Genomic DNA, 71,872 nt, shown 5'->3' on the forward strand with positions numbered 1-71,872 from the left:
AATTGCTATGCAGCCTCTTTCTCGGCGTGCTCAGCTTGACCGAGCTGTTCCTTTTCCCACCTGACCGCGGCTACAAGGCATTGCTTCGCCACCTGTTGGTTCCCCCTTACCTCTGTAACTCCATACTCAGTAGGAAATTTTACTTTCACATGAAGGGTGGACGGAACAGCCCCCATGGCGTGAATCCATGGCCTCCCCAGGATTGCGGTGTAAGGTGCGAATGATCGGACTACTATGAATGTAACTATAACTCCCTTGCCTTCCATGTCCACTGGGAGAGAGATTTGCCCCTCGGGAATCACAACTCTCCCGTCAAACGAGACCAATGGCGTGTCATACTTCGCCAAATCCTGGGTCTTTAACCCGAGCCCTTCGAAGAGGTCCGGGTACATGACGTCAGCCCCGCTACCTTGATCAATCATCACCCTCTTCACCAAGAATCCGCCTATCCGGGCTGTCACCACCAAAGCATCGTCGTGAGGTTGGATTGTCCCTTCCAAATCATCTTCTCCGAACAAGATGGCTAGCCATCCAACTTTCTTTTTCTTCTTGGATGATTCTCCCTCCGCGCAAGCCACTGTCATTACCCTTTTTGCCGCCGCTGCTCTTCTTGGTGCGGCATAGATGACGTCGATTACCCCAGGGGTGGTGGAAGGGGGTTCCTTTTCTGTTGGGCGCCCTGCCCGGATTCTCGGTCAATGGAATCTGCTACAAACTCTTTCAGGTGCCCTGCCTTCACTAGCTGCCCGAGATGATCATTTAATACCCTACACTGCTCGGTGTTGTGCCCCTTGTCTCTGTGATAGGTGCAGTATAGGTTTTGGTTCCTCCGAGATGGGTCGCCCCCCATTTTGTTCGGTCATCTGAAGAATGGCTCGTTCCTGATCCGTTCCAAGATTTTGTGCACAGGCTCTTTAAACACCACATTAACCCCTTCGATTTGCACCTCTGGTTCCTGCATTCTGAAGTCTCTTTTCGGCTTTGGCGGCAAAATGCTTTGCCGAGATCTCCCCGCAAAAGGAGCTTTCCCCCTGCTTTGCAGCCGGTCATCCTCTAGGCGTTTGTACTCCACAATGCGTCTCATCAGTTGCCTCATGTCCTCCGGGGGTCTTCTCGTCAGCGACTCCCGCAATTCAGAATCTTCGGGGAGCCCCATCCTGAAGGTGCTTGCCGCAATTTTCTCGTTTCCTCCACCAATCTCGTTGTAGAGTTCCCAATATCGGCTGGCATAACTTCGAAAGGTTTCCCCGACTCTCATTTTCATGGAAAGCAATGCGTCGACCGGCTGTTGTACTCGGCTGCATGTCACGAACCTGCTGCCGAATTCCTGAATCAGCTTGGCGAAGCTGTGTATAGAACCTTTCTGCAACCCATTGAACCATCTCAGTGCGGTAGAGCCGAGACTAGAGGGGAATACTTTACACATCAATGCATCGTTGTGCGCATGCAAAGACATCATGTGGATGTAATGGCTGACATGTTCCACGGGGTCCGTCCTCCCTTCATACGAATTGAATGGCGGTCGCGTGAATCTGCTCGGCAGCGGGGCCCGTTCAATTTCATCGGAGAATGGAGACCGGGCCGCCATCCGCAAGGCTCGGCTCATGGCATCCACGGCAGCATTGTGGTGCAGTCATTCCTCCGGCGATTCTGATCCTTGGTCATCGTAACCATGTTACCGTGAGCGGTTTCGTTGATGACGTAGTCCCCGTGGTTGCCGGTGTGACTCTTGGGAACGCGATCGGTCTCGGGATCGTTGCGTACTAGATCGGCTGGAGCCCTCACCCTGATTTCTCCTTTGCTGGGGGTTGCGATTCCTTTCATGTCGTCGATCCCTCGCTTCCAGCTCTAAATCCATTACCAGTCTGCGCAACCGCTCCAACTCTCGGTCTCTATTATCATGCTGCCGATGCGCCGAGACACCGGAAACCGTCCGGTGTGTCTAAGCCGACCCTTCTCCCAATCCGGACCTTTCCTCCCCCCTTGGTTGCTCCCTATCTTCCCGCCGTTTCTGCCTTCTCTCCCTCCACGTTGACCCCCGAGAAGATCCTATGGAGCCGCTCGGTGCACGCTCTCCTGAACGCTCCTCAGACATTCCTTTCGTTTGAGTCTCAGTCGAGCCACGGCTTCGTAGGAGGGCCCCACGGTGGGCGCCAATTGTAGGAACCAAGTACAAGACTTCTGGGTCTTAGATCACTTGGGCTCACAATTTATTTGTAGTGGGCTTAAGGATTTCCTACAATGAGTCGTTCTCGGCAGAGAGACTCAAAGCAACACTCAGTTGATACTCTTTCCTTAACTGTTTTCTCTCAATTTTTCTGAACCCTTTCTTCTCCCAACTTTCTTCTATTTATAGCCAAGGTTAGTAGGGAGATTATGATTATAGCCACCGTTAGTGCTACTGAAAGTCCAATATTATCTGATTAAAGTGGATGTTTAGGTGAGAGGGCGGTGCAGCATTTATGATCTTGGAACTTGGCTCCATCTTGACCGATTATGTTCGGCAACTCAGTTCCCTGTGAATATCACCTTTTCCCGGGAACAGTTCATACATTTGACCGGGAACGTTTGACCGATCACCTCTTGGAATTCAATACTCTACGCTTGTTTGTACATTAAGGAAGCTCCAAGAAGGGCGCAGGATAACTGGACCTTTCTGCTGGGCCTGTGCCCAAGGCCGGTATGGGACTCGGCCCAGGGCCTGTGTGGGACTGGGCCCAGGGCCTGTATGGGCCTAGGATCTCGGTGCCGTACAGTCACAATTTATCAAAAAGGGCAACTCTTAGCCCTTGTTTTGGAGGAGGGAATAGAATGGAATGGAAATGAATGAAAAAATAATTTTAGAAAATTCTTCATTTCCCTTGTTTGGGAGTTTTAATGGAGGGAATGAAAAGTCAATTCCCTTATTTGGGAGTTTAAATGAGAGGGAATAGAATTGGTAGGAGGGAACATTCATTGCTCTCTATTTTCTTAAAATCTCAAATTTTCATTCCCCACGAAATTAGGAGTAATGGCAGAGAATGAAATTAGATTTAATGAATTTTTTACTAAAACTTCCAAAATACCCTTATATATTCAACAATTTATTTTAAAATAGGGGTTTAATCGTAATATTGTCATAAAATGATTCCATTCCATTTTCTCTATGTTATTCCCAAACATCCAATTAAGGTTACTTAATTCCATTCCATTCATTTCCCTTGCTTTAATACATTTTATTCATTTCCATTCCTTTGTGATCATTACATTCCACTCTCTTATGAACTCCCAAATGAAGCCTTAGGTTATCTTGTATTAAGTATTAACAAGTTAATCAAACTTTAAAATTCAATTAAGATGAGTTGATTTTTTTTTAATATATCATGAGAGCTTTGAAATTAAAATCCTTTTTCATTTATATTAGTGATTTTTTTATCATAATATTTCATAAGTTTATAACGAGCCAACTTTGTTTCATATATAGCTTATGATGCATATTCTATAGTATAATTATTTTTTTCACATTTGTTTTTTCAAAAGTTTATCTATGTTATGATGTATTAGTTAGTTGTATATCCTTGTCTTCTAAAAAAAAAATGTATGTATGTATGTTGGAGAATATAAGAAATTATTCCTCATATAGTAATATAAAATAATAATTAATTTAAGGTTGAATAGTTGTAAAAAGGTAAGTGATAGAAATTGAGGTGTGGATTACGCATTGCTCTCTTGAGGACGTTCATGCCTTTTTGGTAAAATTACTAGTAGAAACTAGAAAGAGATTCAGATTATTAACATTTCCTCCCTCATTTGGATCAAAATCTTTTAGAATTTTTAGAGTAATTTATCTTGTAGGTCTCTTTAAATCCTCACATTCCTTTTACAATTAAAAGGAATTAAAGTCATCAAGTTTGAGTTTTGTAAGTATTATTTTATGAATATGTTAGTGGAATGATGAGGTGACATAATTTTAGCATTTTGCCATAAATTGAAGGTGGAGATTTAAAGGACTTGTCATGTTAGAATACTTTAATAAGTTTTAAAATATATTGATCCCACGTAGGAGCGGACGTTATAGGTTAAAATGATCTAAAAAAAAAAAATCTACAAAATATAACGCCTCTTATGCATAGGAAATATAAAATAAATTTTTAACATTTTATGAGTAATAAAATGTAAGGAAGACATCATTATAGAAACTAGCTTATAACTCCATGCATATACCCATACACTTAAAGATATACAATAAAATACATAATATAATATATATATATATATATATAATTTAAATACTAATGATAGTCATTTTTATATTTTGTTAACTCTTTAAAATATTTTGTAAGGATATTATAAGATATAAAATGTAAATTTTCCATTTAAAAAAAAATATTGTGAAGCATTTTTTTATTATTTTTTATTTTTTACAATTCATTTATTCTAAATTCTTTTGGTTTTTGTACTTTTTTTTTTTGTTGAGAAGGTTGGTTTTTGTACTTAATAATTCACTTGAATAAATATTTATGATGTGGTCCCACATTTGATTCTAAAATTAAGAAAAAAAACATTTTAATAATAAATAATTTAGGACACAGGGCGTAAAATTGGAACTGTAATTTAGAATTCTAATTTGAGTTTATTTCAACTTTACTTATTAGTATACATATAGACAAGCTTATGAAAAAGCTTGCATTTTAAGTGATGGAGAAAGACTTTTCGTTCATGTGTGATTTGTAAGCCTAGCCAGTGAAATATTGTTCAATACTCTAGGAGGAGCAATGTTGGCTCCTCTCACTTTAGCAATTAGAAATTTTTTGTAATTATTTTTTGTGACTCTAGAATTATTGCAAATTTTTTCATGTTTTATGTCATTTTAATTAGTGGGTCCCATAATTTACACATAACAATAATAAATTATACTTAATGCTATTGTAAGGCACTAAAACCACCACTATCTTTTTTTTCTCTTCCGTCTCCTGGCTTTTTACGATTCCAAACTTTGGAATTTTGTTATAAATCCAAAATTTAAATACTCATAAGAGTAGGAAAAAAAAAAGCTGAGTTCTATATTTTTTGAGAGCAATCAAGGAAAGTGAACGTATTTTATATATTCTTAACCCTTTTAGATTGACAAAATATTACAATTTACATTATATTAGATTTTGTTTGACATTTATATTAATTTATAATTATTTATTTATTTTGTTATTAATATTGACTAATATTTTTTTAATTAGTTTTGTTTTTAATTTTGCCTGTCTAAATTAAAATTCTAGCTCTGTCATTGGTTTAATTCGTTCAAAAATAATGATATCACATTATTTTTATATAATAAAAAAACTCTAAATAGTTTATTGAGTTATGTAAAAGAATAGCTTGATGTAATTTTTTTTCGTTATATATGAGAAGATGATATATATTATGTTTTATATATAAGTGATATATATTTATAGATACGATAGAATTTTAACTTATGGTATTCTTTCCATGATAAATACTCTTTATCATCAAGTCAAAACACTAATTAAGCTAACTAGAATCTTAGGTCTCTTTTGACCACAAATAACTCTATTTTTTTTTTTTGGTTTCCCACCGTGTTTCTTCAAGGCCTTCAACTAAAGACTAATTATTGTTCGTGCCGGGTGGACCCACGAAGGGGGTAAAGCACTGGTCCAAGAAATTCTTTTCAAAGTGCAGGTAGCAGGACTCGAACTGGTCCAAGAAATTCTTTTCAAAGTGCAGGTAGCAGGACTCGAACTAGAGAGCACACCTAATCAAACCCAGTACAAACACAAATAACTCTATTACTTAAGGTAACTAAAACTCACTGTTTATATATATTTATTGATATATTTAATTTCTGTACTTGAAATTCTTCCACTACATTTTGATAAGTTATTTTAATAATCACATAGGATAAAAAAACAATTTTTTTTGAAACCATCTAAAAGTATGGTTCCACCGAAAAAAAAAGTATGGTCCCACAAAAGAACGAAGGACATACCAGGATGACGAATATAAACGCCCGTGCATCACCTCAAAAAGTAATAGCTTTCCTGTTAATAAAAAATTAAAAATCAACCAAAAGGCAACATTACTGTTCTGTATTAGATCATGATGAGGTGTTATGTTATACGACAGACCTTGCGAGCAATATTATTATTTGAACGGCAATGAATGCAGCAAAGCAAAGGCAGATAGATATTTTTAAGGGTCGGTCAGCTTTCTCAGTAGTCAGTTCAGCTGGATTTGGATTAGTGATCTCATGGTTGTAATGCAGAAAACACCTCCACCTTTTTTGAATTTGCGACTTTTGACTGATCAATTTCTCTCTTCGCGTTGACCGTAGCTATCAAGGCCGGTTAAAAGTTAATTATATAATTTAAGATGATATTAAGATCAGAATTGAAATAAGTATGCATGATTCCTGTACCCAATCAAAATTTGTGTCAACTTGATTCTCTTTGACTGTACCTGTCAAATATGTTCAAAAAGACCACAGAAAACCATTGTTAATGGTGCCTACTAATCGGGACCTAATTTTTTTGTTACACAGATTGTTTGCTACACCATGAGGATATATTGATGGAGTTTAAGCGTTGACGGTGGTCTTCAAAATTTCCAAATCCAAAATTCAAACATGCATTATGACAAATCCACAAATTCTATCTCCAATCTCCATATGCAAATGCAATAACAAATGACAATGTGCATTTGTTGTTTTTATTCCTTTGTGCAACCTACCCTAGCAACTAGAGTTTACTTTAGCCAACTTCACCTATATACAGACTTGGACCTTCACCTTCTTCAAACCCCTTCGTGTGAGTGTCTGTGTGTATGGTTTTGATTTGTTGTTTTTGACTTCCCCTTTTAAACCATATTCTAATTTTTCTTGGACAAGAAAATAAGTGCAAGCTTTTCTTAACTGAAAGCTCAGTCCATGACATATCAACTTATCAAGCAGTAATTGTGGTAAAATGTAATCTTTTTTTCCTTGAAGAACATCACCTAAGATCATTGATTGATAAATTATGATTAGAAAAGCATTTAAAGAAGAAGAAGAAGAAGAAGTAAAAGCTGGAAGCAATAAACAAGTACATTAATTAGCAAAGTTTCCTAATTTTGCAAAATTCACATAAGTTGTGTTAATTGGATTGCAAGTCGGATCAAGTTCGGGTCAAAAACATGTTATCCTAAATGGGTTGCAAGCAGATTAGGTCAATTGGCTTACAAGTCGGGTTAATTGAGTTATGGGTTGATTAGTATTTTTTCACATACAAAAAAATAATAAAATAATCATAATAAATATGATCATATTGTCTTTATCTTTCTTTCAATACAAATAAGAGAACAAATACTGAATACCCAAAAATAAAATTTAAATAATACATCAATTCTTAAGTTTGCACAATTAGTAGTTTACTAATAATATTATCACCATAAACAAAGGAAAAAAGCAATTATTTTGTTTTAGTCACTATATATACTAAATGTCATAGACTAATACTAAAATTTGATTCAAAAGCAATTGTGTTTATAGGAATGCTTAATAAATTGCTTGTCACTAAAGTGATTTCAAAAAACTGAATGTAATTCTATTTATTTCAAAGTTCTATTTTGAAAAAAAAAAAAAAAAAAAAATGGAACAAGTAGGATTGAGTTAGGTACGAGACGACCCGGAATGTCAATTGATCAGGCATGGATTGACCTGTTTTTCCTATGGGTTCGGGTCTAATTTCGTTGGGTCTATCTACTGCTAATACCGTTCTTAGCTTCTTTTTTCTTTTTCTTTTTTTCTTTTTTCTTTTTTCTTTTTTTTTTTCAATATGGAAATATATTTTGTCAACTTGTTATATCCTGTGAAAATTAAAGTTTGCAAATTATTGAAGAAGTAATTTTAAAATTATATCTTGTGACATACAACAAAAAATGGGTCTAGATGATATGATACTATTTACAGGAGTATGCAATAAATCCTTTCCTATTTATAATTGTTTTGATATGGAATTCAAGCTTAACAATGATGATTACTTTTATGATGCTCTATGTTTTTTTTGTTAGAATCTCACTTTCCTCCACCTCACTGTCTATCTATCGAAAACATAGGTGTTTTTGAATGATATTGAATCATTTTTTTTTTTAATACAAAATATGAAAATCAAATTAGTGATTTTAGCTTTCAGCAGGTGAAAAAAGGGAATTCCAAGCCAAGTTTCTTTTAATGGAAGAATTAGATAATATCATTGAGTTATAAGATTTTTAGTAAAAATACAGTGAAATATAAAGTAACAATTTGTAGTAGAAGTTTCTATTAAATAAATACGAGTCTAATTTTTTTTTTTCCCAATTTCAAAACAAAATGATGATTATCATTTATCATATGTACACTATCTACATCAAAAACTTTAGAAACAGAGTGCTAACCAAACTTCTTGTCGTCCAAAAGATCTTCAATGCTTAGGCTGTTGAGCACTACCGACCAATCCAACTGTCTCGTATGAGTTCAACAGAGTATAATATGATTAAATTAAGTAAAAGTGTTAGAGCTCCAGGAGATGGCATAATTTAATGTTCTTTCATCCTAATTTCTCACTTAACATTGCACCAATTTGAGAGCCGATTTCAAGCTAGTACTTCCTTAAATTTTCTTTGACCAGCTATCCATATCAATGCCATTCTGAGCAAACTTTTTTGACTCAAGAGTATAAGGATTGTGCTCCAATTCTGGTCAAGCAGTCAACCCGCAAGTTTATCCTCTCTCTTGAGCACGCTTGCAACACGTTTGGGTAGGCACACATTGCAATCATCCTCTTTTTTGGTAGATAAATTACTATAATATGCTCACCATAATCCACCATTACATGTTTCTTACAAGTTTTTTTTTTTTACTAGTTAAGTGTTCTTTTTGGGAAGAGGGTAAATTTGTATAGTTGTTCTAATATCAAATTTTAGACTTTTTAAGTTCATAAGAGACACATTTATGCATTTGATTGTGTTTGTTTTATAGCTTTTATCCTTGTCATTTCGTTGTTGCAATACTCACAATAAAGTCACTCTCCTACATCACGCCAACAATGCCTAGGTAGTAGTCTAGGACACTTGATGAAATAGCTAGAAAAATAAGTGCAATATTTCCCTCTAATGTACTTATTTCGGCTTCATTTCTCTTCTGATCCCCATCTGCATAACGTTTGCACTGAGGTTATATAGTTACTTCGTCATTTAATCCCACTAAGGGGCATATTTCCTATTTTGGCTAAGGCTAATCTTAGCTAGGTTCATTCTAAAATGAATAATCTAATTTCTAAGATTAACTTATTACTCACCTATAAGATCATCATCCTTTCTTCTCAGTGGTGACTGTCTAATTTTTTTAATCGGTTCTACTAGATACATAAAATCATAAACCATAAAGTCGTCAAAATTTACTCATTAAAAAGCACTTTGATATTGATCCATTCAAACCATTAAAAATGTTTGGACAGTCTGTCGGTCCTTTTTTTGTTAATTTAATGAACAAAGTGCGGAAAGAATTTGATAAGATGTGCATAGAAATGTGAAAGACTTGGCACACAACTTTTGTCACAGTTTTGATACAATCGATCATGAATAACGGGTTTATATGAAAATGAATTTTTACCATTAAGAGTGGACCATTTTATCAAATTACAGCAATAAATTGTGGTGATAGAAAAATTGGCATGGATATACATGCCACACCTCAACTGATAAAAACAATTTCATGTATAGATCTCTCTCAGGAGCAGCTAAACAGATGGTGGATCTCTCTTTCTCTTCCTCTCTCTCTCTCTCACTCTTTTGTGCTGAGAACTGATGGAGAAATACTCAAAATACAACCCCAGCTGAAGTTTATCAAATTGTGCCAAATTTTAGGACCACAATCAATTTTCATTTTTCACACCTATTTTCATACCTATCTGATGCGGCTATAGCTGTGACTAAAAAATAAAAAATAAAAACCCTGTGAGGCCATGTAAAAGTGATAGGTAAGCAGCTAGTCACAATTTATTATATAAAATAGTTGTGAAAATGAATGTAAAATTGATTGTGGTTTTAAAATAACTCAATTGTGCCTCACTAACTATACCTTTTAGGAAAAATTACCTACCCTTTCTCTCTTTTAATTGTTTGGTGGAACCACGCACTAACATATTGGCTTCAAATCTGAAAGTCTTGGGTCTAGGAATCTAACAAATATCGTTTTCACCACCTTTAAGCATGGTGTTCACAATTAATATGCCTGATCATTTCTTGAAAAAAAAAAAAAAAAAAGCCTGATCAATTAAAAATAGATTAGATATGCAGAAACCTAATATATTGACTTTCATTATCGTGGACTCTAGGAACTACTTTCCATCGAAATCCATATCAAGTTGGAGAAATGAGAGTTTTTTTTTTTTTTTTTTGAGAGTTAGTTCTGTAGATTTGAAGTAATCCACATTTTCATTTTTCTATCTGATCCTCTCCCTTAGAGGCATTTTTTTTTCGCTTGAGCAATCGATAACAATTTGAAGTATGTCATAAAAAAAACATTGTCAAAACAATCATTACTAGCAGGGCTTTGGCGCTCAACTCCCAATCCTTTTTAGGAGTTTTTGGCGGCATTTTGAGTGCAAAGTGCTCGTGGGGCACTAGGATGATGTGTGTAAATGAGTCTTTTATTTTATATTTCTATTTTTTAGGAGTCACCCTAGACGTGGCAATATAGGTTAGAATTTTCTAATCCAACCCAAAAAATACTTAACCCAAACCCAATTTTTTTGACCTAAAGTAAAAACAAGTTAACTCGCGATCCGACCCGATTTTTTTGCGGATCAACTTGACCCGATCCAAATAACCTGTGACCCGACTCATTAAAAAAAATTATCTAAAAAAATATTTAAATAAGACACTAAGTGCATAAAACACAAAGTACCAAAACTTATAATCAATATATTATATATTATAAAAAATGACTCTTTGATTCATCAAAAGTCAAAAGCTAGCTAGCCTAGCTTCAGTGCATTGCTTTCCATTAAAAAAAAAAAAAAAAAAACCTAGCTTCAGCCTTCACATGTTACACCATTAGACCACACACGTTACACAAGGCAAGGCTGTCAAGAGTCAGGCAACCATTAAAAAAAAAAAACTCATTTAGTTGAAATACAATTTGCAAATATGAATATTTGTAGTGCTAAATCTACTATCAATATTGAGTAGATTGAGATTGAGGTGTAATTTTTATAAAATATTTACTTATTCTTGTTTACTTAATATGTTATGTTTATTTTTAAATCTTTTTTTGTTTAGTTTATTTTTTTAAGTAATCTAACTTTACTATTATTTTAAATGCAACAAGAACATGTGCATTTAAGAAGACCAATAACTTGCTACTTTACTGGTTTACTTGTTTTGTTTGTTTTAAGATCTATCTCTTTTTGAAGATGTAAACTTGTAATTATATGTATTTTGACAGTGAACTATTAACATTGAAGAATTTTTCCATCATGAATTTATGACTATAAATAAATTTTGTCATGCTTAAAACTATCAGAATTGGAAGGATATTAACAAGTGACATTAAGTGCAATTCATTTGCTTAATTGATTTCATTCATTCTCTCTAAACAGGTTGTCATTTATTTGTTTTTGTAATTGAAAAAAAAAAATTATTTTGAAATATACGGGTAAACCCAACCCTTCCCCACCCGCAACCCGATTGACCTGTTTTGACCAGCGACCCGTTTGACCCACAAACCCAATTGACGTGACCCGACCAGCCCGTTTTGCCACATCTAAGTCACCCCAACTATAGGTGTGCATGAGTCGTGTTGAATTAGGTTAAGGAGTTTTTTCAACTCAACCCACTATGGTGGGTTAAAAAAAATCTTACCCAACCCAACCCACGTAGATTGGGTTGGACCCATGGGTTGGACATTATTATTATTATTATTATTATTATTATTATTATTAAATTGAGCATTAGAACAATATCACCACAAATAAGAGCAAATTCATAACCAAATAAACATGAGCATAACACCAAACAAACACAAACTATATGAGAAAAATTTAGGGTTTGGGTTTTATTTGGGAAGAGGGACAAAAAAGTAAATAATAATATTATATAATACATTTTAAAATTTTAAAATATATTAAATATAGGTAGGTTGGGTTGGGTTAGACTGATTTGTAAATCTTATGACCCAAACCTAACCCGAGCCATTATAAAAAAAAATAAAAACATGACCCAACCCAACTCACCAACCCTTAAAAATTGACCCAACCTGGTGGGTTGGATTGGGTCGGGTCGGTTTTGGGGGTTGACGGGTTTGTTGCACACCCTTATCCCTAACCGTTAGTTTTTTAAGGTGTGATTGATTATCTATGTATAATTCATTTTATTAACTAAATAACTAAGGGATTCCTTGAGGATTTCTAAGCTAAATGGGTAGGCAAATACCTTGAAGACAAGGAATCAAAAATTTGGTTACATATGAGAAAGGTATTAAGGAGTAAGCACCCCACAACCTAATTTTTTGAATTATTCCTAATTTTTAGTGGGTAGAGCCGTAGAGAAATGTTTTGAATTAATAATATTTTTATCATTTAAAAGGTAACTATGACATTTGAACTTAAAAAGATTTACTTCGGAATCATGTTTGAAAGCATTGACATGTGATTGCATAGTATTTACTAGGAAAGTAAATTTCATGTCAAATTAACTATGGTTTACTTCACTCCTTTAAAAGCAAAATAAATGTTTTTTAACTTGTTTACCATGCAAATTCACGTGCAAAAGAAACACCAAAAGCAGAGGTTCTGGGGAAGGGGATTTTGTTAACTTGATTTTAAGGTCCATGGGCTTAATTCATTTAAGTTATTAGAGCATCCACAGCAGTGGAGCTAAAAATTTAGCTTTTTACCTCCACCAAAAGTTCATTTATCTATTTTACCTACACATATGCTGCAGCAGTGAATCTATTTTAGCTTTCAACACAATAAAATAATATAAACATCACATTAAAATAATATAACTACTACAATAAAATAATATATCCTACTACAATTAAAAAAAAAAAAACATCACAGCACCGACCATAACCACTCTACCATCAGCCACAGCCACCGCCGCCGCCGCCACCGCCGCCACCACCACCACCACCACCACAGCAAGGAAAAAAAAAAAAAAACCCACAGCACCACAAAACACGGCACAACCACCGCCAACACAGCACCACAAAACAAACCCACAGCTACAAATCACAAATCGAACCCACCAAACCCAAATCCAGCTACCCAAACGTCGAAGGACCAGAGTTGAGCTTCGATGGGAGTTGAGAGACCGGAGTTGAGCTTCGGTGACGTTGGGCTTCGACGGCGTGGGTCTGAGGGACCGGAGTTGAGCTGACGTTGGGCTTCGGTGGCGTGGGTCTGAGGGACCGGAGTTGAGCTTCGGTGACGTTGGGATTCGGCGGCGTGGGTCTGAGGGACTGGAGTTGAAAGAGTGAATGGAGAGACTGAACCGGAGTTGAGAGAGTGAATGGAGAGAAATGAGCTTCAGAGAGGAGATGACAGTGAATGAGAGAGAGAGAGAGAGAGGCACGGATAAAACAATGAAAAAGAAATGAGCAAGTGGAACCAGTGGAATAAAATAATAGAAGCCGGGTGATAAAATAATATTTTTATTTTTAGCTCTAATGAACAGTGCACATCTATTTATAGATGTGCACTGTAGCAGTGGAGCTAAAAAAAAAGGATTTAGCTCCACTGCTGGAGCATTATTTGAGCAGCAGTGTAGCTAAAATTTAGCAATATAGCATTATAGCTACACTGCTGCAAATGCTCTTAGCCTACCATCACTTTTGAAAACCATTCTTTGGAAAAAGCGATTTTGTGAGTCTTGGAAAAGGAAATTGCTTTGAGAATTTTTGGAGAGAGAAATTTTTGGAGTCCTTTTGGAAAAACAACTTATTTTAGGGAAATAAAATTTTGATTAATGGTTATATCGCGAGTTTTTGGAAAGATATCAATTTCATGGGAAAGGTTTAGTGAAAATCTCATGAGTTTTTGATGTAAATTTCTTAGGAAATTGTTTTTTTTTTTTTTTTTTAAATAAAAATTTTATAGAATTTTTAATAGAAATTCCCAATAAAGGTTTTGTAACGATAATATCATAACTTTTGAAGAAATTTCCTAGGAAAGGTTTATTATTAATAAAAACCTCTTGAGTTTAAAAAAGGAATTTCCCAAGAAAGGTTTTCTAATGAAAATCTCAGCAGTATTTAAAGAAAGTTTTCTTTAAAAGGTTTTTAATAAAAATTTCATTAGATTTTGTAGAGAAGTTCCTAAGAAAATGAATTATTGTGAAAAGTCTCACCTTTTTTTAGGAAGAATTTGGATTACTTTCAATATCTTTTCAACTAGTAATTTTTATGAAAAATGAACTCATGGTTTTTCTTGGAAAAGACTGAACAATTTTTATAAAAAGGTGCCATGGGTTTTGGGAAAAGCTTTCCTAGGAAAGTAATATTTTTAAAATGAAAAACCCCATTAGTTTTGCCAAGCTTGAAAAGGTTTTCCCATTGAAATGTACTTAGATAAATTAATTAAAAAAATCAAGTTTTATTTGGAAAATCATTTTGAAAATCACATTGAAAGATTCTATTAGATCAAGTTTTTATCGTGGAATCATGGATCTACGATGCTAGCTGTAGAGTCCCGATTTGTGTCCCAAACCCAAAGTATATGGGATCTTGGCTAAATGAGCCCAATACAATAAATTTGTAGAGAATCGGTCAAAGAAATAGACCCTAATGAGTTGAACAACGGCTAATATGAAATTAAATGACAATTAAGCACAAATAAGAGGTATTGATGTCAATAGACTTTCAGTCGAAGGAGGCCATAATTGTACGTATTGATCACAGTTAGATACAGAGACAATTTAGATTGCTACAATGTTCTTTCTCTCTTTTTCCGATGCCTTCTCCATGAAGAGTCTTTTCCCTTATATATCCTCCTTTAGACCATCTTCACCCTACACCTATTGATCATCCGAACCCTTACGTGAGTACTTGTCCCATCAGACACCCCCTCTGATTTTTTGTGCATTGTGATAGCCAAGGTAGTACTATTCAGAGGTCTTCTTCATATAAATGTGGCCAGAAAAGTAGCTGTAGTGCATTTAATGCGATAGTGGCAGTTTTTCCTTAGATATTTTTAGGTTTCCTTCCTTCTCATATGTTCATGAAGCATGTCTCTATCATTGGAGCTTCTTGAAAGATTACGCTAACAGATGGAGTACATATTATGAACTACATTCATCATATTCAAGGAGGAATTCCTCCTCGGACAACCTCTCACTTGTTCCTCATTTTTGAGACTTTAATTGGGAACGTTTAACAACTACTTGCTCCTCCTCGGACCTATCAACGTCCTCGGATAAGACGCAAGACCCAATATATTATTTTGGGCCCTTGTCCCTACAATAGCTTCTTAAAACTCCAGTTTTTCCCTCCCATCCGATGAGAAAAAGTGGAGTTTTGATTTTTAAGAGATAAGATCAATTGATTTTTTGATTTACATGTGTGAGAATACGGTTTTACATGCCTCATAATTGTCACTGACATTTTGTAGTCCACGAGGCGTTGTTAATTACTCCAGCGGCTTTATGTCCCCAGCATCTAATGGTGAAATGCCAATCCAATGGCTGACATTTTTCCTAGTATTTTGAGTGGGAGTATTCCCACTCATCTTCTCCCTCTATATAAAGCCTTGAGGGAACCCATTTTCCTCTTTTCTTCACAAATCTTCAAGAGCTTTAGAGAATTCCAGCACCCCGTCTCACAAAACGCATTAAACTCGTGAATTCTAGTGCCCTGTCTCACTAAACTCTTTAACTATTAGTCAACTTGGTCAAAATTTGGTAAACCAATAGTATTTTAGTTATTTTTGACTCGTAAAAGTGGATATTTTGACATCCGATTAGGACAAACCATGTTAATTTTAGGATTCCCTTAATCCTAAAATTAAAATTGTGATTTTTAACATTTTTGCTCAAATTAGGATTTTTGCACACAAATAGAGAGACAATAAAATACGATAACTACAAACATATAATTAAAAGATATATGTAATTATATATATATATATATATATATATTGACACACACGCACATACAAAATGTACTTTAAGAAGTTGGATTATGATTGTTAATTGATACCATATCTTGGCTTTCCTATTTTTTTCAAAAAAAAAAAAAAATCACCAAAGCATGGGAAATCATATTGATTTAGTCCAATTACATCAATGAAGCATCAAAATGATGAATTTCATGAAGTCCCGATCAAACCTTAGCCTTAATCGACTTTATCGAAATTTTGTCAAAGTTGACCGAGGTTACTCGAGGGTTGACCAAGGTTTAACAAAACTTGTTTACTTGGATCTAATTTTGGAATAATAATTTTCAAGAACTTATAGCCAAACACTAACTTTGATTATGTTTGACAAGATTTTGACTATAAAAACTATCATCCCATTGAAGTAGATGTAGTCCTATCTTAAATATCATGAAATTCCCTCTTACTTGTACATTCACATATTAAAATCACATTGGAATTGAGTGATAGATCAATATTCAAAGAGAAATTGCCAAACAATTAATAATTTTCTACTACTTGGTCTGGAAATTGCTTATTTTTAGTGGTTTATTTGCATGATATGAGACAAAAAGTTAAAAACTATTTTATTTCCAAAAAGCTAAAACGAAATTGATTTTATATAAAACTGAGACAAAAAGTAGTGTAGGATCCACAAACAATGCATCAAATAAGTAATAAGCTAGCTTATAATAAAATGTAAACATAGTTAGGAATGTTTGATTTTTGGTTTAATTTAATAGGTGCTAATATATGCCTATATCATCTGGTGGCTAACAAAAATTAAAAAAGGAGAGAGAAAGAGTTTGTTGAGTTCATCGCTTCCTAGTGAATTATGCTCTATGGATATATTTAAGTTAGCCTTCTATTTTATATTTTTAAAAGCTTATTTGGCTTAGTAGAAATTTTTCAATCCTCAAGTTTAAGATACCATCGTACTTTCTTGGCCTCACCAGCAAAATATTAAATAAAAAAGAAAAAAGAAATAGTAACACAATTGGATGATCCATATGGTAGGGGTTAGTCTGGACCTTCGAAAGAGTGGAAAGCCCATTTCTTAATAGAATTGAGTATTTGACTAACCCATCACTCAAAAGCTTTGTAGTATGCAACACAAAATTACACCGTTTTGGACCTTATGGCCCAACCTAAAACTAGGTCGTTTTAGCAAGCTAACCCTAACAAACCCAAATCGTTTCTCTTTCTTTCTTTCCCTCACACGCCTCTCACTCTGAAACTCGACGCTTCCTCTCTTCTCTCTCTCTCTCTGTTCTCCGATTCTCTCTCTTTCTCACCGTCTCAGCCTCTCTTCTTCTCTAACTGTATCTCGGCCTCTTTCACTTTTTGCTCTCACGGCTTATTAAAGGTAAACCCTCTCTCTCTCTCTCTCTCTCTCTCTCTCTCTCTTACGGTTTGGTTTGCTGAAGGTTCTTGAATTCTTGTTTCAATCTTTCGGTCCACTGGTAAGTTTCATTCACTAACCTCTATCTTCTTCAATTATTATTTCACTAATTAGTAATTATACATTAAAATATTTGTCACAAGCTGAGTTCTTAGAGCATTATAATTTATTATTTATATTCATTGAAATGTTTGTAACAAGCTGTGTTGATACTGATAGACATAGTTGATGAATATGGTTGCTGCCAGTCTGATATTGTTGAGTGGAATGGTTATTTTGTAATGCTAATATGTTAATGTTTACTACTCTTTGTTACCTTTAGGTATTTTTATTTTGTAAATATTAGATGTAAAATGCTCAAAACTTACATAAATTCTTTAAAAATATGTTATATATATTATTATTTATGATGTCATTGGTATAACCGTTCCCTTTTCAGGTTCTTTGACTTATTGGTTTTTAAAACCATGATATTTTCTAATTATATTTTAGAAAATTTGTCCTTAACCCCTTCTCTTTTGACCTGCCTCCTTGAACGACCTCGTAATTTCTGGCGAGAATCGTGTTCGCATTACTGTATTCGCCAGAGCCTTTAACTTTCAGGTTTCGTTTGTTGGTTTTTTTGTTTGTGCTAGTGTTTCTAATGGACATGTCTAGGTTCAAATCCCCCTTCCCCATTGTACTATCACATTATCAAAGATTGTGTAAGTTTACACACGGTAGGAGGTTGGGCCTTGGTTTGACGCCTTTCACCACATTTGGTAGGTTGTGGGTTTGAGTCTGAGACCCTGCAATAGTGAGAGTTTTGTGCATTGGAGTATGACCTTTTTAAGTTTACACACACAGTGGATTATGAATTTGCAACCTTATCCTCCACTCTTTCTTATTGGAGGAGTTTCCGTTTACGTATTTAAGAAATATAAAAACATGTGGAGACTTGATGCCTGAATTCTATGATGAAAGTAGATATCATCTGTTTGAAAATGCAAAACTGGAGGTAGACATCAACTGTGTTTTGGGTCAGCCCCTACTGTTTTGAGTGATTAAGTCCATATTTTGGTTCAAATTAGTGGCATGTTTTCCTCAACATTTTTACTTGACTTTTTTAGCCTACAGTATTGGTAACTCTGAATTATATGTGAGGCTTTCTTTTGCTCAATTAAGTTGTTTAGGATCAGGACATAACAGCCACATTATTGTTGGAAGATATGAAATTGCAATATTGTTATGTGGTTTTGTGGTCTTAGCTCTTAAAACTTTGTTTATGGTGTTTATGTTTTTATGATTTTTGTTTTCTGTTTTGAGATTTCTATTGTTGTACTGTTATGCTTTATTTGGATTTTGGGCATTTCATCCTCATTCATTGTTGCTTCATTTTCAATTACAGTACAGATGAAGAACAAAAAGCAAAAGCCTATCACCGATTCAAAAGTGGACACGGAATTGAAGTCTATCATTCATCAGCATTCTCTGTTCTTTGACAAGTTAGTTGAGTTAATCCCTGCAAGGTTCTATCTACCAAACAATGATGAGGAGAAGCCATGGTTTCAGGGCCTTAGTAAGGCCGAAAAAGCTTCAGCAAAGAAGGAATCAAGGGAGAACATTAAGAAAGCTCGAAGAGATCGTATGGATCCAGAAAAGGCTTCCACAACAACCCTTGATTTGCTAAAGAAAAGCTTGGAGAAAGAAAAATCAAGTGAGAGTGATGAGGAGGAAATAGAGATTAAACCAATGTTGTCTGGTCATGAAGGTAATGATCGGAAGGTGACTTTAGAGGAACTTCGGCAACGGCTGCATCAAAAAATTGAACAGTCCCGAGCAGGTCGTCATGTTGAAGATTCGAAAAGAAAACAGAAGTATGCAAAATATCTCAAAAAAGGAAATCAGCAGAAAAAACGCAAAAGAGAGTCTGTTTCTGAAGAAAAGAAACCAACTAGTAGTTCTGTAGATAAAGTGGAGAAGGATGTAGCAGAGGCTTCGAAGGAACTCGCATTTAGTCATGTCAAACTTGGAAATGAGGAGGAGCATGGAAAGAAGAAGAGGAAACTTTCGAAGTTTAAGGAGCTTGAAAGGGCAAAGAAATTGGAGGAAGCAATGAAAGATCCTGAGAAAGGTGAGGTTATCTCAAAGAAGCATTCGTGGAAATCAGCAACAAGTAGAGCAGCTGGGATGAAGGTTCATGATGATTCAAGCCTGTTGAAAAGGAGCATACACAAGGAGAAGAAGAGGCATCAGAAGAATGCTGAGAAATGGAAGGAGAGGGCACAGACCACAGAGAAGATGAAAGCAGAGAAACAGAAAAAGAGATCAGAAAATATAGGACAGAGGATTCACGAGAAGAAAATGCGGCGAATTGCAAAGAGAGAGAAAAAGCTATTGCGTCCTGGATTTGAAGGTCGAAAGGAGGGTTTTATTAACGAAGGTTCATCTTAAAAGTTTTGAGTTTCTTTGCCTCTTACATTGCTTTTTTTTTTTTTTTTAATCTTTGCTTTAAGATCAGTTGGCATAAACATCATATTAAATTATAGTAAAGTTTCAATTTAGGGATTATGTTATATAGATCCACCTTTTGCCTTCCCCTTCCCTTCTCATACTCTCTTTTAACTACTTAGTAGATGAATATTGTTGAAGAATTGTCCTTCAGTTGATATCTGCAAATGTTTGTTGCCGAATGCTGATATTTAATGGTCTGAATGTCATCTTTTATGTGTTATTTGATAACTATGCTAACGGATATAATTAATCTTGATGCTTTAATTTACCATGCTAACAATTCTAGCACAATCATGGAAGAATGTCAACCCAATTTCAAAGAGAATGTCGATGCATTTTCAAAGTATTTAGGGTTGCCATTACCATACCAGAAGAAATTTTGGTAATTCTTATATATATTTGAAGATTGCACCGTGTGTTTTCCAGGAAGATTTTTTCTCTCTAACTCAAGGGTTTTCCTTGAGTTAGAGAGAAAAAAAATCTTCTTTGGAAGTCTAAAATTAAAGTAAAGCCTAAGAATATGCGATCATGGTAGTTAATTAGGTTATTGGTGTTGTTTATTTTATGTTTTATTTGATTTTTTTCCTAGGTTCAAGGGCTATTTATTAATAGATAAGTCTTGAGCTAGTTTATTAGCTTTTATGTGTTTTTTTTTTGGGGTGGGGGGGGGGGGGGGGGTCCTATTGAAGTAGAGTTTGTTTACTAGTTATGAAATACTAAGATCTAGAGTCCACAAATAATAGGAGTGTTGAATAATAAGAACCGAGTATTTGATTGTAAAAGGCATCACAGTCCTGGTGGGATTCTCCTTTTCTACTTTATTTTTATTTCTTTGGTTTTTTTTTTTTTTTTTCGTGATACTATTCATGGGAGCTGTTCATATAGCTCATGAACACCGTACGTTTCTTTCTTTTCCTCATTTTGCTATGATCTCAAATCAAGCACTTCCCCTACCTTATCAAAACCTTAAAATTCGTGTACTTTACTTACCAGAAAGTCATAAAATAACTTATCAAACCACTTAATGTCTATAATTTCTAGCAACTTGTTTGCTTCAATAAATTATTATGAATTTTTCATAAGGTTTCCTAGGTGTCTCATGTAGGGATTTGGTTAAAAACTGAGACATTCCTTATATCATTAAAAAAAATTAAATGGAATATTATGTTAGTAAAACTTAACTATTTACATTTATAATAACTTCAAGGGGAGTGTCATTTCATGAAATACGTGGAAAAGAATGTCATTTTGTAAAAACTCAAGTGAGGTTGCTGTAATCTAACCATGTCAAATTTTAGTCAATTTCAGCCCCTTACCCTTTTCTCTACTACAACTCTGAATCTTAGATCTCCAAGTCTAAGCACATGATAAACAGATTTCCCTACTAGAAGTTTAAAGTTAATTTTCTTTTAGTTTCCTTTTTGAGAAACAATTTTCTTTTTAGTTTCAGTTGGCTAATTATTTGTACTAGGACGTCATCAATACATTTCTGCTACTAATATCATATGAGTTGGTTCGTTGGTAGTTTTCAAGCCCTCATGTTATCATGTGCTTGTTTTTCGTCAAGCACGTGGTTGTTTTCTGAGAGATTTCATTGAACGAATGGTCCTTGTTTATGATTAACTTCATCGCAGTGCATGAGAAATTTGCACATCATCATGATAGACTATTATTGTTGCCAGTTTCTTGTCTCAGAATCATTAAGAGACGAGCAAAAGGGTTGAGTACAAATGGCACCTCCATGTAAAGTGGAAGGTGAGTTCTTGAGTTCAAAATTCATGGGTGTGCGTATGATTAATGATGCACTTAGAGTTTAATGCTATACAGTACACCGGCTTTGTTTGATGAATATCTCCAATGTGGAAGAAATCCCAATCATAATATATCTCAACAATGCATTTCACCACTTCAGTAGTTCTAACATGTTAAGAAAGTAGTCATCGAAAAACATCTACTAGTAACTTTACTGTGTTAACATTTTTTATGTTGTGGGCTAGCAGTGATTGTTTTATGTATTTAATAAAAAAATGGATTAGTTGGAGTGTATTTTAGTGGGCATTTGTAATATCCAATTGTAGATAGTGATCACCATATCTTGTTAATATTGGGTCATTTTACTGCACCGTATAATTAATAGTTTAATCAGGTGTGCCATTGCCTACTCATTTATTTGGTTTCAAACGTATGCTAGTATTTCTTGAGAGTTTTATAAAGTGTTTTCATCCCTTTTTGCTATCTGGAACCTTTTTTTTATCCATTTGCTCATTTGGTATGTGGAGCGTTTTTCAACATGCTGCATTAATTTCATGTACTTATGCCATGTTGGCCCGTTTCTGCAGTCAAGCCTGTTTCAAAAATTTTGAGTTCCTGGTGTTATAACGTTAATGGGGAAATATTTTTACCCCTGGTTTTCTAATGCTTAGCCAAGCAATTAAATTCCTTCTAGATAGTATCTTATTTTAGCTGACTGTAATCCAGAGGGGTTGGTCGAGTGGTTGGGTACTTAGTCTCAAAGTGGCTGTCTTGGATTTGACTAGGAGCTTCCTAGTTTATAGAGAGAATGCTTTCTTAATTTCCTTGTTAGTCTCAAGGTTATCGATTCCGTACCGTACCGGTCGGTACAGTCGGAATATACCGTACTGGCCAGCAATCCTGTATGCTCGACCCTCTTGTTTCGTACCAAAAAAAATACCGGCCGTACCGGCCAATTTAGGGCAATACCGGCCGATATAAAAAAAAGTTATTTTTTTATTTTTATTTTTTAAGTTTTGTAATTTTTGAATTTTTGTTAGGACAGAATGGTAACTTATTTGCATTAACTTATTAGTATTATTTATTTTCTTAGTATGCAATGGTAACTTTTAAGTTTTCTATTTTATTTTTTTATTTTTTTTCCCTTTTAATTGATACTAAAATCTAAAATCATGAATAATTAGTTCTGAATTGAGGAAATATTTTATGGTAAACTTTTATATTTATTATAATATATATATACACAGACACATACACATATATATATATATATATATATTTATTTATAAATATAAAAAATAGCGGTAAACTCGAAATGATACACTGGTATTGACCGGTATCCGAAATATATCGTACCGGTGGCCAAACCGGTACGGCCTCCGGTATGGTATTGACATCCTTGGTTAGTCTAGGATGCATTAATTTAGGCTGAATTAGTCGGAATCTTTACCTATCCTCCTAAGATACCATTGTATATCTCTCTGAGGGGTTGCGTGCTTTTTATTAAACTGGGTGTGGTCAGTGGTGTATTAGTACTCTTGACACTGTTTAACTTCAGAAACTATGGTTCATGATAGACTTTAGTGTCAATTTGGAAATAATCTCTGAACCACAATCAAACTTGTGCCAACCATAGCAATATTCGGCATTCCATATATATATATATATATATACGAGATACCCTTCTCAACCATATATAGAGCTATATATGGAGCCACAACAAGTTGACTGTTGGCATTGGCAAGCGGCAACACCAAGTCCTCGAATCAAAAAGGGTTAATGCATATATGCTTGAAAATTGTGGAAACTATGCTCTAGCTGGAGACTGGAAAATGATTTCATCATATATGGCGCACAAGGTGCTGGCAACCGTATGCATGCTTGAAATTTGACCTTTCCACAGCCAGAGTACACTAAAAAAACGAGTGAAAAAAAAAAAGAGAAAAAAGACGAGACAGAAATTTTTTTTAAAAAAGTTTTAATTTTAACAAACTGAGTTAAAAAAAAGAAGAAAAAAAAGAAGAAGAAGAAGACAAGAATGAATGAGAAAAAAAAAATGTTTTTAACTTTCATTTAGCTTACATCAGGTACACAGTCTCACTTATTTCACTTTGTAACCGATAAAAAAATCAATCGTTAGCAACTATATAGGTAGTAGGCTTTTCTAGACATTTGCCATTTGTGATGGCCCATTTACTGGTGGTGTTGCTTTCGTATTTACTAAGATTCTTTTGAGTATCATTGTTGTCCATTGTTATAACTTATTACGTGTACTATATAGTCCGAGCATAAAATGATTCCTTTCTTAGTCGGGGAATTATGGACGTGAGGGACTATCACATACTTCAACTGATATTGACACGTATACTTAACTTTAGGTTTCTATTTTTTATTCTTTTTTTAATAATAAAATATCCTTCATCAATTGCTCAAGAAACAACAGGAGTGCTTGTTACAGGATCTAAAAAGCCAATGAACAACAACAAACAAATTTAGCAACACAATTAGCACCTCTCTTAACCCAGCTAAGTACACATTTGATAAGGCCTCTGCTATATAACATCATATAGACCACTTCAACAAATATTAAACCTAAATTTAAAATATCAACATATAATTTGGAATCTCTATCTACGATAACCCTCTGAAGTTTTTCGTTTTGTAAGGCCCAGTGGAACGCTGCAACTTTGGCTTGTAGAGGATCACACAGTATCCTTTTACCTCATCACCCCCTAGCATTTCGAGCTACTATTATCAGAGGAGTGAAGGTATTTGCGACAACATGTACATCAACATTGAGCTTGACTACTACAACTTTTATTTATTTATTTATTAACGACATGTCTTAAAATTGTTAGGATCCTAGAATAGCAATGATGAGGTACTCAACCGTGGTATGATACTAGGATTGTAGCAATTTTAGGATGGGTCATTAATAAAAATAATATATAAAAATAAATAAATAATTATACTCCCTATCCCTCTTGATTGAGAAAGATTGAGAAAATGACATTCTGTTCCAAATCAGATTGAGAAAATAACACTTTGTTCCAAACCCGCCTTGACATTCGTTTAACCAAACTCTGTTAAAATATTATGTGGGTAACTAGGTATCAAAAATTATCCCTCCTTTCAAAAATGCTTTGATTAAAAATTTTAATTTTTAATTAAAGTGTATAAACTATTAATTTAATTAAAATGCATTTTAAAATATTTAGTGTGAACTCTTTTTTCCAAAAAATTAAAATGTATTTTAAAATATTTAGTGTGAACTTTTATTTCCAAAAAGTCGAAGAGATTTGTGGTTACAAATCTTGGTAAACTTTATATCATTATTCTAAATTTATTAGTTCTGTTTTTACTAATTAGAGTTAAAATTTGGTAAAGTAAATCTAAAAAAAAAAAAAAAACTAAAAATAGTTAAATTTTGATTAGGGAGAGTGCTATTTTCTTTATAAAAAAAAGGTTGTAAAGAGATTTGTCATTACAAATCTTGGTAAAGATTATATTATTATTCTTGATGAGGTGCAACTTCGTCAGTCTCAGTAGGCAGATGGAACTCCTCGTCGATGCCTGGTCCTCTTATGAAAGGTGGTCACCGGTGTGGTGCCTGCCACAACGGCTCCGATGCCAAAGTTAGAACAATCAAGCTGTTTACAGAACTAAAAAGCAAGAAGTGTATCTTCAGAATCTTAATTTGTACCTTATGCTGCAAATGTTGGAGCTTTATACCTGTGAGCCTGATTGCTAGCCGTTGGAGTGTAAATGTTCTTCTTTCATAACGCCTCAAGCCCAATTATGGGGCTTTTATTAGCTTCCAACGGTCTGCTTTGCTGGTTTCGTAACTGCCCAGGTTACTTGCTGGCACCATTGAATGACCTTCCTTTCCTCGTCGTTGATGGTTTGTTGGTCGTCATGGGATATCCTCGTCATAACGCTACCTCGTCACTATTACATGTTCTCGTCAATCCCATCAATTGCCCCCCAGGTTCTGTGGTCGTCAGTGACGTGTCAAGAGGGCCACAGAAGGTGAAAAGTTTCGTTCATTGAGTTGTTTGTGACGCTTGGGATTTCATTTCGAATTTAATGATGGATGGCGGCGCGGTATGGAACGTGGCCACGTGGCATATGCTGATTGAGGGTATTAATGGCATGACCCTTGGGTTTCCCGCTGCTTTTCAGTTTCCTTGGGTTTTTGAGTTTAAAAAACTTTTCTTTTCCTTCATTCTGGTTTTTTCCCTTTCTACTCTGAGCATTTGCCCCTTTTGTTTCTGTCACTATTTCGTTCTCATTCCGGTGATTTTGACCTTGCTCCGGCGACAAATTTCTCCGACCTCGACTGCTCCTCTTTTCAAGGTACGTTATTTCTTCGATTTCTCAGATTATTCTTTTATGAACCTCTTTGCAAATTCCTGATTTTCCCTTTGTCTTTTTCTTTTGTTGTTTTTTGTGTTTGGGCGTTTAGGATTGGGTACCCCCCTTTTCATGGTTAATTCTTCTGTGGTTTGGGAAGCTTGCCCCTCAGTTTCTTTCTTTTTTGCTCGCTTAGGGGTGGCTTTGGGTGTTTCTGGGGACTTTTTTCCTTTGATTGGGGATTATCTCTTTGAAGGTAGTGGCTTGAGTGTGGTGTTAAGGGAGCTATCTCCGATTTTGGGTCGGTCACTGGCTTGGTTTGAGAGAGAGACGAAGAGGATGTCTGAGGTGAGGTCTAGTGAGTTAGATACTGGGTTGTCGTCTAGCGGCGGCCCAGTCGAAGGTGATACAGTCGTTTCTGCCCCTCGTCAGGTTAGGGCTTTTTACGCTCTCAACGAGGAGTGTGGGCTGGACGCTGATACAGTGGCCAGGTTTAAAGATAGGTTTCAATTTCCTGCGCGGGTCCGCGTTCGTTGGCCTGGTCCTGACGACCGGGCTTGTCATTTCTTTCCTGGGGAAGTGTGTCTCTACGAGGCTGCTTTCACTTCAGGACTCAGGTTACCCGTCATCCCTTTGTGATGGAGCTCCTGGACTACTTTGGCATTGCCCCCGGGCAGCTTATGCCTAACTCCTGGAGGATAGTTATTAATTGTATAGAAATATGGCTAGCGGCCAATGAGGACATGATCAAAGTGAGTGAGCTGGTCCATATCTATCGTTTGAAGGAATTAAAGGAGTATGGATATTATGAACTAGTTCCTTGGACGAGGAGGGATAGGATCGTTAAGGGTCTAGCCTCGTCATTCAGGTACTGGAAGTCACGTTTCATTTTCGTGTCCGGGGATGGCTTTGAGACCCCTTCTAGCGAGGCTTGGGGTGATATCCCAAGGTTGCTTCGTCAGTGGGGAACCCCAGACTTAGGTGCTTCCATGTTTCTTTTTGTCTGTTTATTTTTGTCTTGCATGTTTGGTCGTCTTTAACCGCTTGCTCATTTTCTTGTGCAGTTAAGAAACGCCCAAAGTTGAAGAGCAGATACCGGGGTCGTGTCCAGAAGGCGATTGAATACGCGAAGACAATTGAGAGCTGGGACGACCTTCTTGATCCACGAACACTTTCTTTCTACTGCTTAGGCCCGGATCCGTCTCCTTACGTTCTGCGCAATATTACCATCGAAGAGAAGAAGAGTAAGTGTTTTCTTCATCGGTACTGTCCTTTACCTGCATACTTTGGATTTCTTAATTTTTTTTTTTTTTTTTTTAGAGATGACAACCAAGTTTAATAAGGACATGTACGCCAAGATGAGGGCCAAGAAGGATGAGCCCTTGTCCAATATTGGCAAGAAGATCATTCGCGTTACGGGGAAGGGACCATCTGTTGTCCCCCCTGTAGATGCCACTCCAATCGTCTCAGCAGTTGAAGGCGTAAGGGTGGCCTCCCCAGCTACCTCAGTTGAGGAAATCCCCACCCCGTCGTCCAAGAGGCCGAGATTGTCTGCCAAGGACAAAGAGAAGGAAAAGGTTGGTTCGTCCATCTTTGACGACGAGGGAGCAGCCGTGGAGCGGGCACATAACATCGTGCGGGCTGAGGACCTTAAGGTATTTTCTGGAGTGCCTGTCAACGTGGTTGCGGGTCAGCACGTCCACACAATTATCGATCTTCACTTTTCTTTTTACTGACGCATTTATCTTCCTTCATCAGGTGTTGGGTGAGAGCCTTCACCTTGCCTCTGAGTATCTTACTCAAGAGGCCAAGGTGGCTTCTTTGACGTCCAGGATGGAGGCTCTGGAAAAGGAGAATTTCGCACTCAAAAAGGACCTCATTGAGTCCATGGACGGGGCTACAACCTTGAAGGAGCAAGTCAAGGCTTTGAACTCTGATCTCAGGGTTGAACGTCAGCTGAATTTGGAGAAGGACGACCAACTTCAGGCGGCGAAGGAAAAACTGAAGACGATTGCGGCTAGGTCCGTAGAGGCTTTCCAGCAAACTGAAGAGTATTCCACAGTACTCTTCAATTGGTACTTTAAGGGCTTCGAGCTCCTTCGCAGATACCTCGTCAAGCACCCTGCTGGGGTTGATCTACCGTCTCTGGATTTGGAAGTGGTGGATCAAGAGATGGCTGCTGATGAGGCCACCCAATCCTCTCTGCCTGAAGGTGATGCTCCTGGTGGCGACGCCCCTAATGCTGAGGACGCTTCTGCTGCTGACGGCCCAGTTACTGACGCTCCGAAAGCCCGAGTTTGATCCTTGGAAAAATTATCTCTCATATTTGCCCATTAAGTTTTAGGCCCCTTTTTTTTTTTATTTTTAGATGTACGTATATATTTTTATTTTTATTTTTAGAACAATATCTTTCGGCCCTGTTAAGAGAAACAAGGATAATTGCCCTATGTTTTTGGGCTTTTCTATAATTTAACGTTTATCTACTACTGTCTGTGTTTGTGCCCATGTGCGTGACTTTAGCATAAATTTTTTAGCGTACCTTGTATTTGGCTGGTACTTAGTGCAAATTCCTTGTGATTTGCTCGTTTGTTGTGGATATTTGTCTTTTTTCTTGTTCTTTCCCTTGTCTAAGTCCTTGGTTCGTTCGGTGGGACTTTGCCATTCGCGTATCCCTCGTCAGTGATTTACATCCGTCTTGGCGGAATCTTATCACTTAGCTCTTGTTTTCCTTTGTTAGGGTGACTTATATCCCATTAAGGAATCTCGTCTTTTATGGCTTCGTCAGTGATTTACATCCGTCTTGGCAGAATCTTATCACTTAGCCTTTTTTCCTTTTTTAGGGTGACTTACATCCCATTAAGGAATCTTGTCACTTAGGGCTTCGTCAGTGATTTACATCCGTCTTGGCGGAATCTTATCACTTAGCCTTTTTTTTTTTTTTTTTTTTTTTTTTTTTTTTAGGGTGACTTACATCCCATTAAGGAATCTGATCACTTATGGCTTCGTCAGTGATTTACATCCGTCTTGGCGGAATCTTATCACTTAGCCCCTTTCTCATATTCGTTGACTTTGTCGTCAATGACATATACTCGTCAAAGTTGTCGTCAATGACATACGCTCGTCAAAGTGGACTCCTGTTAATTTGACTTACGATTGACTGGACCTGTCTGCATAAAGACATCAAAAGATAAGAAATTTTTATTGAATTCAGGAGCAATTGCCTTTGTCTATTACATTTACTGGTGGTACTTTTTTAAATGCTCAATATTCCTTGGTCGAGGGAGTCTTTGTCCGTCCATGGTTTCCAGGTGATAACTTCCTTGTCTTGAGTAGTGAACGACTCGGTAAGGACCTTCCCACGTAGGACCCAGCTTTCCCTGGGTAGGGTCTTTAGTTGCCATGGTGGTCCTGCGTAGGACGAGGTCACCTATGTCCAGGCGTCTCAGTTTGACCCTTTTGTCATAGTATTCGGCCATCTTTCTTTGGTACTTCGTCATCTTGCTGGAAGCGTTGACTCTTACTTCGTCCAGACAATCTAGGTTCAGTTGTAGTTCGTCATCATTGATTTCTTTGTTGAAGGTTCCACACCTGATACTTGTGACCCCTACTTCGACTGGGATTACTGCTTCTGTACCATAGGTAAGCCTGAAGGGGGTTTCTCCCGTTGGGGTTCTGGCGGTGGTTCTGTAGGCCCACAGGACATTTGGTAGCTCTTCTGGCCAGGCACCTTTCGCATCGTCCAGTCTGGTCTTGATAATCTTGAGCAGTGTCCGGTTCGTCACTTCCGTCTGCCCGTTTGCCTGAGGATGCCCTGAGGATGAGAATTGATTCTTGATCCCAAGGCTTGAGCAGAATTCCCTGAAGCCTTGACTGTCAAACTGCCTCCCATTGTCTGATATGATTGTCGAGGGAATCCCAAACCTGCAGATTATGTTCTTCCACACAAAGTTCTGGATCTGAGTCTCAGTGATCGTTGCTAGGGCCTCTGCTTCGACCCATTTTGTAAAATAGTCAATAGCAACAAGAAAGAATTTTACCTGACCTTTACCTTGGGGCAGAGGACCGACGATATCGATTCCCCATTGTGCAAATAGCCATGGGGAAGTTATGGTCGTCATTTTCTCTGCTGGAAGCCGCTGCACATTTCCGTATCGTTGGCATTTGTCGCACCTCCTGACGATCTCAGCCGCATCCGCCTGCATGGTTGGCCAAAAATATCTTGCCCTTACCACTTTGTTTGCTAGGGATTTGGAGCCGGCATGGTCGCCACAAATTCCTCCATGTACCTCCTCTAAGATGTATTTGGCCTCTTCCTCGTCGACGCACTTCAAGTAGGGCATTGAGAAGCCTCTCTTGTACAAGACGTCATTCAGGATCGTGAATCTGGCTGCCCTCTTCTTGATCTTTTTGGCTTCTTCAGTGTTTTGAGGTAGGTGCCCGTCCTGGAGGAAGGACATTATGGGTGTCATCCAGGTGTCGGTGCTCTGGATGGTGAAGGTTGTAACTTCCTCGATACTAGGGTGTTTTTGGACTTCCATCGCCAGGTCCGTGCAAGTCCCTTCTTCTTTTGACGACGCTAGTTTTGACACTTCGTCAGCCCCCATATTCTGGCTTCTTGGGATTTGTATGAACTCCACTATATCGAATTCCTGGGCTAGCTGTCTTGCCAACTTGAGGTACTTCTGCATCCTTTCTTCTTTTGCCTCGTATTCTCCCTTGATCTGTCCAATCACTAGCTTCGAATCACTTTGGATCAACAAATTTTTGTTACCAAGAGCTTTCCCAAGTCTCAATCCCGTCAGTATTCCTTCGTATTCAGCTTCGTTGTTGGTGGCTGGGAACTTTAGTTGGACCCCATACTTCAGCACCTCTCCGTCAGGGGTGGTTATGATGACCCCTACTTCCCCCTTCTTTTGAGCTGACGAACCATTAGTCTGTATTATTAGTTTGTTTGCTTTGTCGGTAACCCTGTCTTCGTCAGGGATCGTGAATTCTGCGACGAAGTCTGCCAGAGCTTGTGCCTTGATAGCTGTTCTTGGATGGTACTCAATGTCAAACTGGCTAAGCTCAATTGCCCACTGGACCATTCTCCCTGCTGCTTCCGGCTTGCTCATTGACTTCTTGATTGGTTGATCCGTCATTACTAGAATAAGATTTGATTGGAAGTATTGCCTGAGCTTGCGCGAGGCCACTATTAGTGCAAACGCGATCTTTTCTATCCTTGGGTATCTGGACTCAGCCCCTTGGAAAGCTTGGCTGACGTAATAAACCGGGAGTTGCTTTTTGCCTTTTTCTCTAATCAAGGCTGCACTTACTGCCGAGGCTGACACCGCTAGGTACAGGTATAGGTTTTCTCCTTCTTTGGACGGGCTTAGGAGAGGTGGACTGCTCAGGTATTGCTTCAGCTCTTGGAACGCCGCTTCGCACTCGTCGGTCCAAGCAAAAGCCTGCTTCAACGTCTTAAAGAAGGGCAGACATTTGTCTGTAGCCCTAGAGACGAACCTATTTAAAGTTGCTATTCTTCCTGTGAGTTTTTGAACATCCTTGACGGTTTTGGGTGAGGCCATGTCAATAATAGCTCGCACTTTCTCTGGATTTGCTTCTATTCCTCTTTGGGACACCATGAATCCCAAGAACTTCCCCGAGGCTACCCCAAAAACACACTTGCTTGGATTCAGCTTCATCTGGTGTTTTTTGAGGGTTGCAAAAGTTTCCTCCAAGTCGTCCAGGTGTGTGAGCTCTTCCTTACTCTTGACGAGCATATCGTCCACGTACACCTCCATGTTCCTGCCAATCTGTTGGCTGAACATCCTGTTTACCATTCTCTGATACGTAGCTCCAGCATTTTTCAGCCCAAAAGGCATCACCTTGTAACAGTAGAGACCTTGGCTTGTGATGAAGGCTGTCTTCTCCTGGTCTTTTTCAGCCATCTTTATCTGGTTGTACCCTGAGAAGGCGTCCATAAACGTCAGTAACTTGTGTCCGGCGGTGGAGTCCACGAGCTGGTCTATCCTTGGTAGAGGAAAGCTGTCCTTTGGGCATGCTTTGTTCAGGTCGGTGAAGTCTACACACATTCTCCACTTTCCGTTTGCCTTCTTTACCAGGACGACGTTGGCGAGCCATTTTGGATAATATACCTCCCGGATGAATCCAGCTGTCAGGAGTTTGGTTACTTCCTCTGCCACTGCCTGATCTCGCTCTGGGGCGAAAGTTCTTCGTCGTTGCTGAACGGGCTTCCTGCTGGGGTCCACATTCAGCCTATGCTGGATGACTTCTGGAGATATGCCTGGCATGCCCTCGTGACTCCATGCAAAGACATCTAGATTCCCTTTAAGGAACTTTATGAGCCTCGTTCTCATCTCGGGGCTTAGCGTCGTCCCTATCTTGGTCGTCTTGTCTGCCTTCCCTTCTACCAATTCCACTGTTTCTAAGGTCTCCATCCCGTCTATTTCTTCTTCTTCAATCGTCCACGTGTGGTTCTCCTTTCCTGCCAGCACTGCCTGATAGCATTCCCTTGCCAGGACTTGATCACCTTTCACTTCACCCACGCCGTTGTCTGTCGGGAATTTCACCTTCAAACAGTAGGTTGACGTCGCTGCCTTCCACTTGTTGAGGGTGGGCCTCCCAATGATGACATTGTAGGATGACGGGCAATCTACCACCAGGAAGTCTACTTGTTTGGTCAACTGCAATGGGTAGGTCCCAGCCGTTACCGTCAGTGTCACTATACCCCTGGGGTAGACCCTGTCTCCACTGAAACTGATGAGTGGAGAATCAAATGGGCGAAGCCTTTTTGGATCTAATCTCAACTGCTGGAAGGCTGGGAAGTAGATAATGTCCGCTGAGCTCCCGTTGTCAACAAGGATCCTTTTGGTATTGAACCCTTCTATGTTCAGTACTATGACCAGGGGATCGTTGTGGGGCTGCTTTACTCCCCTGGCGTCTCCTTCACTGAAGGACATGTCTTGGCCTGTTCGTCGGTGTTTGGATGGAGGCATGGTGTGGACGCTGTTCACCTGTCTATGGTATGCTTTTTTGAGTGATTTAAATGATCCTCCTGAGAATGGTCCTTCTGTGATCGTGTTTATCTCCCCAATCACCTTGCGTGGAGGCTGGGACGGATGGTCGTCATCGCGAGTGAAGGATTCACGCTGGGTCCTGGTGTCGTCTCTGAACTTGCTATATTCTCATTTCTTTACATACTTCTGCAACTTCCCTTTCCGTATTAACTCCTCTATTTGCTCCTTCAGGTCTCTGCAATCTTCTGTATTGTGGCCGTGGTCTCTATGGAATCGGCAATACTTGCTCTTATCACGTGCATTGGGGGATGAGTGCAATGGCCTGGGCCATTTGAGATAGTGCTCGTCCTTGATCTACGTGAAAATCTTGTCAACAGGCATGACCAAGGGAGTAAATTTTACCGTCCGAGGATTTTTATCGTCCTTCCTCCTATTCCCGTCATTGTTCCGATGGTCTGGTCTGTTTCGCTTTTGTCCCCTACGGTCGTCTTCCCTCTTGGCCTTGTCTCCTGGCCTCTCGTTATCTTTTATGGCAGCTAAGGCATCCTCCGCGTTCATGTACTTTTGTGCCTTCAGGAGCATCTCCGCCATCGTCTTCGGGGGGTTCTTTGCAAGAGAGGCCACGAGGTCTCTGGATCTCAACCCTGCCTTGAAGGTCGTCAGCTGTACCTTGTCGTCAGCTTCGTCTACTTCCAGAGTTTCCCGGGTGAATCGCTTGACATACGACCTCAGAGTCTCCTTCTCTCCCTGTCTTATGGTGAGTAAGTAATCTACTGGCCTCCTTAGGCGCTGTCCCCCTATGAAGTGGCGCAAGAAGGCACTACTCAGCTGATCGAAATTGTCTATGGACGAGTTTGGCAACTTAGTAAACCATTCTCTTGCAGCTCCTTTGAGGGTTGTCGGGAAGGAACGACACAATATCTCGTTAGGTGGTTGCTGGAGACCCAGAGTCGTCTTAAAGGTATTAAGATGATCCTGGGGGTCCTTGAGTCCCTCGAATGGCTCCAATTGAGGCAAGCGAAACTTTGACGGCACGGGGCATTCAAGTACCGCAGCAGTGAATGGCGAATCCGTAGCCCTTATCATTTTATCTACGCTTCGGTCCGTCTTCTCCTTGATAGCGCTCCTTAGTTCGTCCATCTCTTTCCTCATTTCTCGAAGAAGATCTGAGTTTTGTTCGTCCGGAGTAGCTGGTCTTCAGGGGGTTCCTCTCCGTTGGCTATCCCCTTCTTCCTCCAAGTTATCTTTGGACCGGTTCTCTTCCTGTTGAGCTTGTTGAACCTGTTGGAGCCGTAGCTTCATTTCCTGGTTCTGTTTAGTGAGTTCTTCAATGGTAGCTGCAAGGGCCTGGACTTGTTGGGCCAAAGCTGCTGAGTCTGGGTTGGATTCCATCTGAATGTAGAGGGTTGATGGGAGCTACGTTCTCAGATATGAATCTGAAAATATCGTCCCCACAGATGGCGCCAAACTGATGAGGTGCAACTTCGTCAGTCTCAGTAGGCAGATGGAACTCCTCGTCGATGCCTAGTCCTTTTATGAAAGGTGGTCACCGGTGTGGTGCCTGCCACAATGGCTCCGATGCCAAAGTTAGAACAATCAAGCTGTTTACAGAACTAAAAAGCAAGAAGTGTATCTTCAGAATCTTAATTTGTACCTTATGCTGCAAATGTTGGAGCTTTATACCTGTGAGCCTGACTGCTAGCCGTTGGAGTGTAAATGTTCTTCTTTCATAACGCCTCAAGCCCAATTATGGGGCTTTTATTAGCTTCCAACGGTCTGCTTTGCTGGTTTCATAACTGCCCAGGTTACTTGCTGGCACCATTGAATGACCTTCCTTTCCTCGTCGTTGATGGTTTGTTGGTCGTCATGGGATATCCTCGTCATAACGCTACCTCGTCACTATTACATGTTCTCGTCAATCCCATCAATTCTAAATTTATTAGTTCTGTGTTTTTACTGATTAGAGTTAAAATTTGGTAAAGAAAATCTTAAAAAAAAAAAAAACTTAAAATAGTTAAATTTTGATAGGGAGAGAGTTCTTCAAAACCTCAAGGTAAATATAATTACAAAAAAAACAAAAAAAAGAAGTTACTTAAAACATTCTTAAAAAAAAAAAAAAAAGTTATTTAAACATTACTTTATTAAGTTTTTGATAAATAAGTCAAGTACAACCAGATATCAGGAAAACCAAGCTGATTACAAACTCTGATGAAATATGCCTATCATAACGACGGAAAATGCTTACGTTAAATAGGCCAAAGCCAGTACAAACTGTACGTACATGATGCTGGAAACTAACACAAGAGACAACATAAAGGTTATTACAGAACCACAAGCAGACCCCCCAGCCCCAAAAAAAGAAAAAGAAAAAGAAACCCAAATTAAAACAGCAATTTAAAGAAACAATGAAGTGTTACATTTTGATTTATTAAACCACCCTGGACCCAGCAACAGGAGCACCACCCTTATGAACGGGATCAACACCAGTTGTTGCCCCCGTTGCATAATCTGTGTCTCGGTAACCAGGGCCATACTTGCTACTGAAGATCCCAGCATGAAGCAACAAAACGTACACCAGTTCGGTGAATGCTAGAATGATTATGAATGCCTCTATCATCTTCAGTCTCCACCCTCTGTACCCTCCTATGTGTATCTCTTTGCAAGCCAAGCTGCAAAATGTTAAAGCAATATGACAGAGTGTACGTAGCACAATTGAAGAATCAAAATGTCTGAAGACACAAAACACACTTGCCACAACTAGTACATATGTTAAGTGATTATTGGATTATCTAATCACAAATTAGCCAAGTGTGTCATATATATAATGTGTGTGCCTAGAAGAACTGTTGAAGAATACAAGCTAGTATATATGTAGAATTTAAATTAAATTACCCAGCTGCTAGTGCAGTCAGGGCCCATGCCACTACTGATGATGATGCTGCTGCAGCTAGACTGTCATTCCTCCAAGCTCTGATATGGCTTCCACCCAGGAACTTAGATACCACGCCAAGAACAGCAGCCATCATAGCGAAAGTCAAGAAGAACATTGTTGCACCATTACCTCCAAAACCTGTACATTTTTTTTTCCCAAGAAAAATATTTATTATTAGCACAAATTAAAAGAAGTTAGAGTAGGAGCCTCCAAAATTGTGTGTAGGAGAGAGAGAAAGAGCATGAACTTACTAGGATGGTTGGTTTGGCCGTTGATGTACCTGTTAAGACACCAACTAGCAAAACCCAACACAATAAGGTACATGATCAAGTTTAAAAACAACAAAGGAGCTGCTATGTTCCTTCCCACCGTTTGAGCCATATCTTTCTTAGCTTAATTTCTCTTTCAAAAACAAACCCAGAATAGACCAAACAAACCGCTTCTAGCTTAAAAGAAATAACACACTCGCAAATTCCTATACATTTTCCTGCTTCCAAGTGAATGTATAGACTATATATATATAGAAGAGCAAAGGTTATTAGTACGGATACGTGTAAGCCAATCAGGTTTTGCATGTGTACTTTTGGTTACAGGTGTTGGGACACTTGTCAAGTTTGATCTTATCCATGGCATGATGGCAATAGATCTTTTGCAAACTCTTCTTTGCCGAAAGTTTAATCCAGCTAGCGGTGCATTATCCAGAGATATCTATAGCATTCTTCTGAGTTACACGGTTTACACTGTCTTCACCCCTGTGGGCCCACTGAATCAGCGGTGCTCAATTTTTTTGATGTATCTCCTTGTGATGAGAATTTCATTAGCTGCACATGAGTTCTGTTCAGCCTAAAAATAGGAAAATAAAATTTTGGTTCTCCAAGAATCTAAATACAATTTCTTTTATGATTTATGAAGGTAGTGAATTATAATGTCAATAATATCACTTTTGTCACGTATCGATCAAGCATGATATTTCGAATAAGATATTGTTAAAAGTGAAGATAGATTTGAAGAAGTGCCTAACTGCTAGTGTTTCAAATATAATATCATTTCTCATTAAAGAAATGGTGTCGGTTTGATCAGGACAAGTAGCTTTGTTATTGGCCAAAGATGGTGTGTTTCAACACGGTCTAACCTTATCTTTGACTTGTAAAATATCAAAGTTCAGTTGCAGAAAAGTCCAACTGTTGGTGATGTTAATTAAGGTCGGTCTGGAGGTTAGAGTTTGTAACTGATGACGTGTCACTCACTTGTGTAACCGTCCCAATTTTTACGGATGTACGGTTAGGCAGTTAGAGTAATCTATCTTTGAGATTGTGTATATATATATTCACGTAAAGATGTATCAGTATGAAAATAGTCGCTATTCATTTCATTCATTCACGTATATATATACTCACTTGTATTCTCTCACAGCTCTCTCCACTTCCTCTCTCTCTCTCTCTCTCAATCTTTTTTTTTGTTCTTCCGCCATTGTTGGGAAAACTCTGTTTTCTCAAGTAAACTTTCAAAAAGCTTTACAAGTATAGACTTAATTTTTGGTTCTCTTCATTTAAATTTTTTTTTTTAATATGGAAAATAGTTATAAACTGATAATGAATGCCAGATATTGTGAAAAACTTTATGCATATAGATTTATTTTTAGGTTCTCTTCTCTTCATTTAAGAAAAAAAAAATCTAAATCATGAGAAAAAGTGATAATGCATGGTTTTGATCATATATATAGCTCTTTAGATTTGATATAGAAATTCTGAGTTTTAAACTGGTTTTTCTGTAGCCAATAATAGCTCCTACTTGGAAGATTTTATTTAGCGCTCTCTTTCTAGAATGGTCCATGCAGTTCAATGGGCTATAATGGTGAGAGCTGTAAATCTAGGTAAAGTCCTCTAATATATCTTAGGGTAAATTTTATTAATATACTCTAAAGTTTAGGATAATATTAACCAAATTTAAGATTTTTTAAAACTGGCCAATTTAGTCCTTAAAACTAGGTCTTACATTTGAGAAAATAACAAAATAATTTACTTAACCGTATTTATGGACTAAGTTGGTTTTATGGACTAAATTAATCAATTTTGAAAATTTTTGAATCTAATTGGCATTAGATCAAATCTCAGGTATATTAATGAAATTTACTCTTATATCTATCATCCGGGGAAAGAAACATTGAGTAGCCAAATATTGTTTATCTTCTTTTAAAGGAGCTTTCAGAATATAAAAAAAAGAGTTAGTTCTTCTATCACTAGTCCAAAAAGGATACCAAAGGTCCAAGGTAACTATCAACCGGAAATGTAATCTCTTCTTTCGCAAGAGGTAGATTAGTTTTGGTCCAATGTTTGTTATTGTTTCTTACTTTAGCCACGATTCATTAGCAAAATTATTATTATTTTTTTAGGCATCCCTCTCTTCGTGATCAAAATTAACTAGATGATTGGCTATTTAATTAAGCTGGTCAAAGCATTAGAAAGGCCTTAGTTCAAGCTCTTTGCCCAAGCCCAACCCAATACTACGTACGGTTCAGGCTAGTTGGGGATATCTACAATCTACAATAATTTGACATGAACAGGGAGAACGAGGGTAAGTTGTGTTTTATCTCATTGCCATGAGTTATGCCGACCAACAAAAAATTTAAAGAGTTCCACAGTTAGCATTTATAAAATAAATAAATAAAAACTGTGGCATAAAAATATGAATTACGTAATCAATATTATCTGAAAGGGCATGATTCTCAATGGTTACTCTATATGAACCTATAAAAGATCAACCAATTACCCCAAGGGCTTCAAGAAACCCTAGTTCAAGTGCAAGACATAGTTCTCTCACTTGTGAATTTGTATAGCCTTGCTTGTATATATCCTATCTTCCAACTGTAATCTTTTTGTGTGTGTATATATATTCCCCCCTATAAAATGGACTTAATTAGAACCCATTAACCCGTTCAAATCCAAAAAAAAAAAGAAGGGTATTGAGTAATAGCAATACATTTTAGTATGATAAGTTTAAGATTTGTACCCAATTTTGACCCAACACGGGTTGGTCAAATCCATACCCCACTCGACAACAGTACTACATGTTCATCAAGTCTTTATTATAAAATTTCAAACTTAATTTTCAATTAACTCATTTTCATGAAGGGCTAAAAATGAAGGGTCAAAATGAAAAAAATTCTGAAGCATGCATAAAAGGTTAAACAAAAAAACTAAATCAAACATGAATAGCCAAAATGAAAATTTTGAAGCTTAAAAAGCCAAAATAAAAACATCCCATAACATTAAGGGTCCGTTTGGTTGGAGGAGTGGAAAAGTGGAAGGATGGAAAAGTGGGAGGATGGAAAATATTTAGTTTTCCCTCTTGTGTGTTTGGTTGGAGGGGTGAAAAAATGGGAGAGTGGAAAACTCTTTTGTTTGGTTGGAGAGAAAAAGAGAAAGATAAAAAATATAATTTATATAAATTGACTATTATACCCTTATTACATAATAGGTAAGAAATAAATTTATTTGTACTTATTAAATAATATAAAATTTACCACATTATATATATAAATATATATATTTATGTTATTATTTTTATTATTATAATGTAAAACTTACTTTTTCTATTTTACATCATAATTTTTACAAAACACCCACATTAATTTGTCTATTATACACACTTTCTTTATTAAAATAATATTTCTTTTCTCTTATTTTATTTCCCACCTACCCCGCCACCTAACCCCTCCTCCTTTTTTCTGATTCATAACACTCTCTTATCTCTGTCAATTCTCGGCCTCTCTTTCTTCTCCTTCTTTCTTTGTTTATTTTTTTGTTCTTGAGAATCTTTTTCTTTCCTCTTCTTCTTTTACAATTTGAGTTCTATGCTTTTATTATAGATGATGATTTTGGGTTGGGTTTGATTAAGGGCAGTGATTTTGGGCGGAGATAGAAAAAATTTTGGGTGGAGAAAATGGTGATTTTGGCATTTTCTTCAGCATCTTCTTCTTTCTTTCTTCTTCTTTTTCAATTTCGGATTGATTATTTATATGAATTTGTATATGGGTTTGATGAATTTTTATATGGGTTTGATGAATATGGGTGTGCTGTTGATTTTCTGGGTTTGATATGGGTGTGCTGTTGATGAATATGGGTGTGCTGTTGATGAATTTGTAGACGTTGGGAGAGGGCAGTCCAGTAATTGCACAGTGAGAACGTTTTCTCTCCACAGTTTTCCTCCCGATTTGGGAGGAAAATAATTGTGGGTCCGGGTGAAAAATAATCCATCCCATTTTCCATCCGTCCCAGTTTTCCTTTGCTTCCCAAACAGTGGAAAACACTGTTTTCCATCCCATTTTCCATCCAAAGTTTTCCATCCTTCCTATAATCCTCCCAACCAAACACAGCCTAAAGGCTAAAAGTATACTTTAGGTTATATTTTACTCTTAAAGCTATCTATATTGTATATATGATTTTGAATTTGTTTTTCTATTAACTTTTTAACTTATTTTCTTATGTACATATTTTTAAAAGTCTTAATTTTTTTTAAATAAACTATAATTTATCCAACTTTTAGCAAATTAGTTTTTAGCAAAAGCTAATCCAAAAGCACACATAATTTATAGGTGATTTAACTTTATTTCATATATAAGCTCTTTTTGTTCTTCTTTTGTAAAACTATTAGACTTTTAGACTGATAAAATTAATTATTGGACTATAAACTTAAGGATTTATGTATTATTCAACTTTTATCATTATTTTTTTTTGTACTTTTTAGTTTTATTGACACACGCACACAGGTTAGAAAGTACGTTAAAATTTTTTAATATATACATATCTGAGAGAGAGAGAGAGAGAGAGAGAGAGAGAGAGAGAGAGAGAGAGAGAGAGAGAGAGAGAGAGAGAGAGAGAATCTGAGTCATTTTCAGGTTGACTTGTCAAAAACTACGTATAGGAATAAAAACTTGTTTTAATCCAAAAATTTATGATTTGAACTTGGTAGAGTCAAACTCAAATGGAATCAACATTTGACATGCATTTGCCAAGGTTTTTATTTTTATTTTTTGTTTTCCCCTCTTAAATCTAATCTTTTCACTTTAAGTGTAATTAATGCTATGTTTGTTTCAAAGGAAAACTTTGTATAAAAGTAGTTTTTCGTGTTTTCCAGTGTTTGGTAGGATCAGAAAATGAGTTAAAGGAAAACCATCTTTAATTAAACATAAAAAAGTATGACTTATTTTTAGAAATTTTTTTCCCACTAAATTTTTTTGAAAAGCAACTATATCTCTTAGTATGCTAAGTAAAGGAAGTAAGAAGATTATTTTTCAACTCATTTAAGGTTACTGCTAAACATAAGAAAATAAGATAGTTTTATTGAAAATACTATTTAGAAAATGACTCATTTTATAAAAAACATTATTGTCAAAACAAACAGAAGGTATGTTTGGTAGACTATAATAGGTATTACTATAAGTTATTCCAATGGTTTAGTTATTCAGTAGTTTGGTTATATTTTGATTACAGGGGATAGTTATTCCTTATGAATATGGTTTTTTTTTTTTTTTTGATACCAAAAGCAGGGAGAACAAAACAACATTAAGAGTTTGTACAAAAAACTGGATTTGACCAGCACTATCTTAAAGGCACAAGAGTTGCCTGCTTAGCTACAATATTGACATAGTTAACTATTAACAGTGGAACTAAGATCACTTTGCAGAGAAAACCACTCCAAACAAGGGAATCTAAATCAGCAAGTCTCGTAGGGTCTTGCCAACTAGAAGCACTCCTGTTGTTAAAGGTTGTAATAAGTCCTCCACAATCACTTAGAAACAAAACTCTCTGGAAGTTGTGAGCAGTAACTATAAGGCTGGTTTCCACCATAGCACCCAGTAGTAGTCTTAGATATACTACTATTAACACCAAAAAAGACCCTAGCTCCTAGTGGGTTGATTGCTTCATATGTATATGCTCTTCTCCTCTGCTTCCTACTCCTACTGCTAGATATCTTGATGATTAGTTGCCAAGGTCCTGCTGCAAATTGGGGTTCAACAGCTGGTCTTGTTAGGGTCCCAGATTGGCAGGGTTGTTCACTGAAGGACTCCTTGTACCTCCAAAATAAAGATTGAGCCATTAGAATAACCTGCAACAGATTAGGGGTGATCCCATCATGTACAACTCTATTTCAATGAGTCCACATGGTCTAGAGAAAGGTGAACAGAGCTTACAAATAGTCCATAGAATCTGGGATCTTTAGATCATGTTTAATGAGTAAAATATTTAACCACTACTGAACAGAGATATTTGCATAGTTAGATGTATGAATGGCAAGTGTGGACCCATGCCAATAGGCTTTAGCAAAGGGGCACTTCAAGAAAAGGTGTGTAGATGTTTCATCCTCTTCATGGCAGAGAGGGCATGTATTGTCTAAGGAAAGACCTCTCTGCTTAACATTACTCTTCTCAATAGACCAATCACCCCTTTGGAAATTGAGGACACTGTGTTTCAATTGGGCTCCCCCAAAGCCCTTGAACCAGAAGGCCTACCTGCTTTCTTCTATCAACAATTTTGGGGCATTGTTAAAGCTGATGTCATAAACACTGTTCTAGCTTTTTTCCATTTTTGTTCACTTTTCACTCCCCTCAACCATACCTTTATTACACTCATCCCCAAAGTTCCCTTTCTTGAGGAAGTAACTCACTTCAGACCTATTAACCTTTGTAATGTAATTTACAAAATTATCTCTAAGATTCTAGTTAATAGGGTGAAACCTCTAATGGATTCCCTCATCACTCCTTTTCAGAATGCCTTTATCAAGGGCAGGAACATTTCTAATTATATACTTATAGCTCATGAGGTTCTTGATGTTTTAAGGAAGAGGAAAGGAAGGCCAATTTTGGGATGCTCAAGATTGACATGAGTAAAGCCTATGATAGGGTTAATTGGACTTTTCTTAGGGCAGTGTTGACAGCTATGAAGTTTGGGGAGAATTGGATCAAGTGGATTATGAAATGGGTTACCTCTGTTAGCTATACCCTTCTGGTGAATGGAAATTTAACATCCTCCTTTAAACCTTCCCAAAGGTTAAGGTAGGGAGACCCTTTATCCCCTATCTCTTTTTGTTTTGTGCACACCTTCTATCCTTATCCTTACTTCAAGTTGAACACCTAAACCTTTGGGATAGGCAGAAATGGTCCTTCCTTCACACACCTTCTGTTTGCTGATGACTCTCTTCTTTTCTTCACACCTCTTGGAAAACTGATCTTATAAAGAACCTCTATTCCCCTACACAAGCAAAGGACATTCTCCATACACCCCTTCCCAAAACCAATTCAGTCCAAGACAAAATCCTTTGGAAACACTCCGTCACTGTAGAGGGTTTACCCAAACCTCTACAGTTCCAACTCAGGATTCTCATGGCTGCTGGGGAAGCTGTTCAGGGTCAGCTTCCTAGAACCCGTTTGGATTACAAGGAGTATCCTCAGTAGGTAGTACATCACAGCTAGTATTAAAAGAGCTAAACTGTTCAAGAGTTGCATAATTGTTACCTTCATTAGCAAAGAAACCACAGAGCAGCCTCTGCTTGATATTTCTATCCAGCCTGCCCAAATCTGCTTGAAATCTTTTCTTTGAAGTTGTAGGAGTCCCATCCAACCATTCCTCGCAATGAAGATTAGGTGAAGGCCCCGGTTCTGAAGCAATGGAGGTAGGTGATGGTGGGCTTGGGCCTAAGTTACCAGAGTCCGAGGCTGAGTAGTTGTCAAGCCCAGTGTCTAAACTTACAGTATGACTATGAGCCAAATCCACCTGTGTATCAGGGTCTATTAGGAATTGAGTCCAGGAATGCTCACGGCCCATCACTTGAGATCTTCTAACATGTGGCCCATCACTAGGCCCACCCATTTCCAATCTAAACCTGTTCTTATCAACCCTATGCACCAAGGAACTTATAAAGGGGTCAGGGTCTTCAGGAATCTGACCTCTGTCCCATGCATCCCTACGAACCCACTCTGATCTCTCTTCATTAAGCCTGTCCAGGTTGAACAATAACACAGTCTCATCACTGTCTATTGCAGAACTACTTCTAGAAGTCCTTTGCAGCACACCATTAGTCATGAAAGGACCATTCTCTACAACCCTGGTCCACTAAAGAGACGAATCTGAAGGTAAAGCCCAGGGAGGTTGCTGTGAAAATGTGGTAGTATTTTCATTCTTTAAAATGAGGAATAATTATTCCTCTTTAAAAGGGCTATAATAGTTATTCCTTAGTATGTGTATTAATTTTTAAAATTAATATATTTCCAAATAAACAAACTTTCCATAAATAAAAAAAATCATAAAAAATAAAAAATTTCTCTTTCAAATTTTTTTTAAAAAAAAAAAATTATTTTTTTAAGAAATTTAATTATATGAGTAAGATATTTCCTAAAATACATTTTAAGTTTTATACTTAGACAATTTGATTTAAAATGATTTTATTCCATTGTCTTCAGGTTCTATTTTTGTGTTATCACCAAACAAATGATTAGTAATAAGTATTACATCACAACAACTTGTATTTTTTGTAATTCATATTCCTATTCCTGTGTAATCATCATTATAGTCTACCAAATGTGCCATTAGGCCTAAACTTTGCTAGACTTTGTGTTGATTTATTTGGAGCTTTGGAATTTTATGCATATTTGGAGAGACATGATTTGTAGTTTGTATTGTTTGTTAATGCACCATTGAGGTTTGACTTATATTGTGGAGATTTTTTAGCAAGTTAATATTTTATCATGAGAGATGGTTTGTCCACAACATTTTAACAACAAATCATAGGTGGTTAGTTGTTACAGCTTCAAATTTGAACCTAACACTAAGATTACTTTTTTGCCTTAACAATAACAACCAGTAACAATCTGCCACTTAGGATTTGTTGTAAAAAAATTGTGAAAATGTTGTAAACATATCATTTTTCTTTTATCATATAGATATATTATTTACTTGATGGAAGGAAAAAAAAAAATCCCCTACAATTTATCTTGAAGGTTTATATCTACATGCTTTAGACCCTTTTTAGTTCGGGGTGTGACAACAAAGGCTCTAAAAATCTGTATCACGATCAACAACAACAAAAAATAATAAATAAATAATTGTATAGTGGGCAAGATAATTAAAGCGAAAGGCATGGTGAGAGGCTAACTGCTAACCCCTTTCATTGCGTCAAAAAAAATTTCATTAAAAGAAAGGAGATGGTCATAATATATATATATATATATATATAGAGAGAGAGAGAGAGAGAGAGAGAGAGAGAGAGAGGGGCAAGGAATGTTTTGCTTCATCGAGAGCATTCCCACTTCCCAGCCCTTCTCATTCTCCATTGTTAGTTGAAACTAACATCATGCAGATTACATTTGCAATTTTGCTAACAACTGCCTCTACTTTATTTTGAAAATCTAGGCCTAAATGTACTTTTAGTTCTTACATTTTGCATCTTTTTTATTTTGGTTCATATATTTTCATTTCGCTACTTTTAGTCCCTAAATCAATTAACGCGTTTCATTTTGGTCCTTACCGTTACTCACTTAACAAAAATTGCTAATGTGGCAAACAGAGTCCACTGTTGGCACATTAAATGTTGACGTAGTCAATAAAATAATATTAAAAAATTATTTAGTATTTAAAATATGCAACTTCAGCATTTTAATTTAAAATTTTAAAAACAAATAAATTTTAATTTTGCAATTCTAAATTAAATTTAAAAAAAAAAACAAAAGAACCTTTTTTTCTTTTTAGTTTTAAAGATTAAGAAAAAAACTTGCAGTAACTATCTCAATTTTTCTTAAATTTTATTGTCAACCAAACACAACATCATCAATAAACACAAAACTCAAACTCATTTTCATTTTCCTATCTCTCTCTTGGGTCAAACACTCAAACTCCGCTCTCTCCCTCTTTGCTTTCTCTCATTTCTTTTTCTCTTTAAGTTCAGGTTGTAGTTTTTGGGATATGGCTTTGATCAGGGTTTAGAGAAAGAGAGGCTAAGATGTGGTGGTTTGGATTTGGGTAGAGAGAGAGGGGCTGAGGTCGGCGGTGGTTTGGATTTGGGTTTAAAGAGAGAGGGGCTAAGATCGACGGTGATTTGAAGCAGATCGGCGATGAACCTAGCCCTTTCGCTCTTCCCAACGATGTCTTCGGACCTTGTGATGGCGGTGGCAGATCAGACCTTGTGGTGGAAGATCGACCATGGCGAGCAACCCCTCATTCTGTGCTTGCGGTTCTGTTGTTGTTGGATTTGTAGCAAATTTTGGGAATATTTTGTTGAGGTTTTGGGTTTGATTTTTTGGGTTATTCGATGAGTTTACAGAGATATTTTTGGAGATTCGTCTAGGAATTTTTTTTTTTTTTTCAATGGGTTTTTTTTGTGGCTTTTCTATAGATTTTTCATGAGTATTTTTGGCTGGAAATTTAAGTGTTTTTCTATAGAGAGGTAGAGACGTGAGAGGGGAAATCTTAAGGACTGAGATTTTTTTTTTTTCCTTTTTTCAGTGGAGTTATTAGGGATGTTTTTGTTGGTTTTGGTGGTGTTTGGTTGGATGTTTTGCTAGTAATTTGTGTTTGGTTCTAAGTATAAGAAAATGCAGGAAAAGTTTATGTTAGTATCATGTTCTTGTCGGTAATTTTTTTTTTTTTTTCTTTTTTGTGGGTTTGTGTTATTGTGATTGAATTTTTTGGGTTTGTGTTCTTTCTTGTTCATGTTTAAGATGAAACTAGATCTGAATTCATGTGTATTTTGGGTTCTAAATTTTTTTTTTCATTTTTCATTTTGTTAAAATTGATAAATTAATTTTAAAAATCAAAGGTTGATGTGGATGCTAATGTAATGTGCCAACAGTGGACTCCGTTTGCCACATCAGCAATTTCTGTTAAGTGAGTAATGGTAAGAACCAAAATGGAACGCGTTAATTGATTTAGGGACTAAAAGTGATAAAATGAAAATGTAGGGACCAAAATGGAAAAGATGCAAAATATAGGGACCAAAAGTGCATTTACGCCTTGAACCTATGCAAAAAGGTAGAAAGGCTTTTTGAAGTTTGTTTCATATGCTAGCCTTTGAGCTCAAAATTGGGAGATTCTAGCCTTTTGCCCTTAATTTTTAAAAAATTTAGCAATATACCCCTATTTCGAAACTATAAAGGGATATGCCCCTGTTTCAATACTCGATTACCTTAAAATCGAGTTTCATTGAAATACTCGATTCGTAGAAAATCGAGTTATGCCGAATAAAACTACAAAAAAAAAAAAAAAGCAAGGAACTCGATTTTAGGGAAGTCGAGTTCCAAAACGCCGCTATAGGGCTTTAAAACGTCACTATAGGGCTTAAAAACGCCACTATAGGGCCCCTTGAACTTGGTATGGGGATTTATAAAAAAATTTTGCAGGAAAACGCCGCTATAGGGCTTTAAAATGTCACTATAGGGCTTAAAAACGTCATTATAGGGCCTAAAAAGCCAATAGGGCACCCAGAACAGAAAGATTACACTTATAAAAAAATTTTGCAGGAAAACGCCGCTATAGGGCCTTAAAACGTCACTATAGGGCTTAAAAACGCCACTATAGGGCATCCTGAATATGGGCCAATCACACTTATAAAAAAATTTGTAGGAAAACGCCGCTATAGGGATTAAAAACGTCACTATATGGCTTCAAAACGCCACTATAGGGCTCCCTGAATTTAGGGCAATCACACTTATAAAATTTTTTTTTGCATAGAAATCGATTTCCTGAAACTCGAGTTCCATGAAAATTTTTTTTTATTTTTTTTATATTTTTTTTAAGTTTGATCGGGCATAACTCGATTTTCTACAAATCGAGTATTTAATTGAACTCGATTTTAGGATAATCGAGTATCGAAACAGGGGCATGCTCCTATATAGTTTGCAAACAGGGGCATATTGCTAATTTTTTTAAAAAAATTAGGGGTAAAATGCCAGAATCCTCTTCAAAATTGTGGTTACAAAGGAGAAACATGAAAGTGCCAATTCAGAACAGCGAAAAAGTTAAGCGCCATCAGTATCTCTCTGCAAGATAATTTATTACTTCTCCTTTATTTCATAATACAATTATATGTCCAGGAAATCCTTATTTTACCATGGCTTTGATTTCAACTGAATGTTAAAATGTCTAGTGTGCAAATCATGCAAACATAGCACATGCATAGGTGGTTCACAATTTAGCATACTTCCCGATCCTTGCAGCGTCATCTATTAAGTGCTCCGGCATTGGCATGTTAGAAAGAACAGTAACCCTAGATGATGCTACCAAGGATATTCTTTGTGAGTTTGAAGGATCAATCCTCCAGAGTTGCACCTCCCACACCTGCTCAAAATTGACATCATTTGAACTATAAGTCTTATTAGCATGAACATATATACTCCAAGAATTTAATTAATATCATTAATAGTAAAAAGTGTAAAGGGGGAGAAGAAAAACTGAAGATATTGCATGGTTTTTCCAGAAAAGCTTGTAGTAGTTTGGTTTTATGTCATAGGAAACCCAGTTTTTCAATATGAGCTGGCTAATGGATATATGGAATTGCTATTAATAAAATAAAATCAATAGCAGGAAAGGAGGGGGAATGCATTTGGATAAATGAAAATTATGGTAACTATTGTCTTAGAAGCATCTTGCAGTAAAGAAGATTCTAATTGGAATGAGCTGATTTCGATATTGGAAATTAACCATAATTCATAATTAAAAATAAAAAGAGCAAAATTTAGGTAAAATATCTAAAATGTTGTGTTTTAGATTTCTCAATTAAATTTAACCATGTAGTTGTATTTACAAATAAATCAGATGATTGAAATAATTATCCTAACCCTGTTTTGCATTTGTTAATGAATCCATGTATTCGAAATTAATTCAAAGTCAGCATCTAAGAAACTACAACTAAGTTTCACCCTTAAAATATGTATCAATTAGTTAAGGGATACAAGAAGTTTCACCCTTAAAATATGTTGTTAGTAACGCATAATAAAAATGGTGTTAATGAATAAGTCATTTCAAAATGTTGTTCCAAACACAACTAATGAACTTAACCATTTGTCCTTTGAAAGTGACCGTAAAAAAATTGTCGAAAATGTTGATTTGCATTTATACATCAATCTGACAAGTCAAAACGTACAAAATATTTGTGGAGGCAAAGAATTAATAAATTTTTTTTTTAAAAAAAAATTGATATTAGGAAGCGGTGTCTCAGCTTTTGGCTCGAATATTCCACACTTTGCCTAGAAGATAAAAGCCGGAAATCCAGTGGAGTAATATTATGATGATTGAAGGGAAGTCATTCGAATGTTCAATAGCCAAGTGCCAAATTAAAGCATATATTATGTAGGGACTGAGTGTAATCGAAAATGAGCCCACCTGCATGGTTTTGCCAACATTAATAGGTGTAGCCTCTGCAAACACATGATCACCAAGATTAGCAGGCTTCAGATGGCTAATGCTCAGATGAACACCAGCTATTCTCTGATAACCCGAAGCCATGACGGCTCCTAAGCTTGCCAGAGCCTCAGCTATCAATGCTGATACACCTCCATGTAGCCTCCTGAATGGCTGTACTTTTTTCCAAAAAAGAAAGAAAACAGACTAACATAAGAATTATTAATTTCTGACTTTCATTGGCAAATTAATGAATTAGAGAGCAAGAGTGGTGACCTGACAACAAATCTCAGTAAGATGAAGGCGGCCGGAAACTTTTTTTGGCGAGAAGTCTTCAAACTGGAAACCCAACGCATGAAGTGGAGCATCGAGATCGGCAGTCATGGACGACGATGATAATATTGCCGCTGTTTTCTCTTCCTCCATGTCTGCATTGATAATTATTGTCTCTCTCGTTAAGCTAATCAAATATTTCTCATCTCATCATGTGCAAAGAAATTTGACTTCTCTTTCTTATAACTCATTTCATTGAAAAAGTATTATATACTAGAAATGATATGTCTACAATAATTTCACAATATTTTTCCAACAAGTCCTAAGTGAGAAGTTGTTACTAGTTGTTATTGTTAGAGCAAAAAAGTAATTTTAGTATTAGATTCAAATTTGAACCAATAACAACAAACCACATATGATTGTTGTGAAAATATTGTAGACATAGCATCTCTCATTTTATATTAATAATATCACGTTATTTGTATCAAAATTTAATAAACAAAAAATATGGGTACTTGTCTTTCATTTATTAGTGAGTTAGTTATTTTTTGTTGACATATCTCACACTTATTAGATTTTGATATCTTAACCTGGTATCATTTGATACCAAATAACTTCTCCTTTTTTTAAAAGGTTTCAACCGATAACATCTGTCCGTAATAATACATTCTCCATATTGATATGTGACTTGTGATGTGATGAATTGTTTTTAGAGGTGTCAAATTCTCAGTAGTTAATATTATTAACGGTAGGACCTTGTCCAGCAAATAAATATAAGCTGTTTTTCGTTTTGGTATGTGGAAAACTGTGATGTGATGACTTGTTTTTATTAAATAGTAGCATTATGCCCATGCAATGTGTGGTTTAATCAAAATTCATATGTAAATAATCTTTTAATTAATTTACTTAAATTTAAATAATAAAATAGATAATAAATAAATGAATATTTTACTTTTAGGTTTTATAATGAATGCATATTGTGTGAGACTAAAATGCATATAATAATAATAATAATAATAATAATTGAATGGAAGATGGTATAGATACCTTAAAAAAAATATAAAAGAATTTTGAATAATATATTGAACTTTAATGCTCAAAATCAAGGGTTTTTTTTTTTTTTTTGGGAGAAAAACTTAGAGTTAAGACCTTAGTAATAAGTTTGTATTGATAATTGAAAAACAATCTGAACAACAATTTGTATTATTTGATCTCATCCTCTACGTCTGTATTATTGACAAAACAAAATAAGTCAACAATATATATATATATATGTGTGTGTGTGTGTGTGGGTTTTGATAATGACCACATTCATATTTATAATTTATAAATTCTATATTTGATTTTAAAAGAAAAAAACATGTTAAGTTAATAACAAAGATGTATCCATCATACCTTGCATTTTAGCTTTGTGGCACTTTCTAATCCCTATGTGAAGCACTGGATTCAAATTCTACCCCACATATTATTTAAATTTGTGTTTGATCAACTAAAAAAAAAACTACTTAGCATATTTGCGGATAAAGTTTTAACTACAATCTCTCAAACCTATTGCAATCATCTTTGCATCTTCACTCATGTGCCCAAAGATATCACATACGACAAAATAGAATTAATGAACTCCAATCTCTCAAACCTGTTGCAACCATCTTTGCATCTTCACTACTATGCCCCAAAGATATCATACAAAGCAATGAAGGAACTACTATTTTTTTTTTTTTTTTTTACTCCTCGTCCAACTTTGTTAAAGGTGAATTAATATTGTTAGTGTGCATGAACTTATCCTCACACTACTTGTGTAGTTATTTAGCCAAATGTAAGTGCTTGCACTCCAAAGGAAACTAATTAAAAGATATATTAAGGGAGCAATATAAGCGGAATAGATTAGAGAATTAACTCTCCTGTATTTACTGGAAAGTAAGTAGAGCTAGATCCAAAACTTTCCTTACCATTTCCTCAAAAAGGATAAAACTTAGAATACTAATTTTTAATACCCCGAATGAGATGAATACAATTCATAAATGATTTTTTGTGTAGTTAATATATATTAATGATGGGTTGGCTTCAAAAAAATTCAACTAAATAAAATGATGGCACTGCAATCTATTTATTTTGGAGATAAGATTTTATTTACTCTTAGTAATAAAAACTTAGAAAATAGGAGAAGATTATAAGAACAAAAAAAAAATTATATCTATTTTTTAATAAAAAAAAATATTTGGTCATTAATTTTTTCTATATAATTTTTTGGAAAACAATAACTATTTTTGTCATTTAAAAATAAATATTTTTGTCATTTTTTTATACTTTATTAATAATTTTTTTTTGTGGAACTTTTTCAAATATTCTAAATTGTTAGCATTGAAATTTGCGGGAAAAAAACCCTCCAAACCACTCATTAATTAGGGCACCCAAACCCACCAATGTTAATGGGGTAATTATTAGGTATTCTCGGAGTACCATAAATGCGTATTCTTTCTCTCTCACATAATTGTGGGTCCCACTAATTAAATTTGTGGTAGGACCCACAATTCATGTGAGAGGGGAGGAGTACGCATTTATGGTACTCCCAGAATATTCAATAATTTTCCATGTTAATGAGAAATTTAAATCCATGTGAGTTTTAATGCTTATTAAAAAAATTTGTTGCACTCTTAATAAACTATATATATATATATATATATATATAGTAGAACATATAATTTTTTAATCAAACATGAATCATTCAAGATATTTGTTGTTAGGAGCGCTCAAATAAATTGATCTATTTCTATTGAAGATAATTGTACCGTGGATTTCACATACATTAAATTTATTTTCTGGCCAATAAGTAAATCAAAGAAAAAACAAAATAACACAATAAAATGAAGAAGAAGAAAGAGGAAGAGGAGGAGAAATACATACCTTGCTGCTTTGCAGATTAAGGCAGCAACAACATTAATGAGAAGTATTTTGACTGCCTAATTAACCGAGAGTCTATAATTCTATTTATATATGAATTACTATTATACAAAATTGTTTCAAACACGGATTGACTTTGTTACACGGTGTTTATCTGAAAACTTATCAATATAAGATTTTAGATAAACACAGCTCAAAGGGCTTATCATTATCCATTGAATTGCTAGGCTTTATCATTATCTTGTAGCATGTTTGCTCTTACTTTATCCAAAGTGGTTGATAAGATCAAAAAATTGTTATTTTTATCTAAAACATTACATCTATTCTATCAAGCCACTTGGCACAACTTCTAAACCTTTACTGCAATTTGGTGAAACTACTTAATGCAACCACGGTTTTTAAGCTTAACTTTTATTATATAGTATATGATTTCACCACTTTAGCGGTGTCAAATTCTTAGCCGTTGATATTAAAGATAGACCCAATCCAGTCACAACATTGTCACAACAAATCATATATGATGAGTTGTTATTGCTTCTAATTTGAAGAGATGCTTCTAATTTGAAGAGAAATGATATGTCTACAACAGTTTCACAGCAAATCTAATTTGAATTCACAACTTAAATTACTTTTTTGTTTACTCGTAACAGCCAATAATAACCTATTATTTATGATTTATTATGAAAGTGTTATGAAAATATTTTGGATATAGAATTTCTTTTTCTTTTTTTAGGGAAATATTTTCAAGGATAAGTCTAGTTACACATTGTCACACACTTTGATTTGATTTGCACATGTGTCAAGTAATGATTGAATTATTTTTCACCAAGTGACAATGAGGAGTGATGGATCAATGTATAAATGATATAATTCAATCACAAGCTAACATATGGATAAGTTGTGGTAAACTGTATGGTAAATTGTGTGAATTAGTTTCTCATTTTCTTTACACTACATTTGATTTAGCCTCGGCATTCAAATTCTTGATAATGTGATATCTTGAAATATAATTATTTATATGTTTGCTATGATTAGAAATCTAATAACTAATAAGATTCATGAGAATATGAATTTTTTTTTTTTTTAGTTTATTCCTAAGAATCTTATAGGAAACTAGCCTCTAAGGCTTTTCTATTTTTTTTGAGTAAAAGTTAATAATTTGCATCTATTATAACTTTAAAATATATATATTTTTTATATTTCAAACAAATAAAAAGGATAAACTTTAGAGATAAACAGAAATTGTAATTTATTTTTTGAATGTGTGTTTGAAAGTGGTGTAGTTATATAGAGAAAAGTTTGGGTGGGAAAAATAAGATAAAAGTGAGGGGGAAGAAAGCTAAATTTTAGGAGTTCTCTTAGTTTTTTGTTTCTTATTTTTTAAATTGGGGGTGTTTTACTTTTATTCGAATGAAAAAGGAATAAAAATGCTAAATTTTAGGGACTAAAACGATGAACGTGAAGAGAAAAAAATCCTAAAGTTTAGGAGTTCTCTTTTTGAATTTAAAATAAAATTTATTATTTGACATTTATAACCATATTTCGAAGAGAAATTACACTTCATTAATGAGGATATTTTTGAACTATATAAAAGTCTAGTTCAAAGAGGCGAGTCCTTTTATAGATAGTATAGATTTTTTTTTTTCAAATTATCTTTATATTTGTAAACAAGATATGTGTTTTTTTTCCTCCAAATTAAGATATAAGAAAAAAAAAAAAATTTTTAAATCATTTGGCAAATTCATTAATACTATAATCTAACATTTCTGAATGACATATATAATACAAAAATAATTATTTAAATTATTGTTCTTCAAGAAAATCATGACATCATGTTTTGTTAATAAAAATAATATATTTTCTTTTAACATCTAACTCAATCCCACATATGAGATATAAAAAGAAAATCAAAATGACTAATTCTTAATCATAATTTTTTGAAGGAGTGTTAAATCCATAATGTTTTAAAGTTTTTTTTCTATTGGTATAGGGTATGAAGGAATGAGTAAAATTGTCACTTTATAATAATGAAACTTTTTACAGACATTGGAATGTGAATACCCACCTGTTTTAAAGAGAATCCACATTCTTATCCCACTCCGAACGCTTCCATATGTTTGGCTCTGAGTGAAGGGATGATGAAAACAATAGAGAAAAAAACGGAAAATAAAATATTTTTGTGTGGTATGTTTGGATATGGGAAAAGAAGAAGAAGAAAATATGAAAATTCTATATTTCCTTTGTTTTGTTTGTAAAGATAAGAGTGAGGAAAAATGTATGCTTTTATGTTTATGTCAATTGGAAAAATTAGACAGTAGGGTTAATAACTATTTTGGTCCTTAATGTTTGCATTATGTATCAAAATGGTACTTAATGTTCTAAATGTATCAGTTTAGTCCTTAACGCTGAAAAATACTAATGTGGTTAACGGCTAAATTAAAAATGCTTTTGTGTGCCACTTGGGTTTCCACTTGGTCTATCACATGGAAGATTTTTAAAATAAAATTATTAATAAAAGAAAAAAAATTGAAGAATGTAAAAAATAAAATAAAATAAAAGAGTTGAAACACGATTTGAGGCATTGAAATCCCTAAGCTCGAAATTCACATTGTGGCTAACAAAATAAAATCATAAACACCATAAGTATGTTGTGAACTTGGTTGTAGGTTTGGGTGTGCTTGTAGGATGGATTCATATGACAATAGCCAACTTAACTATCTAGATGTTTATTTATTATACTATTACGAATGACCAACAAAATTATTCGTTTCACGATTTTTTTTTTTTTGTCTTAATTTTTTTTATAAAAAAAAATTAACACAACTAGTTTTTTTTTTTTTTTTTTTTTTTTAAAGCTAAATTTTATATTTGTCATAGGTTTTTTTTTTTTTTTTTTTGATAGGTATATTTGTCATAGTTGATCAATAAGGTACTAAACACTAATAGTATCTTTTATTTTATACTAGCATTATGCCCGTGCAATGCACGGCTTAATAAAAATTCATATATAAATAATTTTTTTTATTAATTTTCTTAAAATAAATAATAAAAATAAATGAATATTTTACTTTTAAGTTACATAATGAATGCATGTTGCTTGAGACTAAAGTATTATAAAATGCATATATGTATATATATAATTGAATTGAAGATAGTAGAGGTACCTAAAAATGTATATAAAATGATTTTCAATAATACATTAAACTTTAAGGCTCAATAAATCACATATATTTAAATGGAAAACCCTTAAATTTAATAGTTAAAAACTATCCAAAACAATAATTAAAATCATGTTTAAGTGAAACATCAATTCAATAATTAAGAACAATCTAAATTATTAAACATTTAAAATTTTGAAATAGAGAGAGACTCACATGAGAATTTAATTTTTGTCTTTGAAAGCATGGAAGAAGGCACTAAAACTTGAGTGAGTTTCACTCTACCAAGTTTAAGTTTAAACTTAAAGTTTAAGCCCTATGCGTTGCACACTACATGTGTGTGTATATGCACGAAAAATTATTAGAATTTAACATTTATTGCAGAAAAGAGATGATCCTTGTCTAGCTAATTCTTGTTATAATCTCTTTATTTTGTAGGGAGAGAGAGAAACGCTTCTTTTGGAAAAAAAAAAAAAAAGTCAACGTATAATATATAATAGATAAGATATTAATCTTTGAAAGTGGTATCTTATACAGATTACTATTTCAATTGGTAGTTAGAAGTTAGCGCATAGTAGTTAATAATTAGAAAATTACTTTGAAATTTTTTTAAACCAATCCCTAAAAAAAGTTTTAGTAGAGTTTAAATCACATTAATAAATTATCTCTCTATTCAAATTTTTTTTTTTTAAATCATGTTAATAAAAGTTACTAATAAAACTATTATTAGTAAACATTTCTTAGGCTTATCTATTTAGCTTTGTTGCCAAATTTTTATAAACTCTTTTATTTTATTTTATTTTATTTCTTTTTTTCCGAAGAATATAACACAACCAAAAACCTATAAACAACAATTTACATTCAATATAAAGAATATAATCAAAAATTTTCATGATTTAAAATTAAGAAATTAGTACAAATTATAAATTAAGATATAAATTTAGAAAAAAAATAACAAAGAATAAACCTGTTTATTTTCTCAATCACTTTGAGAGATGAAAGTGTGAGTATGTAACTAAAACCTTAATCAATTATTGTAGAAGAGAATAAATGAATACGAAAGTTTAATATTATGAATTGACTTAAAATGTGTGTGAGAAGTTTTTATTTATATTTTTGAAATTAAAGAAAAATAGCTTAAACAAAATAAAAAAAATAATAATGAAGAAAGAATGCATACCTGCCATGAGATTTAGGCATTCACATATTGGAATAAATTTCACTTCAAAAAGGATATATATATATATATATATATATAGGTAGAGTTTCATTTGATATAGAATTTTAATCCTATTGGAAGATTTCTAATCAATTTGTTTGTTGCTATCTCAAAAATCACATAAAAAGTGAAAAAAAGAAAAAGAAAAAAAAAAAAGGTCATATGAAGAGAAAGAAAAAGGAAAACATTTTTTTTAATGGAAAAATGGAAACTTTTCTTTTATAACCAAATACTTATTACCTTATTTACAATTTTTTTTTAACTTAATCCAAAAACATTTTTGGTAAATTGGTATGAACAATAATTATCTAAAAAAAAAAAAAGTCACAAGTGAAGAGGAAGATTTTGCTGTTGAATACGTAGCTTTTTTTTTTTTTTTTGGGTATTGTAGAGGTATTGGGCCCAAGAGCTCATTATCCACGTATATATTGGGCTTGAGGCCCAAGCCGAGGACAAGAGGGTAGTCCGAGGAGGAGTAAACATTGTTAAGGGAGCTCGTGTTAGTAAATAAAGAAGTTAGTCTTGGTTATAATGGCCTGGGAGGTTGGGCCGAGAATGAATGCCTCCTCGGCTAACTAAAGCCGAGGTCCGTAGAGGTAGTCTGCCGTCTAGGGAAACATTCCAAGAAGTTTTGTTGGTACGGGTAAACATTGCAGAAACATAGAACATGAGGGAGTCCTAAAATATCTAAGGAGAAATCTGCTATCACCGCATTAAATACTCTGCAGCTAACTCTCTGGTCACTTTAATATGAAGGTGATACCTGAACAGTAGTTTTCAACCTTATAGCTACTATGTAAAGACTTTAGGATGGTGCTGATGGGACAAGTATTAAACACCAACTATCTGGTCTACATGTGGAGGGTAAAGATGAAAGGAGAAGAGAGTATAAAAGGGGTAGAAAGCAACAAGAGAAAGGGATCGAGAAAATTACGAGAAAAAGACTCTAGCAATCAAGAATTGCATTTGTAACCAAACTTGAGAGAAATATATAAAAACTGACCTCCTCAGACTGTGTTGAGGACAATTTTCTTCAGTATAAACTTGTCTATCTTCATTCTCTTGTCATCTGAATCCACTTCAGTGGTTGTCTAATTCATTAAAGCCCAGTTTTCCAACCCATCCTCTACAAATTCATTATTTTAGGCTTTTTGAGAATAAGTCCATCCACATTTTGGGCAAGGGATTCAAATCTAGTCCTTACAGGTATTTTTATTTTTTTATTTTTACAGGAAGTAATATAATTTAAATTTAAAAAAAGAAATAGATGAAGATTTTTTTTTTTTTTTTAAATAAAAAAATGATTAGATGAAGAGTTTGAATTGTAATATTTTTTATCAACTTATAAATTATAATAATAAAAGGATTAAATGAAGAGTTTGGATTGTAATTAAATTGAAATTTTTATCAATTTAGAAATTATAAGAGAAGAAGATAAGTACAAAAAAAAATTATAGTATTTATTTTTTAAAAATTTTAAAAAAATTTATGCAATTTATTGCAACTATTTGACTCAATCACAGTTTCTAAACCCAACTTTTATTATATAATATATGATTCCTCCCCATGTGCATATCCTCCCAATGAAAGTGCTTTAAAAAAAAAAAAAATCATGGGATTAGCTATACTTCTTGGTACACAACTACACATTTTAATATTTTATGCTTTGGATTTTTTTTTTTCTTTCTATCATATTATTTTAGGTTTTTGTTGATAATATTTAGATAGTCACAATTGTTGTTTATAGCTATATGGCACCAACTAACTAAATTTACTTTTCAGCGAAGAAAACCAACTAAATTCAATCTCTTTTTAAAATTTTACATTTTGTTAAATGTAGGTAGCATGTTTTGTTAAAACACTTATTTTTTAACATAAGTTTCATGCTTTGTTAAAACTGTTTTTTTTTATTTATTTATTTATTTATTATTATTCTATAATACACTACAAGTACAAATAGAGATTAGATGGAGAATTTGGATTATAATACACTACACTTAAAAAATAAGAATTAAATGGATTAGATGAAGAATTTAGATTGTAATCAAATTAATATTTTTATCCAAATTTTTTTTTTTTTTTTAGAAGAACAAACATTTATTATATATAGAATAGATACTTTTTCTTTTAGAAAAAAGAGAAGGTGTTTACTTTAAACTCAAATACTTATTACCTTATTTACAATTTTTTTTAACTTTATCCAAAAATATTTTTGGTAAATTGGTATGAAAAATAATTATCTAAAAAAATAGTCACGTGTGAAGAGGAAGATTTTGCTGTTGAATACGTAGTTTTTTTTTTTTTTTGTGTGGATATTATGTTTTTTTATTTTTTTACTGGAAGTAATATAATTTATATTTTTAAAAAATGAATAGATGAAGATTTTTTTTTTTAAAATAAAAAAATGATTAGATGAAGAGTTTGAATTGTAATATTTTTTATCAACATATAAATTATAATAATAAAAGGATTAAATGAAGAGTTTGGATTGTAATTAAATTAAAATTTTTATCAATTTAGAAATTATAAGAGAAGAAGATAAGTACAAAAAAAATTATAGTATTTATTTTTAAAAAATTTTAAAAATATTTCTGCAATTTAATGCAGTTATTTGGCACAACCACAACTTCTAAACCCAACTTTTATTATATAATATATGATTCCTCCCCATGTGCATATCCTCCCAATGAAAGTGCTTTTAAAAAAAAAAAAAAATTCATGGGATTAGCTATACTTCTTGGTACACAACTACACATTTTAATATTTTACGCTTTGGATTTTTTTTTTCTTTCTATCATATTATTTTGGGTTTTGTTGATAATATTTAGATTGTCACAATTGTAGTTTATAGTTGTATGGCACCAACCAACTAAATTTACTTTTCAGCGAAGAAAATCAACTACATTTAATCTCTTTTTAAAATTTTACATTTTGTTGAATGTAGGTAGCATGTTTTGTTAAAACACTTATTTTTTAACGTAAGTTGCATGTTTTGTTAAAACATTTATTTTTTAACGTAAGTTGCATGTTTTGTAAAAACTGTTTTTTTTTTTTTTTTTTTTATAATACAGTACAAGTACAAATAGAGATTAGATGGAGAATTTGGATTATAATACACTACACTTAAAAAATAAGAATTAAATGGATTAGATGAAGAATTTAGATTGTAATCAAATTAATATTTTTATCCAAAAAAAAAAGAAACAAACTTTTTTTTTAGAAGAACAAACATTTATTATATATATAATAGATACTTTTGCTTTTAGAAAAAAGAGAAGGTATTTACTTTAAACTTAAATACTTATTACCTTATTTACAATTTTTTTTAACTTTATCCAAAAATATTTTTGGTAAATTGGTATGAACAATAATTATCTAAAAAAATAGTCACGTGTGAAGAGGAAGATTTTGCTGTTGAATACGTAGTTTTTTTTTTCGGGTATTTTTTTTTATTGGAAGTAATATAATTTAAAAAAAGGAATAGATGAAAATTGTTGTTGTTTTTTGTTTTTTAAATAAATAAAAAAGGATTAGTTGAAGAGTTTGAATTGTAATCAAATTAAAAATTTTATCAACTTATAAATTATAATAATAAAAGGATTAAATGAAGAGTTTGGATTGTAATTTAATTAAGATTTTTATCAGTTTAAAAATAAGATAAATACAAAAAAAAATTATAGTATTTATTTTTTTTAAATTAAAAAAAAAATTCTGTAATTTAGTGCAGCCACTTGACGCAACCACGACTTCTAAACCCAACTTTTATTATATAGTACTAGTATTATGCCCGTGCGATGCACGGCTTAATAAAAAAAATAATATAATTAAATTTAATAATAAATAAAATGAAAAAAGAATTAATTCAAAATTTAAGATTAAAAAATAAATTGTACTTGTACACTTAAAAGAAATTTAATTTTTATTTCTTATTTTGATATTTAAATAATTTGTTTTAGTGTTGATTTCATTCAATCAAATGGTTATAATAACAAAATAGGAAATATGTTTGGACTCAATGAAATATAAATCATGGAAAAATAAATATTCAGAGGCCTGTTGCAAGAGAAAAACCAAAAAAAAAAAAAAAAAACTATTAGAGAAGATTTTGATCCTTCCAATTGAAAAGCTTGATATTTGGTAATTTAAGATGAATAATATCATAAATAGGTAGGAAGGGTGATAAATATAACATATTATTTGTTCTTATTAACTTTTCATCTATTGTTTTATCACTTCTTAGGATAAAGTTGTGTTGTTCTTTGTGGATTTTTTAAATTTATTTTAAACTTTATACGTTTGATAATTAGGTTTTAATTAAAAAAAAAATCATATCCTATTTCCTTGCAACCATCAATCACCTTTTTTTCCCCATCATAGACCTTTTTTTTTTTTAATTAATTCTATTTTTTTTTTAGTATGGTAATGTAGGGTCACGTTTTGTAGCCCAATCCCAAGATGTATGGGATCTTGGACCTATGAGCCCTGTACAATAAATTTGTAGAGGGTGGGTTGAAGAGCTAGGCCTCAGTGCATGAATAACAGTTAATATGGTGTTTATCACAGTCAAGCAAGGATGAACTGAGTTTATCAAAGAAGGTTGGTCATCGGCACAGTTCGAGGAGCTTTTTCTAGTGCCTCTTCAGTGACCCCCCTTTTCAGCGTCCCCCCCCCCCCCTTTTTATATCAGTTTCCTTCTTCTTGATTCAGATTCATAGTGCTGATACTTGTCCCATCAGCCCCTCCCCAAAGTTGTTGGGAGTGGTTGTAAAGGCAGAAAAGCATGGCCCTATCAGGTACAGAGCACTGAATGCAATAATGGCAGCTTTCTCTTAGATATTTCCATTCTTTCCGTTGTCCTTTTCTGTCTTAGTGCTTTTCCTATTCCATGGAATGACCCGAAGTGTCATTCTCAGTGATAGGCCGTTCCCTTTGTCCTCGGCCATATCTGGCCGAGGAGGGATTATTCCTATGGCCGAGGAGGGGTTCTTCCTTGGACTGGGTCCTTGGCCCAACGTGTATATTGGTATGGGCTCCCCGGTTTGTTACCCCCACAATAGCCCCTCGAGATTCTTCTTTTATTCCCCATGGGAGGAAAGGAGGATCTCAATGTGATGATAGTCCTTTCGCGCCCATTTTGCACTATGTTTGATTGCAAGACATTCCTTTAGTTTATCCAAGTCGCGTTCCTGCCGTTTCGGCACACGAGGCTCGCTTTCATTAAGGTTTTTTTACGAGGTGACGCAAGTCCAACGGCTGAAGACTGCTTTGGAAATTAAGCGAGATTTATCTCGCTTGTAATTCTTTCTTGGGGATTTGGGTGAATTAATTGCCACCAGGTTTGCCTCCTATATAAGACACATGGGGGGTCATTCTTCTTCATTTACAGATCCTTAAGGTCTACGGGAGTTTCAGGCTCTTAACTTTTCAAATGTTCCCAAAGGCCCCACCAAGGTGGTGATTGAGATTTAGGGAATGAAATGGCCAAGGATAAGAGTGAGGGTGAAGGAACCAAGCCCTCTTCAGATGCCAAGGGCGTCGCCAAGATTCAGAATGACACAATTAAGGTAAGGGAAGCAGAGGCCAAAGATATTTCTCCCCTTCAACCGGACAAGAAAGAAGTCTCTCTTCCTTCAGCCAAAATCCGAAGCAGGTGTAGGTCACATCAGATTTTTGGTGCGACAAAATTTGGATTTCATCCAGCGCCGTGTGTCACGCGTGTGCAGATTTGGATTTCTCATCGCCGGTACTATCCATACTTACTTGATCGCTGCTAGAGCAATATTTGCTCGATTGCTGCTAGAGCAAAATTGTGGATCTGGCGTCTCTGCTTCTTCTCTCCCATCGTCGGTACCATCCATACTTGCTCGATTGCAGCTGGAGCAAAATTGTGGATCTGGCGTCTCCGCTTCTTCTTCTTTCCTATCGCCGGTACCATCCATACTTGCTCGATTGCTGCTAGAACAAGATTGTGGATTTATCGTTCCCATGGACTGCTTTTCATAGTTAGCTTTTGAAACAGGCTTGTCTAAGCCCTTTTATGTACAATGTACTTCTTCTTTATCTAATAAAAAGATGACTTTATTTTACTTTGCAAACCTTTCCTTTTCTACAATAATTGTTTTATGAATGGGTGTGTTGGTATCTTTTCTTTCGAATAGTATTTAGAATTGATGCCGTTGATGGTAAAGAGTTGTCACCCTGAATTTATCAAATCTGACGGGCACACCACCGCTAACTTTAAATAAGTTAACTATATAGGACTAATCAGGAAAATAATCGTGTGCTCTACATTGCGAATAGCGCAACCGCCAGAGGACGTGTAATTTAAAGTAAACAGTCCGAGGGGATCATCGGGTACTAAGGTTCTTTTCAACATTTACAATGATGTTTATAGCGTTAACTTCCTTTAAGCGTCTAGTCTGAGGACCGAGGCATGATTGAATTTAGCTTAAACACTTAGAAAGTTGCCAGTGCGTGTTAATTTCCACAAAACAAGTAGTCCAAGGACCATGCAAGACCTTGGTTCTGTCTAGTACTTAGGTTTTTCTTGAAGTAACTAGTTTCCCTATAGGTTTGAGTCCGAGGACCATGTAAGACCTTGGTTTTGTCTAGTACTTAGATTCTTCTTGAAGTAGCTAGTTTCCCCATAGGTTTGAGTTCGAGGACCATACAAGACTTTGGTTCTGTCTAGTACTTAGGTTTTTCATGAAGTAGCTAGTTTTCTCATAGGTTTGAATCCGAGGACCATGCAAGACCTTGGTTCTGTCTAGTACTTAGATTCTTCTTGAAGTAGCTAGTTTCCCAATAGGTTTGAGTCTGAGGACCATGTAAGATCTTGGTTTTGTATAGTACTTAGATTCTTCTTGAAGTAGCTAGTTTCTCCATAGGTTCGAGTCCGAGGACCATACAAGACTTTGGTTCTGTCTAGTACTTAGGTTTTTCATGAAGTAGCTAGTTTTCTCATAGGTTTGAATCCGAAGACCATGCAAGACCTTGGTTCTGTCTAGTACTTAGATTCTTCTTGAAGTAGCTAGTTTCCCCATAGGTTTGAGTCCGAGGACCATGCAAGACCTTAGTTCTGTCTAGTACTTAGGTTTTTCTTGAAGTAACTAGTTTCCCCATAGGTTTGAGTCCGAGGACCATGCAAGACCTTAGTTCTGTCTAGTACTTAGGTTGTTCTTGAAGTAACTAGTTTCCCCATAGGTTTGAGTACGAGGACTATGCAAGACCTTGGTTCTGTCTAGTATTTAGATTCTTCTTGAAGTAGCTAGTTTCCCCATAGGTTTGAGTACGAGGACCATGCAAGACCTTGGTTCTGTCTAGTACTTAGATTCTTCTTGAAGTAGCTAGTTTCCCCATAGGTTTGAGTCCGAGGACCATGCAAGACCTTGGTTCTGTCTAGTACTTATATTCTTCTTGAAGTAGTTAGTTTCCCCATAGGTTTGAGTCCGAGGACCATGCAAGACCTTGGTTCTGTCTAGCACTTAGATTCTTCTTGAAGTAACTAGTTTCCCCATAGGTTTGAGTCCGAGGACCATGCAAGACCTTGGTTCTGTCTAGTACTTAGGTTGTTCTTGAAGTAACTAGTTTCCCCATAGGTTTGAGTACGAGGATTATGCAAGACCTTGGTTCTATCTAGTACTTAGATTCTTCTTGAAGTAGCTAGTTTCCCCATAGGTTTGAGTCCGAGAACCATGCAAGACCTTGGTTCTGTCTAGTACTTAGGTTGTTCTTGAAGTAACTAGTTTCCCCATAGGTTTGAGTACGAGGATTATGCAAGACCTTGGTTCTGTCTAGTACTTAGATTCTTCTTGAAGTAGCTAGTTTCCCCATAGGTTTGAGTCCGAGGACCATGCAAGACCTTGGTTCTGTCTAGTACTTAGGTTGTTCTTGAAGTAACTAGTTTCCCCATAGGTTTGAGTACGAGGATTATGCAAGACCTTGGTTCTGTCTAGTACTTAGATTCTTCTTGAAGTAGCTAGTTTCCCCATAGGTTTGAGTCCGAGGACCATGCAAGACCTTGGTTCTGTCTAGCACTTAGATTCTTCTTGAAGTAACTAGTTTCCCCATAGGTTTGAGTCCGAGGACCATGCAAGACCTTGGTTCTGTCTAGTACTTAAGTTGTTCTTGAAGTAACTAGTTTCCCCATAGGTTCGAGTATGAGAATTATGCAAGACCTCGGTTCTGTCTAGTACTTAGATTCTTCTTGAAGTAGCTAGTTTCCCCATAGGTTTGAGTCCGAGGACCATGCAAGACCTTGGTTCTGTCTAGTATTTATATTCTTCTTGAAGTAATTAGTTTCCCCATAGGTTTGAGTCCGAGGACCATGCAAAACCTTGGTTCTGTCTAGCACTTAGATTCTTCTTGAAGTAACTAGTTTCCCCATAGGTTTGAGTCCGAGGACCATGCAAGACCTTGGTTCTGTCTAGTACTTAGGTTGTTCTTGAAGTAACTAGTTTCCCCATAGGTTTGAGTACGAGGATTATGCAAGACCTTGGTTCTGTCTAGTACTTAGATTCTTCTTGAAGTAGCTAGTTTCCCCATAGGTTTAAGTCTGAGGACCATGCAAGACCTTGGTTCTGTCTAGTACTTATATTCTTCTTGAAGTAGTTAGTTTCCCCTTAGGTTTGAGTCCGAGGACCATGCAAGACCTTGGTTCTGTCTAGTACTTAGATTCTTTTTGAAGTAACTAGTTTCCCCATAGGTTTGAGTCCGAGGACCATGCCAGACCTTGGTTCTGTCTAGTACTTAGGTTGTTCTTAAAGTAACTAGTTTCCCCATAGGTTTGAGTAAGAGGATTATGCAAGACCTTGGTTCTATCTAGTACTTAGATTCTTCTTGAAGTAGCTAGTTTCCCCATAGGTTTGAGTCCGAGGACCATGCAAGACCTTGGTTCTGTCTAGTACTTATATTCTTCTTGAAGTAGTTAGTTTCCCCATAGGTTTGAGTCCGAGGACCATGCAAGACCTTGGTTCTGTCTAGTACTTAGATTCTTCTTGAAGTAACTAGTTTCCCCATAGGTTTGAGTCCGAGGACCATGCAAGACCTTGGTTCTGTCTAGTACTTAGGTTGTTCTTGAAGTAACTAGTTTCCCCATAGGTTTGAGTACGAGGATTATGCAAGACCTTGGTTCTGTCTAGTACTTAGGTTGTTCTTGTAGTAACTAGTTTCCCCATAGGTTTGAGTCCGAGGACCATGCAAAACCTTGGTTCTGTCTAGCACTTAGATTCTTCTTGAAGTAACTAGTTTCCCCATAGGTTTGAGTCCGAAGACCATGCAAGACCTTGGTTTTGTCTAGCACTTAGATTCTTCTTGAAGTAACTAGTTTCCCCATAGGTTTGAGTCCGAGGACCATGTAAAACCTTGGTTCTGTCTAGCACTTAGATTCTTCTTGAAGGAACTAGTTTCCCCATAGGTTTGAGTCCGAGGACCATGCAAGACCTTGGTTCTCGACTTCTTTCCCCAATGGGGATTCATCAAGCCAGGTTACTAGACCTGCGAGAACTAACCCCTTGACATATGTACGGGGCATATACTTGATGTCAGAAGCCCCTAGAACTATGCCCCATTTAGCAACCCTCTCCCAGTAATCAGTACCTCGAAGAGTAGCCCTGAGCGGAAGCTGAGTTATGACAATAACTGTGTATTCTTGGAAATGATGGGGAAGCTTCCGTGTAGCATGCAGCATCGCCAAAATGGTCCTCTCGAGGGACTCTTGCTGATAGGAACTTAATCCCACCATGGTTAACCGTTGCACTCACTAACACATGAGCTCTCCCCACAGATGGCGTCAATTGTAGGGTCATGTTTCGCAGCCCAAACCCAAGATGTATGGGATCTTGGACCTATGAGCCCTGTACAATAAATTTGTAGAGGGTGGGTCGAAGAGTTAGGCCTCAGTGCATGGATAACAGTTAATATAGTGTTTATCACAGTCAAGCAAGGATGAACTGAGTTTATCAAAGAAGGTTGGTCCTCGGCACAGTTCGAGAAGCTTTTTCTAGTGCCTCTTCAGTGATCCCCCTTTTCAGCGTCCCCCTCCCCCCGTTTATATCAGTTTCCTTCTTCTTGATTCAGATTCATAGTGCTGATACTTGTCCCATCTGCCCCTCCCCAAAGTTGTTGGAAGTGGTTGTAAAGGCAGAAAAGCATGGCCCTATCAGGTACAGAGTACTGAATGCAATAATGGCAGCTTTCCCTTAGATATTTCCATTCTTTCCGTTGTCCTTTTCTGTCTTAGTACTTTTCCTATTCCATGAAATGACCTGGAGTGCCACTCTCAGTGATAGGCCGTTCCCTTTGTCCTCAGCCATACCTAGTCGAGGAAGGATTCTTCCCATGGTTGAGGAGGGGTTCTTCCTTGGACTGGGCCCAACGTGTATATTAGTATAGGCTCCCCAGTCCGTTACCCCCACAGGTAATATAATATGTTGATTAATAATTCTATTTTCAATAAGATTTAAATTTTATAATAAATGGGACTCTAAAAATATATATTCTTAAAAAAGAAAAGAAAAAATCTATCTTATATCCTTATTGCCTCAACCATCAATCAAGTTTTTTTTTTCTTTGATTCTATTCATATGATGTTTCTTTTTTTAATTCTATTTTTTTTAGTATGGCAATATAACACGTTTTTTAACAATTATATTTTTAATAGGATTTAAATTTTATATCAAGTGGGACTCTAACAATAAGTATGCTTTCATCCACCCAAAAAAAAAAAAAAAAAAACAAAACAAAACAAAACGTAGGAAAAAAAAAAATGCAACCCAAATTACTAAACATTAAAAAATAAAAGTAGATACACTTACATAATAATTGAATTTTTGTCTTTGAAAATGAGGTAGGAGGCACCGAATTTCACCCTATCAAAACAAAATGTGTAAATATAAACTTTAAGAATTCTTTTTTGGGAAAATCTCAATACCAAGAGTATTGTTTGATCGAGTGCTTCGAAACCTCAAGGAAACTCCAAAAAAAAAAAAAAAAAAGAGAGAGAAAAGAACAGGAATAATATAAACAAACAAACAAAATTAAACAAATAACAAATAACCTAAAAAATGATAGATATTTGGACGTTCAAAATATTAATGAAAAAATCATGAATCTGGCCTTATTATTTATAGTGTCCTCGAACTCTAAAGATGAGAGTCATGGTATAATAAAACAGTTATCTATAATCATTCCTATATTTATCCAACAAACAAAATTACACTTCAACCAAAAAACAAAAGTTGATAAGAAGTTGTTTCCAAAACGATAATTTTAAGTTGTAAAGAAGCTAATATAAGCAAAAAAAAATAAAAAAAAATTAAAATTAAAATTAAAATCCAATACCATGAAAATCAAGTTGGATAAATATCAAACAACATAATTTTTACGGTATAACAGGAAAAAAAAAAAAAAAAACGTAATTAACGTTATCTACTTTTTTTTTTCAAATATTTTTTAATTTAATTTTTTAGATAAATATCAAATTTTTTGATAACAAAAAAAAGGCTAATAACGTTAATTAACAACATGATTTGTATGACTTTTTTTTTTTTGGTATAAAGTAGAAACAGTGAAGCACTACTTTTCTATTAAGCCGTGCGACTTGAGCTAAAAATTTAATTCTATTGTAATATTAATTTTCCAGGAAGGCACATGTTTGCAAGTTAAGGTTGTATATGGGATAGAACTTTAATGTGTTTCTTCCTAATGCTAATTCTTATCATCAACCAATGGACTGTAATCAAATTAAGATAGAAATTGGATTGTAATCAAATTATGATTTTATCGACTTAGAAATTATAGGAGAAGAAAAATTATATATATATATATATATATTTAAAATCTAAAAATCTAGAATTTTTTTTTTAAGAGATGCACTTACTTTATGATGACAATGAATTAGAGATGAGAATGAATTAGAGTCCTGATTAATCTAATATCCATTTAAAAATTATAGGAAAAGTAAATTTTCTTTTTTTTCTTAAAATCTAAAAATTTAATAAAATTTCTACAATTTGGTGAAACCACATGGCACAACCACGGCGTTTAAGCTCAATTTTTATTATATATAATATGATTTGATATGATATAATATGTGTAGGGACACAAAATCTTCAGCGGCCCATCAACGTTGTTGGGCTCGCGCAAGGAAAATCCCTCACAATGATATTTGTAGAGAGTGGGCTTAACAAAAGGCCAGCGTTGGGTCGCGGGGCGGCATCTCGGGCCGGACTACAGGCATACCGACATGAGGAAGAGCTTCGGGCTGGATATTCAGGCCCTTCAATCTTGTATCTAGGAGGATTTGGCTCTTCGGATATGATCCGAGGCGTGAGGGCGCTGTTCCCGGTCACCCATCGGTGGGATTTTAGGTGATGTCCGGCGTGTCTTATCCAGACCCTCACTTTTATCAAGTCTTTCTCCAGAAGCCAGATGGGAGTCCCCTCTTTGGTCACATAACATTCTCTTTTATACTAGCCTACGTTAGTTGTCCTTCGTCCACGTGTAGGGTCGATCTTTCCGGGACAGATATCTGTCCCATCAGTCTAGTCCCAAATTAGCTGGAGATGATCCATAAAGCCTAAGATCCCGGCTCTGTTAGGGGCAGTGTCATGTCAAGGAAGGGTATTAAGGACTATTTCCATGAGATATTTTCTGACCTCTCAAGCTCGCCTGTATCCCATTTTCGTCAGTGGGGTTCTGGGCTTTCCGAGGACGAAGTGGTCCTCGGACGTGTCTTTGAGCCATATCGAGCTCACTACTTTTGGGCTTGGGCCCTGGCCTCCTTTAGTTTGGGGGCCTGTGGATTCCCTATAAGTGAGCGAGCCGGGCCCATAGACTCTTGGGCCCCACAATAGCCCCTCGAAACCCTGCTGTCCAACGTCCTGGTTGGAGAGGTGGGTTTCGGTAACTCCGAGCCTTAACTGCGGCTCATTTAATTCGGCCCTTGATCAACGTTGGTGACTCTTCACCTCCCCGAGGAATGCGCCGGTCTACGAGCCGTTTTTCCCAGATTTACGTACGTTGCCGTTATGCCGCGTGGTTATCTGCAACGTGCCTTTAATCTTTTACCATTTACGAGACCTTCTGGATGTAGCGGTTACTGATGGTGTGGGAGAACGAAGCGACGCGTTATACTCTGGATTTCCCTGGGGATTTGAATGTGTCACATACCCTCTTCTTCGTCCCCTATATAAAGAGAGAAGACACAGGGTGACTTCTTCATATCTGAGTTCTTCGCGTTCTTCCCTGAATCCACTTTCTCCATCCCGTTACTCCTCCTTCTATAATACTTATCTCATAGTAATCCACCATGAACAAATCCTTCCTTTCCCAGAAACGCCATATCCCAGCAAAACTCGAGATGGCTCGGTCTGGGCAAGGATGGCGGAGGCTTAAGATTTGCCTCCCCATTCTTTTAGCCAGAATCCGAAGCAGGGACTCGTCATACCCCACTTCTGGTGTGACTGAGTCGGAAACCTCCCTTGTCATCTCCATCCGCTCTCTCACGAGCATACCTAATAAGGCTCCCCTTCTCCCTCTTTTGCTCCTTTTACTTTCTTTTCATTGCTTCACTCTTCTTCTCCTCCTTCCCGCTCATGTCCTCCATCTTCTTTTTCCCTTGCATTCTTCAGTAACAAGAGCTTGCTGAAGTGCTTCCATGTCTTCCAATTCGTCTTCCTTCTCCTTCATTATTTTTGTATAAGGATCTTCTCCTGATATGAGCAGTACTGAGGCATAGATTTCAGAAAGACTTTGAAGGCGAATTCAGAGGACACCTGATGGTTTATTTACTTGTATTACGGATATTGTTATTGTTTTAGCAGTTCATTTTTTGTATAGGCTTGTTTAAGCCCTTCCTTGTATGTTGTAACCATTTGTTATATTAATAAAAGTTATTGTTATTCTACTTCTTGTGTCTTGTTTATATATTTTAATAAGCATAAAAGCGCTGCTCGGCATAATAGTATAGCATTTGAATCAATAATGACTAAGACCAAAGTAATCCTTAATAAAAAGATGCCACGATAACTTTAAAGAGATTACTATTCAACATAACAATCCGACCAGTGAAGAATGAGACTTATCTTAAAGTTAGCCGTGATGTGTGTTGAATGCTCGATAAGGTGTAGGAAGTACTTGTCCGAGGACATATTACCCACCGGGTGAATGGCCTCCTTAGGTTGACGATCATTAGGTTATTCCGCCATCTCCATGATACGCGAGCCTTAACCTTTTCCAGTATTTAAACCGAGAAATTTCTTCATTCGGGCAGTTGATTTCCCAAGAAGCCTGAGTCCGAGGACTTTGCAAAATCTGGGTTCTGTTCAAGACTTATGCGTTTTGTCTTATGTACTTGACTTTTCTCTTAGGCTTGAATCCGAGACTTGTGTCCGTATTGGTACTTGGTTTTCCCTTTTTAACTTGAGTCCGAGGACCATGCAAGCCTTAGGTTCAGTTCGAGACTTGTGTCTACGTCAGTACTTGGTTTTCCCTTTTAGCTTGAGTCCGAGGACCATGCAAGCCTCAGGTTCTGTCCAAGATCAATGTCCGCATCAGTGCTTGGTTTTCCCTTTTAGCTTGAGTCCGAGGACCATGCAAGCCTTGGGTTCTGTCCAAGACCAATGTCCGCATCAGTGCTTGGTTTTCCCTTTTAGCTTGAGTCCGAGGACCATGCAAGCCTTGGGTTCTGTCCAAGACCAATGTCCGCATCAGTGCTTGGTTTTCCCTTTTAGCTTGAGTCCGATACTTGTGTCTTTATCGGTACTTGGTTTTCCCTTTTAGCTTGAGTCCGAGGACCATGCAAGCCTCAGATTCTGTCCGAGACCAATGTCTGCATCAGCACTTGG

General features: G+C 35.6%; 5 protein-coding genes across 6 annotated transcripts; 1 reads left to right on the forward strand and 4 right to left on the reverse strand.

Moving 5' to 3' along the window:
• Nucleotides 1-17,333: 17,333 nt before the first annotated feature.
• Nucleotides 17,334-20,242, forward strand: LOC126688524 (ribosomal RNA-processing protein 14-C). Of its 2 annotated transcripts, none has more exons than XM_050383242.1 (2): nucleotides 17,334-17,502; nucleotides 18,926-20,242. In XM_050383242.1, exon 2 carries the CDS (start codon nucleotides 18,931-18,933, stop codon nucleotides 19,969-19,971), a length of 1,041 nt encoding a protein of 346 aa, XP_050239199.1. In that variant the 5' UTR covers nucleotides 17,334-17,502; nucleotides 18,926-18,930; the 3' UTR covers nucleotides 19,972-20,242. The 2 variants fall into 2 exon arrangements, with proteins under 2 accessions (XP_050239199.1, XP_050239200.1); XM_050383243.1 differs by having other exon boundaries at nucleotides 17,336-17,599.
• An 8,249-nt stretch (nucleotides 20,243-28,491) lies between these two features.
• Nucleotides 28,492-33,326, reverse strand: LOC126688525 (uncharacterized). Its single transcript, XM_050383244.1, has one exon. The coding sequence runs from the start codon at nucleotides 33,132-33,134 to the stop codon at nucleotides 29,373-29,375; it is 3,762 nt and encodes a 1,253-aa protein (XP_050239201.1). The 5' UTR covers nucleotides 33,135-33,326; the 3' UTR covers nucleotides 28,492-29,372.
• A 183-nt stretch (nucleotides 33,327-33,509) lies between these two features.
• Nucleotides 33,510-34,307, reverse strand: LOC126690115 (uncharacterized). Its single transcript, XM_050385246.1, has one exon. It carries the CDS (start codon nucleotides 34,305-34,307, stop codon nucleotides 33,510-33,512), a length of 798 nt encoding a protein of 265 aa, XP_050241203.1.
• A 1,073-nt stretch (nucleotides 34,308-35,380) lies between these two features.
• Nucleotides 35,381-36,585, reverse strand: LOC126688526 (membrane protein PM19L). The gene is made up of 3 exons (XM_050383245.1): nucleotides 36,339-36,585; nucleotides 36,048-36,225; nucleotides 35,381-35,824 (listed from the first exon to the last, which is right to left on the reverse strand). The coding sequence occupies exons 1-3, from the start codon at nucleotides 36,466-36,468 to the stop codon at nucleotides 35,584-35,586; spliced, it is 549 nt and encodes a 182-aa protein (XP_050239202.1). The 5' UTR covers nucleotides 36,469-36,585; the 3' UTR covers nucleotides 35,381-35,583.
• An 11,506-nt stretch (nucleotides 36,586-48,091) lies between these two features.
• Nucleotides 48,092-52,702, reverse strand: LOC126689700 (1,4-dihydroxy-2-naphthoyl-CoA thioesterase 1-like). Its single transcript, XM_050384900.1, has 4 exons — nucleotides 52,653-52,702; nucleotides 49,752-49,903; nucleotides 49,458-49,649; nucleotides 48,092-48,413 (listed from the first exon to the last, which is right to left on the reverse strand). The coding sequence occupies exons 2-4, from the start codon at nucleotides 49,899-49,901 to the stop codon at nucleotides 48,261-48,263; spliced, it is 495 nt and encodes a 164-aa protein (XP_050240857.1). The 5' UTR covers nucleotides 49,902-49,903; nucleotides 52,653-52,702; the 3' UTR covers nucleotides 48,092-48,260.
• Nucleotides 52,703-71,872: the final 19,170 nt, after the last annotated feature.

The sequence above is a fragment of the Quercus robur genome, chromosome 6, assembly GCF_932294415.1.
Source record: "Quercus robur chromosome 6, dhQueRobu3.1, whole genome shotgun sequence".
In the NCBI taxonomy this organism is placed as follows: Eukaryota; Viridiplantae; Streptophyta; class Magnoliopsida; order Fagales; family Fagaceae; genus Quercus; species Quercus robur.

What these genes read in the sequence shown, in the direction of transcription:
- LOC126688525 (XM_050383244.1), bottom strand. Translation starts at nt 33,134, where the DNA reads ATGCCTCCATCCAAACACCGACGAACAGGCCAAGACATGTCCTTCAGT.
- LOC126689700 (XM_050384900.1), bottom strand. Translation starts at nt 49,901, where the DNA reads ATGGAGGAAGAGAAAACAGCGGCAATATTATCATCGTCGTCCATGACT. An exon ending in TTACTGAGATTTGTTGTCAG is followed by an intron (nt 49,650 to 49,751) that starts GTCACCACTCTT and finishes AAAAAAGTACAG; the next exon opens with CCATTCAGGAGGCTACATGG. An exon ending in ATGTTGGCAAAACCATGCAG is followed by an intron (nt 48,414 to 49,457) that starts GTGGGCTCATTT and finishes AATTTTGAGCAG; the next exon opens with GTGTGGGAGGTGCAACTCTG.
- LOC126690115 (XM_050385246.1), bottom strand. Translation starts at nt 34,307, where the DNA reads ATGAGGAAAGAGATGGACGAACTAAGGAGCGCTATCAAGGAGAAGACG.
- LOC126688526 (XM_050383245.1), bottom strand. Translation starts at nt 36,468, where the DNA reads ATGGCTCAAACGGTGGGAAGGAACATAGCAGCTCCTTTGTTGTTTTTA. An exon ending in CGGCCAAACCAACCATCCTA is followed by an intron (nt 36,226 to 36,338) that starts GTAAGTTCATGC and finishes AAAAATGTACAG; the next exon opens with GTTTTGGAGGTAATGGTGCA. An exon ending in CTGACTGCACTAGCAGCTGG is followed by an intron (nt 35,825 to 36,047) that starts GTAATTTAATTT and finishes AACATTTTGCAG; the next exon opens with CTTGGCTTGCAAAGAGATAC.
- LOC126688524 (XM_050383242.1), top strand. Translation starts at nt 18,931, where the DNA reads ATGAAGAACAAAAAGCAAAAGCCTATCACCGATTCAAAAGTGGACACG.